General features: G+C 35.1%; 3 protein-coding genes and 1 long non-coding RNA gene across 9 annotated transcripts; 1 reads left to right on the top strand and 3 right to left on the bottom strand.

The window, feature by feature from the left end:
* Positions 1-37,154: 37,154 nt before the first annotated feature.
* On the top strand, positions 37,155-39,092 carry LOC110631039. Its single transcript, XM_021778742.2, has 4 exons — positions 37,155-37,488; positions 37,621-37,803; positions 37,892-37,951; positions 38,618-39,092. The coding sequence occupies exons 1-4, from the start codon at positions 37,195-37,197 to the stop codon at positions 38,903-38,905; spliced, it is 825 nt and encodes a 274-aa protein (XP_021634434.1). The 5' UTR covers positions 37,155-37,194; the 3' UTR covers positions 38,906-39,092.
* A 191-nt stretch (positions 39,093-39,283) lies between these two features.
* Positions 39,284-40,423, bottom strand: LOC110599667 (probable glutathione S-transferase). The gene is made up of 2 exons (XM_021736178.2): positions 40,006-40,423; positions 39,284-39,716 (listed from the first exon to the last, which is right to left on the bottom strand). The coding sequence occupies exons 1-2, from the start codon at positions 40,312-40,314 to the stop codon at positions 39,390-39,392; spliced, it is 636 nt and encodes a 211-aa protein (XP_021591870.1). The 5' UTR covers positions 40,315-40,423; the 3' UTR covers positions 39,284-39,389.
* Positions 40,424-45,488: 5,065 nt separating this feature from the next.
* LOC110600589 (probable apyrase 7) lies at positions 45,489-51,096 on the bottom strand. Of its 6 annotated transcripts, none has more exons than XM_043950262.1 (4): positions 50,884-51,096; positions 47,836-49,938; positions 46,532-46,856; positions 45,489-45,973 (listed from the first exon to the last, which is right to left on the bottom strand). In XM_043950262.1, the coding sequence occupies exons 2-3, from the start codon at positions 49,814-49,816 to the stop codon at positions 46,555-46,557; spliced, it is 2,283 nt and encodes a 760-aa protein (XP_043806197.1). In that variant the 5' UTR covers positions 49,817-49,938; positions 50,884-51,096; the 3' UTR covers positions 45,489-45,973; positions 46,532-46,554. The 6 variants fall into 6 exon arrangements, with proteins under 6 accessions (XP_043806197.1, XP_043806196.1, XP_043806200.1 ...); XM_043950261.1 differs by having other exon boundaries at positions 45,489-45,965; XM_043950265.1 differs by having other exon boundaries at positions 45,489-45,934.
* Positions 51,097-71,078: 19,982 nt separating this feature from the next.
* On the bottom strand, positions 71,079-72,007 carry LOC122721715. The gene is made up of 2 exons (XR_006348439.1): positions 71,293-72,007; positions 71,079-71,192 (listed from the first exon to the last, which is right to left on the bottom strand). It is a non-coding gene; the product is annotated as an uncharacterized LOC122721715 (long non-coding RNA).
* Between the last annotated feature and the right edge of the window lie 82 nt (positions 72,008-72,089).

The raw sequence follows: 72,089 nt of genomic DNA, 5'->3' as shown, positions 1-72,089 counted from the left end.
CAGTAATGCCCCTGGATTGCCACCATACAAAAAACCAATTTGGAAATTTGGTGACAGTTTTTATAGCTTGTACATCAAAATAAATCAACCACGAATGGGTTGTTGTAGGGTTTTGAATGCTGAAAACATTGGTCCATGCATCAATATAATCAAAATAGTTATATGAGGAACAATACTTTTTTAATTTTTTAAACGCTATTTCAGTATACAAATTTGGTGCAGGCCAATCTTGAGGATGCATAATGCTTTTTATTTGAATGGAAGAGTAGGCTACTATGTCCTTATAGGTTTTATCAAAATTATGCTTGATTTTAACAGCTCCAGTTTCTTCTAAAATACTTTGATAATAATCCTGAGGTTTTAAAATATTCTTTGGAGTAAACCACCAGTTCTCAGGATAATATTTTCTAATCACTTCCCATGGGTTTATATTATTAAATCCATATTCAACTTCGATTTCAAATTCAGAAGCTGGTTTTAAATACCATTTATAAAATCCAGTATTATATCCATGAGATGGTTGGATTTTTGGCAAACCCACAGCCTTCAACGGATTTGATAAGTCTTTACTGTCTACCGTTTGAGACAGACTAGTCGTACCATGAGCGGGCACGATCGCTTTGGTTTTAGGAGTCATACCTGTTTCTCCTGAAGAGGAGGCCATACTTGAAGCCATACTCTGAAGGGCTTTAACCACTTCTGGAGACTGGCTGAGTTCTTCGACCCATTTTTTAATGGTTTCATCGGATGAGTGAGGTTTTAAAGAGGCTTCTGTGGTTTTAACCATGGTTTTACAAATCTCATCTGAATGTTCAGACAAGGCTTTAGGAGTTGGGCTTGAACTTGGAGTTGGGCTTGGGCTTCTCTCCTTATCTTTATTTTTGCTCTTCTTTCGACCCATTTTGCTGTAAAAATTCCCGGGTTAGAAAATCCGGAATATTATTTTTAGTACCTTTTATAAATTCAATATCGAAATCAAAAATACTTAATAAAGCTTGCCATCTGGCAAAAATTTGTTTTGATGCCAGATTTTTAACATCCTTTTTTAAAACATCTTTTGCAGCTTTACAATCAATTCTGACCAAAAATTTTTGATTTAAAAGATCAGATTGAAATTTATTTATGCAAATCACAATACTTAATATTTCTTTTTTAATGGTAGAGTAATTCATTTGGGTAGAGTTCCAGTGTCCCGAAGTAAACTGGATTATTGTTTCTTTACCATCTATCCTTTGTTTTAGAATTCCTCCATATCCTATGTCTGAAGCGTCTGTTTCCACAATTTTAAAGGTTTCAGGGTTAGGAAGATACAAACATGGAATTTCTTTTATTAGGGATTTTATGTGTCTTATAATGTTTGTATGTTCTTGAGTCCAGGGTTTTGCATTTTTCTTTAGTCTGTCATGAAGGGGTTTTATCATTCTATTTAAGTTTGGGTAAAAATCTATAACATAATTTAAACATCCTAAAAACCTTTGTAATTGAGTTTTATTTATTATTTCATCTGGAAATTTATCTCCAAATACCATTGTTCTTTCAATAGGTTGGATTTTACCTTGTTCTATATAATGGCCTAAAAATCTTACTTTAGTTTGAAACAAGTTCATTTTGGTTTTACTTAGGGCTAATCCATTTCTTTTTATTATTCCACAGAATGTTTTTAAATGTTTAAAGTGTTCTTCAATATTCTTACTAAATATGAGCACATCATCTATGTAGACAATGCAAAATTTTGAATATGGGTTAAAAATATCATTCATTATTCTCTGGAATTCTGAGGGTGCATTTTTTAATCCAAAAGGCATTACGTTCCACTCATATTGTCCAAAAGGAACGGTAAATGCCGTCTTATATCTATCTTTCGGATGGATTTGAATTTGCCAATATCCTGATTTCATGTCAAATTTACTAAAAATATTTGCATTGTATAATCTGTTTAAGAGGTCTTTCTTATTAGGTATAGGATACCTAATCCATTTTAATGCTGTGTTTAAAGGTTTATAATTTATAACTAATCTTGGTGTACCTCTTTCTATTTCTGCACTCTTGTTTACATAGAAAGCTGCGCATGACCAAGGACTTCTTGATTTATTTATTAACCTTTTATCTTCTAATTCCTTAATTTCTTTTTTACAATGTTCTAATAATTCTGGTGACATTTGAATTGGTCTGGCTTTAGTTGATATTGATTTTTCTTCGAATCCTTCCTCATATGGCAGATCTACTATATGTTGTTTCCTATTCCAAAAGGTATTAGGATGATCTGCACATAATTCTTCTTCCATTTCATTTTTTAGATTTTCTATTTTCTTTTTTACAATTTCACTTTCTAATTGCTTTTTAATCCTAACTACTTGTACATTATTTTTCAAATCCTTTAAATCTTCTTCTTTAGATTTTATCATTGAATTTATTTCCATTGTCCTAATGGAATGTGCTTTTATCAGATTTAAATTCTTTCTTTTAGGTTTTTCTGTAAAATCTATTTTTACCTTTTTATTTCTTGTTTTAAATTCTATGCAATCTTCTTTTACTGTATAAGGTGTTATTAGGTTTATAAAAGGGGTTCCTAATATCACCATATGACTTATTTGTTGTGATAATAAAAATATAGTTTTTATTTCTAAGTCTTGATCTATTACTAATGCCTCTGCTTTTCCTAATATATTCAGACTGGTTTTATTTGCAGTTTTTAATTTTTCTTTTGTTTCTTGCCAAAATTTTTTAGGTACCAAACTTGACTTTATATAATTTAAATCTGCTCCTGTATCAAATAATGCTATAGTATTTAATTTAAACTCTTCTGAAAATTTTATTGTTAATTTTACTAAATACTTTCTGGAAGTTATTTCTTGTAATAATAGTATAAAATTATTATCTACTTCTTTATTTTCTGATTGATCCATTTTATTAGCTTCTTCTTCTTCTTCTTCTTCTGAAGAGGAAGACGGTTCAGAGATTAGTTGACTTTCTAAAGCTTTTATCCTTCTCGAATCTATCTGAAGTTGTTGTTTTAGTTCCTTTACTTCTGCTTTTATTATTTTAATTTCCCTTTGTAATTCCCCTACGGTTATTTTCTCTTTAGGTTCTTTATTTTTACTCAATATTTTGGTTAAGTCATATGTTTGTTTTTCTATTTTTGGCATAGTATTTTTTATTTCTTCTGATTCATCAAAGCTTTTTATTAGTCTTTTAAGAATTTTTTCTTTGGTTTTATTGTCTTCAATTCCATTTATTAAATTTAATAATGAATCTTGTTCTTTAGTTAAAACATTTATTGACTGTTCGGATGAGCTAGTGACTAACTCATCTATTTGATTTTCACTTTCAGTTATATCTGTCTCTGAGGCTTCTGAACTTAAGCATATTTCTTGGATTTTATTTGTTATTTCTTCATCTAATCCTAACTCATTTAATCTTTTATTAAATCTACAAAACTTAGATGTATGTCCTTTTTTACCACAATTATAACATGTTAAATCTTTAAAAGACTTTTTATTTTGGTTTCTTTCTTCTGGCTTCTTTCTTTCATATTTCTTATGAGTTTTAACATTTTTTCTTTTATAATATTCTTCCCTATTAGGTTTCGCTACATATTTCTTTTTATAATACCTATCTTTTTTATAATATTTCCTTGGCTTAGTTCTAGAGCATTGCCCATTGCAACTTTTATCTTGCATTATACCATAATCAAATTGTTTACAAAAAGATCCTAATTCTTGTTTAGTTTTATGCATTTCATATTTTAAAGTCTTCTGTAGTCTTAAGTCTTGACATATCTGCAATCCTTCCTTCTGAATTATACTTACTAATTGTCCATATGTTAATCTTTTATATGGTATCGGGTTACCAAAATGCTGTTTTATATTATTTCTGACTTTCTCTCCTAAGAAATAAGGGAGTCCTGCTAAGAATTTCTCTTTCCAAAAATCTTGGTTCGAATCTTCTCTTAACATTAATCTAGTTAGAAACGTAGTTTTATAATTCTGGAAATCACTTAATTTTTTACATTTTAAATTGCTTAGAAGTTCTGCATTTTTATCTTTTAAAAGAGAAGGGTCTCCTATAAAATGTAAAGAAATTGTTAAGATTAGAGTTGATACTGCATCCTGGATAGTTTCTCCAGATTCATTATATATGGGTTCTCCATCACTATTTACCTGTACTGAATTTAATATTTCTAATTGCTGCATATCTGTTAGATGGTAATCCCACCATCCTTTTAGTTGTCCTGTGAAACCTGCTATAATTATTTCTGCTATTGCTCTATCTGAGGCAAAAGACTGGGTTTTATACGCATTAGCTGCCATTGTCATTTGTTGTAATAGGCTTAAAATATTATATTCAGATAGTCCATCTATATTCCATTCATATACTGTTGAAGCATTATACTTAAACTGAGATGTTATGTTTGGTTTTTCCATGACCCTTAGATCTGGTGCCCTACTTACTATCTCCCTATGTGATATGGGATTTATTTCAAATTGTTTTATATCTTCTGAATCTGGCTGACTTTGCTCAGACTCGGATTCTTCATTTAATGCATTTATATTTCCAGACTGTGGAGTTTCTGGGATTATATTTCCACTAGATTCTGAGACCTCTATTTTACTTAACTGATCTTTTAGACTTTGCAAAAATTCATTTTTATTTGCTTTTAATTCCTTCTGACTTGAACTAGATATTTGGTAGGGTTTAAACATATGAGATTTTATTTCTTTTTTCTCTTCTACCTCTTCATTTTTATCTTTTAAAATTTTTTCTATCTTTTTTAACTGAGTTCCTAAACATATTAAACTTGCATTACTAAAGTTATTTTGTTCTATTATTTTCTTATCTGCATCATTTTCTTTAGCTATTTTATATGGCGCACAAACTATTTCACTTTCTCCATGTTTTATTTTACTGATTGTTTTAGGTGGAAAATCACTCTGTACTACTTTGTCATTTACTATCCATTCTGGCCTTTTATCCCTTATAGTTATTGGATTAATACTTTTCTTTTTGCATAGTTTGAACCAATCAAAAAATCCTATTTGTTCTTCATTTTGGCTATTATAATTTAGATATTCTTCTTTTAGATCTTCAAACTTATGTTTTTTAATAATTTTATTTAACTTATATAAGTTTTTTGTCTTTGTTATTTCTTTTAGAAATTTCTTTTCAAGTTTTTCTTTACTAAGGACATTTAATTCTCTGTTTATATTATTCATGTTTTCTGTTATTGCAGATGCTGAAGGTGATTCAGGCGATGATGGTGCCATTTCGGCCTGTTGATTTAGATAATTTTCTACTGAATTATAAACTGCTTGAGGAACTGAAGAACTATAATCTACCCCTTTCATTTTAAGATGTCTATTTGGAATTTCTGATATGGAATGCCTATGTTGTACTATAGTTTGCATTACTGGTTTAGGTTCATCTTCTTTATATGTTGCATATATTACTGATGGTATATTTGATACTCTTCCTATATCATCTGTTATTACTGAGGATGAAGATCCTGTATATCTACTGCTCATGCTTCTGTTAAATTTTAATGATACTTTACCATCTTCAAACTGCTCAATTTTACTTAAACTTGTATTTGGCTTTACCTTTTCTGGTTCTGGTGGAGGAACTATACCTTCTAATATCCATTCATCTGGCAAGGTTATATCTTTCCATTGAATCGTTTTAGGAATTACCGTATTTGTTTTAGTTAGATCTGTCTGTAAAAATCTCGTTTCCCCTAATTTAGGTTGTAATTTATATTTAGTCGCAAAAGCCGAGTTCATAGCTTTGTAATGAATTTTATATATTAATGCTATAGGAATAGAGCCTTGTTTCATTTTATAATTATGGGTTTTTATTTCTAAAACTATGCTTTCTAATATATTTAAATCATTTAGTGAAATAGTCATATCTGGATAAACTTCAAAAGATATGGGTCCTTCGCTTAGACTAGTTTCTACAGATCCTAGCAAAGAATCCTGAAAATTTAAAAATCTAGCATCCCTGACTACAGCCAAGATACTAGTATTTAATCCTTCTCTAGTCAGAGACCCTCTGACTAGAGAAGGATTAAATACTAGTATCTTGGCTGTAGTCAGGGATGCTAGATTTTTAAATTTTCAGGATTCTTTGCTAGGATCTGTAGAAACTAGTCTAAGCGAAGGACCCATATCTTTTGAAGTTTATCCAGATATGACTATTTCACTAAATGATTTAAATATATTAGAAAGCATAGTTTTAGAAATAAAAACCCATAATTATAAAATGAAACAAGGCTCTATTCCTATAGCATTAATATATAAAATTCATTACAAAGCTATGAACTCGGCTTTTGCGACTAAATATAAATTACAACCTAAATTAGGGGAAACGAGATTTTTACAGACAGATCTAACTAAAACAAATACGGTAATTCCTAAAACGATTCAATGGAAAGATATAACCTTGCCAGATGAATGGATATTAGAAGGTATAGTTCCTCCACCAGAACCAGAAAAGGTAAAGCCAAATACAAGTTTAAGTAAAATTGAGCAGTTTGAAGATGGGAAAGTATCATTAAAATTTAACAGAAGCATGAGCAGTAGATATACAGGATCTTCATCCTCAGTAATAACAGATGATATAGGAAGAGTATCAAATATACCATCAGTAATATATGCAACATATAAAGAAGATGAACCTAAACCAGTAATGCAAACTATAGTACAGCATAGGCATTCCATATCAGAAATTCCAAATAGACATCTTAAAATGAAAGGGGTAGATTATAGTTCTTCAGTTCCTCAAGCAGTTTATAATCCAGTAGAAAATTATCTAAATCAACAGGCCGAAATGGCACCATCATCGCCTGAATCACCTTCAGCATCTGCCATAACAGAAAACATGAATAATATAAACAGAGAATTAAATGTCCTTAGTAAAGAAAGACTTGAAAAGAAATTTCTAAAAGAAATAACAAAGACAAAAAACTTATATAAGTTAAATAAAATTATTAAAAAACATAAGTTTGAAGATCTAAAAGAAGAATATCTAAATTATAATAGCCAAAATGAAGAACAAATAGGATTTTTTGATTGGTTCAAGCTATGCAAAAAGAAAAGTATTAATCCAATAACTATAAGGGATAAAAGGCCAGAGTGGATAGTAAATGACAAAGTAGTACAGAGTGATTTTCCACCTAAAACAATCAGTAAAATAAAACATGGAGAAAATGAAATAGTTTGTGCGCCATATAAAATAGCTAAAGAAAATGATGCAGATAAGAAAATAATAGAACAAAATAACTTTAGTAATGCAAGTTTAATATGTTTAGGAACTCAGTTAAAAAAGATAGAAAAAATTTTAAAAGATAAAGATGAAGAGGTAGAAGAGAAAAAAGAAATAAAACCTCATATGTTTAAACCCTACCAAATATCTAGTTCAAGTCAGAAGGAATTAAAAGCAAATAAAAATGAATTTTTGCAAAGTCTAAAAGACCAGTTAAGTAAAATAGAGGTCTCAGAATCTAGTAGAAATATAATCCCAGAAACTCCACAGTCTGGAAATATAAATGCATTAAATGAAGAATCCGAGTCTGAGCAAAGTCAGCCAGATTCAGAAGATATAAAACAATTTGAAATAAATCCTATATTACATAGAGAGATAGTAAGTAGGGCACCAGATCTAAGGGTCATGGAAAAACCAAACATAACATCCCAGTTTAAGTATAATGCTTCAACAGTATATGAATGGAATATAGATGGACTATCTGAATATAATATTTTAAGTCTATTACAACAAATGACAATGGCAGCTAATGCGTATAAAACCCAGTCTTTTGCCTCAGATAGAGCAATAGCAGAAATAATTATAGCAGGATTCACAGGACAACTAAAAGGATGGTGGGATTACCATCTAACAGATATGCAGCAATTAGAAATATTAAATTCAGTTCAGGTAAATAGTGATGGAGAACCCATATATAATGAATCTGGAGAAACTATCCAAGATGCAGTATCAACTCTAATCTTAACAATTTCTTTACATTTTATAGGAGACCCTTCTCTTTTAAAAGATAAAAATGCAGAACTTCTAAGCAATTTAAAATGTAAAAAATTAAGTGATTTCCAAAATTATAAAACTACGTTTCTAACCAGATTAATGTTAAGAGAAGATTCGAACCAAGATTTTTGGAAAGAAAAATTCTTAGCAGGACTCCCTTATTTCTTAGGAGAGAAAGTCAGAAATAATATAAAACAGCATTTTGGTAACCCGATACCATATAAAAGATTAACATATGGACAATTAGTAAGTATAATTCAGAAGGAAGGATTGCAGATATGTCAAGATTTAAGACTACAGAAGACTTTAAAATATGAAATGCATAAAACTAAACAAGAATTAGGATCTTTTTGTAAACAATTTGATTATGGTATAATGCAAGATAAAAGTTGCAATGGGCAATGCTCTAGAATTAAGCCAAGGAAATATTATAAAAAAGATAGGTATTATAAAAAGAAATATGTAGCAAAACCTAATAGGGAAGAATATTATAAAAGAAAAAATGTTAAAACTCATAAGAAATATGAAAGAAAGAAGCCAGAAGAAAGAAACCAAAATAAAAGGTCTTTTAAAGATTTAACATGTTATAATTGTGGTAAAAAAGGACATACATCTAAGTTTTGTAGATTTAATAAAAGATTAAATGAGTTAGGATTAGATGAAGAAATAACAAATAAAATCCAAGAAATATGCTTAAGTTCAGAAGCCTCAGAGACAGATATAACTGAGAGTGAAAATCAAATAGATGAGTTAGTCACTAGCTCATCCGAACAGTCAATAAATGTTTTAACTAAAGAACAAGATTCATTATTAAATTTAATAAATGGAATTGAAGACAATAAAACCAAAGAAAAAATTCTTAAAAGACTAATAAAAAGCTTTGATGAATCAGAAGAAATAAAAAATACTATGCCAAAAATAGAAAAACAAACATATGACTTAACCAAAATATTGAGTAAAAATAAAGAACCTAAAGAGAAAATAACCGTAGGGGAATTACAAAGGGAAATTAAAATAATAAAAGCTGAAGTAAAGGAACTAAAACAACAACTTCAGATAGATTCGAGAAGGATAAAAGCTTTAGAAAGTCAACTAATCTCTGAACCGTCTTCCTCTTCAGAAGAAGAAGAAGAAGAAGAAGCTAATAAAATGGATCAATCAGAAAATAAAGAAGTAGATAATAATTTTATACTATTATTACAAGAAATAACTTCCAGAAAATATTTAGTAAAATTAACAATAAAATTTTCAGAAGAGTTTAAATTAAATACTATAGCATTATTTAATACAGGAGCAGATTTAAATTGTATAAAGTCAAGTCTGGTACCTAAAAAATTTTGGCAAGAAACAAAAGAAAAATTAAAAACTGCAAATAAAACCAGTCTGAATATATTAGGAAAAGCAGAGGCATTAGTAATAAATCAAGACTTAGAAATAAAAACTATATTTTTATTATCACAACAAATAAGTCATATGGTGATATTAGGAACCCCTTTTATAAACCTAATAACACCTTATACAGTAAAAGAAGATTGCATAGAATTTAAAACAAGAAATAAAAAGGTAAAAATAGATTTTACAGAAAAACCTAAAAGAAAAAATTTAAATCTGATAAAAGCACATTCCATTAAGACAATGGAAATAAATTCAATAATAAAATCTAAAGAAGAAGATTTAAAGGATTTGAAAAATAATGTACAAATACTTAGGATTAAAAAGCAATTAGAAAGTGAAATTGTAAAAAAGAGAATAGAAAGTCTAAAAAATGAAATGGAAGAAGAATTATGTGCAGATCATCCTAATACCTTTTGGAATAGGAAACAACATATAGTAGATCTGCCATATGAGGAAGGATTCGAAGAAAAATCAATATCAACTAAAGCCAGACCAATTCAAATGTCACCAGAATTATTAGAACATTGTAAAAAAGAAATTAAGGAATTAGAAGATAAAAGGTTAATAAGTAAATCAAGAAGTCCTTGGTCATGCGCAGCTTTCTATGTAAACAAGAGTGCAGAAATAGAAAGAGGTACACCAAGATTAGTTATAAATTATAAACCTTTGAACACAGCATTAAAATGGATTAGGTATCCTATACCTAATAAGAAAGACCTCTTAAACAGACTATATAATGCAAATATTTTTAGTAAATTTGACATGAAATCAGGATATTGGCAAATTCAAATCCATCCGAAAGATAGATATAAGACGGCATTTACCGTTCCTTTTGGACAATATGAGTGGAACGTAATGCCTTTTGGATTAAAAAATGCACCCTCAGAATTCCAGAGAATAATGAATGATATTTTTAACCCATATTCAAAATTTTGCATTGTCTACATAGATGATGTGCTCATATTTAGTAAGAATATTGAAGAACACTTTAAACATTTAAAAACATTCTGTGGAATAATAAGAAGAAATGGATTAGCCCTGAGTAAAACTAAAATGAACTTGTTTCAAACTAAAGTAAGGTTTTTAGGCCATTATATAGAACAAGGTAAAATCCAACCTATTGAAAGAACAATGGTATTTGGAGATAAATTTCCAGATGAAATAATAAATAAAACTCAATTACAAAGGTTTTTAGGATGTTTAAATTATGTTATAGATTTTTACCCAAACTTAAATAGAATGATAAAACCCCTTCATGACAGACTAAAGAAAAATGCAAAGCCCTGGACTCAAGAACATACAAACATTATAAGACACATAAAATCCCTAATAAAAGAAATTCCATGTTTGTATCTTCCTAACCCTGAAGCCTTTAAAATTGTGGAAACAGACGCTTCGGACATAGGATATGGAGGAATTCTAAAACAAAGGATAGATGGTAAAGAAACAATAATCCAGTTTACTTCGGGACACTGGAACTCTACCCAAATGAATTACTCTACCATTAAAAAAGAAATATTAAGTATTGTGATTTGCATAAATAAATTTCAATCTGATCTTTTAAATCAAAAATTTTTGGTCAGAATTGATTGTAAAGCTGCAAAAGATGTTTTAAAAAAGGATGTTAAAAATCTGGCATCAAAACAAATTTTTGCCAGATGGCAAGCTTTATTAAGTATTTTTGATTTCGATATTGAATTTATAAAAGGTAGTAAAAATAATATTCCGGATTTTCTAACCCGGGAATTTTTACAGCAAAATGGGTCGAAAGAAGAGCAAAAATAAAGATAAGGAGAGAAGCCCAAGCCCAACTCCAAGTTCAAGCCCAACTCCTAAAGCCTTGTCTGAACATTCAGATGAGATTTGTAAAACCATGGTTAAAACCACAGAAGCCTCTTTAAAACCTCACTCATCCGATGAAACCATTAAAAAATGGGTCGAAGAACTCAGCCAGTCTCCAGAAGTGATTAAAGCCCTTCAGGGTATGGCTTCAAGTATGGCCTCCTCTTCAGGAGAAACAGGTATGACTCCTAAAACCAAAGCGATCGTGCCCGCTCATGGTACGACTAGTCTGTCTCAAACGGTAGACAGTAAAGACTTATCAAATCCGTTGAAGGCTGTGGGTTTGCCAAAAATCCAACCATCTCATGGATATAATACTGGATTTTATAAATGGTATTTAAAACCAGCTTCTGAATTTGAAATCGAAGTTGAATATGGATTTAATAATATAAACCCATGGGAAGTGATTAGAAAATATTATCCTGAGAACTGGTGGTTTACTCCAAAGAATATTTTAAAACCTCAGGATTATTATCAAAGTATTTTAGAAGAAACTGGAGCTGTTAAAATCAAGCATAATTTTGATAAAACCTATAAGGACGTAGTAGCCTATTCTTCCATTCAAATAAAAAGCATTATGCATCCTAAAGATTGGCCTGCACCAAATTTGTATACTGAAATAGCGTTTAAAAAATTAAAAAAGTATTGTTCCTCATATAACTATTTTGATTATATTGATGCATGGACCAATGTTTTCAGCATTCAAAACCCTACAACAACCCATTCGTGGTTGATTTATTTTGATATACAAGCTATAAAAACTGTCACCAAATTTCCAAATTGGTTTTTTGTATGGTGGCAATCCAGGGGCATTACTGAAGATATTTTATCACAGGAGTTGCTCCATATATATCAATACTTTAAAACCAATTATAAACCTCCTCAGCAAGAAAAGTATATACCACCGTTGATGTATTTCTGTTTAAACTTCTTTCTACCTTGGGTATATCAATGGTATTTTGACTTTCAGTATGTTACAGACCTAAAAGTCCCTGTTATTGTAAAACGACACAAGGTAAAATGGTGGGGTTCTTTCAGAAACCCAACCACGGAGGAGTCCGTAAAACAATGGGTTATTAAAAAGGCCCAAATTCCTGGAACTTCATATGCTGGTAAACTGACAATGCAAGAAGAGCCCATATTTGGAGCCCAAAAGGCTCAGTGTCAAGCAATGTTAGCTGCAGCTAAAACTCCCGAAGAATACAAGTTGATTTGTCAGAAAATGTTCAATCAGCTTAGCACGGGATCATCAGTAAAACTGGAAGACGAACAATCTTCCAAAGAAGAACCATCAGTAAAATCCTCTGGAAAGTCAAAGATAAAAAAGAAACCTGGCAGAAGAAAAACTAAAAAGCAGTCAAGTTCAGAAACGGAGTCGACAGCGTCATCAGAAACGTCATCCTCCAGTAAAACCTCTGTATCTTCACACTATGACAGTAATGAAGATGATTGCTATGGAGTTCTACCGCCAGTAAAAATCAAGAGCAAGACAGGAAAAGGAAAGAAGACGACAAAAGTAAAAAAGGAGAAGAAAGAAAAAATAAAAAGAAAAAGCAAGAAAAAGAAGGACACCTCATCGTCCTCTTCAGAATCAGAATAAAATCAAATTTCGGTGGAAAAGAGTAAAAGACAAAGGAGTGGCAGACAGACTATTCATCAACAGTAAAAAGTGGCAGACAAGGTACTATTCATGAACAGTGCCAGCCGCGTGAGTAAACAGTAAAATCTCTCTATAAAAAGGGAGCCTCTCCCCTTGTGAAGGCATAACTTGTAACTCTTTCTCTCTTTCTCTCTATCTTCCATCTTCCCAAGTTCCTCTGTAAAAACTCTCTCAATTTCAGAAGTTTATATTAAAATATAGTAAGTTTTTATTCTAGTCTTATAAATTGCTACTTTATAAGCCCGTGTTGACGGCACAGTTCTCTTCTCCCTCCACAATCTGACTTAACTCTGGGGACCCCAGGTTAAGGTTGCAGGAACCCAGACCTTAAAATAAAATTGTGATTAATTGTTGCTTAAGTATGCTCTGTGGTTGCGGCTTAGGCTGATCTTCCACATCAGAAATTTGTTTGGTAAAACTTAGTTATTTTCACGGTATATAGGCTGGAATACCCGAGGTTGCGGACTACTGGTCCAAAGGGTAGCAATTGCTACTGTACCACTGGTTTAACAAAGCCACGTACTGTTGAAATCTGAATAAAACTGAATCAATTGGTAAACGATCCTTACATTGAATTTTTGCACCGGGAAAGGGAACAACATTTTAAGGATTTTTGAAAAGAATATGTTTTGGGTATGCCAACTGAACCCGTTTTAAGCCAAGGTTTAGGCATCATAGGGTAGAACAGGCAGTGGCCGCAACATAATTCAAGATCTTTAAAAATGGATCCTTTTCTGTGTAAATCGGCTAGTACAGTAAAATCAGATGATTCAGAGTCGTCAGAAATTAAAAAAGTAATAAACAAAAATGAATTAATATTAGAAGATTTTGTAAAAGCAATAGATGAATGGGAAATTCCTAAAGTAGATAAAGAACAGATTTATAAAATTCCAAAGTTTAATGTTTTTAAAACAGATTATGTAATAAAAACGGAGGAAAGAGATTTTCAATTAAGTAAACCCTTTGAAAAAATAACTCTTTTATCACCAAGAACACTAAATCATCATAGAAGTAAAAAATATAAATATATTCACATAGGATTAATCCAAGTAGGCATAAAACCTCTGACTAGAGAAGGATTAAATACTAGTATCTTGGCTGTAGTCAGGGATGCTAGATTTTTAAATTTTCAGGATTCTTTGCTAGGATCAGTAGAAACTAGTCTAAGCGAAGGACCCATATCTTTTGAAGTTTATCCAGATATGACTATTTCACTAAATGATTTAAATATTTTAGAAAGCATAGTTTTAGAAATAAAAACCCATAATTATAAAATGAAACAAGGCTCTATTCCTATAGCATTAATATATAAAATTCATTACAAAGCTATGAACTCGGCTTTTGCGACTAAATATAAATTACAACCTAAATTAGGGGAAACGAGATTTTTACAGACAGATCTAACTAAAACAAATACGGTAATTCCTAAAACGATTCAATGGAAAGATATAACCTTGCCAGATGAATGGATATTAGAAGGTATAGTTCCTCCACCAGAACCAGAAAAGGTAAAGCCAAATACAAGTTTAAGTAAAATTGAGCAGTTTGAAGATGGTAAAGTATCATTAAAATTTAACAGAAGCATGAGCAGTAGATATACAGGATCTTCATCCTCAGTAATAACAGATGATATAGGAAGAGTATCAAATATACCATCAGTAATATATGCAACATATAAAGAAGATGAACCTAAACCAGTAATGCAAACTATAGTACAACATAGGCATTCCATATCAGAAATTCCAAATAGACATCTTAAAATGAAAGGGGTAGATTATAGTTCTTCAGTTCCTCAAGCAGTTTATAATTCAGTAGAAAATTATCTAAATCAACAGGCCGAAATGGCACCATCATCGCCTGAATCACCTTCAGCATCTGCAATAACAGAAAACATAAATAATATAAACAGAGAATTAAATGTCCTTAGTAAAGAAAAACTTGAAAAGAAATTTCTAAAAGAAATAACAAAGACAAAAAACTTATATAAGTTAAATAAAATTATTAAAAAACATAAGTTTGAAGATCTAAAAGAAGAATATCTAAATTATAATAGCCAAAATGAAGAACAAATAGGATTTTTTGATTGGTTCAAACTATGCAAAAAGAAAAGTATTAATCCAATAACTATAAGGGATAAAAGGCCAGAATGGATAGTAAATGACAAAGTAGTACAGAGTGATTTTCCACCTAAAACAATCAGTAAAATAAAACATGGAGAAAGTGAAATAGTTTGTGCGCCATATAAAATAGCTAAAGAAAATGATGCAGATAAGAAAATAATAGAACAAAATAACTTTAGTAATGCAAGTTTAATATGTTTAGGAACTCAGTTAAAAAAGATAGAAAAAATTTTAAAAGATAAAAATGAAGAGGTAGAAGAGAAAAAAGAAATAAAATCTCATATGTTTAAACCCTACCAAATATCTAGTTCAAGTCAGAAGGAATTAAAAGCAAATAAAAATGAATTTTTGCAAAGTCTAAAAGATCAGTTAAGTAAAATAGAGGTCTCAGAATCTAGTGGAAATATAATCCCAAAAACTCCACAGTCTGGAAATATAAATGCATTAAATGAAGAATCCGAGTCTGAGCAAAGTCAGCCAGATTCAGAAGATATAAAACAATTTGAAATAAATCCCATATCACATAGGGAGATAGTAAGTAGGGCACCAGATCTAAGGGTCATGGAAAAACCAAACATAACATCTCAGTTTAAGTATAATGCTTCAACAGTATATGAATGGAATATAGATGGACTATCTGAATATAATATTTTAAGCCTATTACAACAAATGACAATGGCAGCTAATGCGTATAAAACCCAGTCTTTTGCCTCAGATAGAGCAATAGCAGAAATAATTATAGCAGGTTTCACAGGACAACTAAAAGGATGGTGGGATTACCATCTAACAGATATGCAGCAATTAGAAATATTAAATTCAGTACAGGTAAATAGTGATGGAGAACCCATATATAATGAATCTGGAGAAACTATCCAGGATGCAGTATCAACTCTAATCTTAACAATTTCTTTACATTTTATAGGAGACCCTTCTCTTTTAAAAGATAAAAATGCAAAACTTCTAAGCAATTTAAAATGTAAAAAATTAAGTGATTTCCAGAATTATAAAACTACGTTTCTAACTAGATTAATGTTAAGAGAAGATTCGAACCAAGATTTTTGGAAAGAGAAATTCTTAGCAGGACTCCCTTATTTCTTAGGAGAGAAAGTCAGAAATAATATAAAACAGCATTTTGGTAACCCGATACCATATAAAAGATTAACATATGGACAATTAGTAAGTATAATTCAGAAGGAAGGATTGCAGATATGTCAAGACTTAAGACTACAGAAGACTTTAAAATATGAAATGCATAAAACTAAACAAGAATTAGGATCTTTTTGTAAACAATTTGATTATGGTATAATGCAAGATAAAAGTTGCAATGGGCAATGCTCTAGAACTAAGCCAAGGAAATATTATAAAAAAGATAGGTATTATAAAAAGAAATATGTAGCGAAACCTAATAGGGAAGAATATTATAAAAGAAAAAATGTTAAAACTCATAAGAAATATGAAAGAAATAAGCCAGAAGAAAGAAACCAAAATAAAAAGTCTTTTAAAGATTTAACATGTTATAATTGTGGTAAAAAAGGACATACATCTAAGTTTTGTAGATTTAATAAAAGATTAAATGAGTTAGGATTAGATGAAGAAATAACAAATAAAATCCAAGAAATATGCTTAAGTTCAGAAGCCTCAGAGACAGATATAACTAAAAGTGAAAATCAAATAGATGAGTTAGTCACTAGCTCATCCGAACAGTCAATAAATGTTTTAACTAAAGAACAAGATTCATTATTAAATTTAATAAATGGAATTGAAGAACACTTTAAACATTTAAAAACATTCTGTGGAATAATAAAAAGAAATGGATTAGCCCTAAGTAAAACCAAAATGAACTTGTTTCAAACTAAAGTAAGATTTTTAGGCCATTATATAGAACAAGGTAAAATCCAACCTATTGAAAGAACAATGGTATTTGGAGATAAATTTCCAGATGAAATAATAAATAAAACTCAATTACAAAGGTTTTTAGGATGTTTAAATTATGTTATAGATTTTTACCCAAACTTAAATAGAATGATAAAACCCCTTCATGACAGACTAAAGAAAAATGCAAAACCCTGGACTCAAGAACATACAAACATTATAAGACACATAAAATCCCTAATAAAAGAAATTCCATGTTTGTATCTTCCTAACCCTGAAGCCTTTAAAATTGTGGAAACAGACGCTTCGGACATAGGATATGGAGGAATTTTAAAACAAAGGATAGATGGTAAAGAAACAATAATCCAGTTTACTTCGGGACACTGGAACTCTACCCAAATGAATTACTCTACCATTAAAAAAGAAATATTAAGTATTGTGATTTGCATAAATAAATTTCAATCTGATCTTTTAAATCAAAAATTTTTGGTCAGAATTGATTGTAAAGCTGCAAAAGATGTTTTAAAAAAGGATGTTAAAAATCTGGCATCAAAACAAATTTTTGCCAGATGGCAAGCTTTATTAAGTATTTTTGATTTCGATATTGAATTTATAAAAGGTACTAAAAATAATATTCCGGATTTTCTAACCCGGGAATTTTTACAGCAAAATGGGTCGAAAGAAGAGCAAAAATAAAGATAAGGAGAGAAGCCCAAGCCCAACTCCAAGTTCAAGCCCAACTCCTAAAGCCTTGTCTGAACATTCAGATGAGATTTGTAAAACCATGGTTAAAACCACAGAAGCCTCTTTAAAACCTCACTCATCCGATGAAACCATTAAAAAATGGGTCGAAGAACTCAGCCAGTCTCCAGAAGTGGTTAAAGCCCTTCAGAGTATGGCTTCAAGTATGGCCTCCTCTTCAGGAGAAACAGGTATGACTCCTAAAACCAAAGCGATCGTGCCCGCTCATGGTACGACTAGTCTGTCTCAAACGGTAGACAGTAAAGACTTATCAAATCCGTTGAAGGCTGTGGGTTTGCCAAAAATCCAACCATCTCATGGATATAATACTGGATTTTATAAATGGTATTTAAAACCAGCTTCTGAATTTGAAATCGAAGTTGAATATGGATTTAATAATATAAACCCATGGGAAGTGATTAGAAAATATTATCCTGAGAACTGGTGGTTTACTCCAAAGAATATTTTAAAACCTCAGGATTATTATCAAAGTATTTTAGAAGAAACTGGAGCTGTTAAAATCAAGCATAATTTTGATAAAACCTATAAGGACATAGTAGCCTATTCTTCCATTCAAATAAAAAGCATTATGCATCCTCAAGATTGGCCTGCACCAAATTTGTATACTGAAATAGCGTTTAAAAAATTAAAAAAGTATTGTTCCTCATATAACTATTTTGATTATATTGATGCATGGACCAATGTTTTCAGCATTCAAAACCCTACAACAACCCATTCGTGGTTGATTTATTTTGATGTACAAGCTATAAAAACTGTCACCAAATTTCCAAATTGGTTTTTTGTATGGTGGCAATCCAGGGGCATTACTGAAGATATTTTATCACAGGAGTTGCTCCATATATATCAATACTTTAAAACCAATTATAAACCTCCTCAGCAAGAAAAATATATACCACCGTTGATGTATTTCTGTTTAAATTTCTTTCTACCATGGGTATATCAATGGTATTTTGACTTTCAGTATGTTACAGACCTAAAAGTCCCTGTTATTGTAAAACGACACAAGGTAAAATGGTGGGGTTCTTTCAGAAACCCAACCACGGAGGAGTCTGTAAAACAATGGGTTATTAAAAAGGCCCAAATTCCTGGAACTTCATATGCTGGTAAACTGACAATGCAAGAAGAGCCCATATTTGGGGCCCAAAAGGCTCAGTGTCAAGCAATGTTAGCTGCAGCTAAAACTCCCGAAGAATACAAGTTGATTTGTCAGAAAATGTTCAATCAGCTTAGCACGGGATCATCAGTAAAACTGGAAGACGAACAATCTTCCAAAGAAGGACCATCAGTAAAATCCTCTGGAAAGTCAAAGATAAAAAAGAAACCTGGCAGAAGAAAAACTAAAAAGCAGTCAAGTTCAGAAACGGAGTCGACAGCGTCATCAGAGACGTCATCCTCCAGTAAAACCTCTGTATCTTCACACTATGACAGTAATGAAGATGATTGCTATGGAGTTCTACCGCCAGTAAAAATCAAGAGCAAGACAGGAAAAGGAAAGAAGACGACAAAAGTAAAAAAGGAGAAGAAAGAAAAAATAAAAAGAAAAAGCAAGAAAAAGAACGACACCTCATCGTCCTCTTCAGAATCAGAATAAAATCAAATTTCGGTGGAAAAGAGTAAAAGACAAAGGAGTGGCAGACAGACTATTCATCAACAGTAAAAAGTGGCAGACAAGGTACTATTCATAAACAGTGCCAGCCGCGTGAGTAAACAGTAAAATCTCTCTATAAAAAGGGAGCCTCTCCCCTTGTGAAGATATAACTTGTAACTCTTTCTCTCTTTCTCTCTATCTTCCATCTTCCAAGTTCCTCTGTAAAAACTCTCTCAATTTCAGAAGTTTATATTAAAATATAGTAAGTTTTTATTCTAGTCTTATAAATTGCTACTTTATAAGCCCGTGTTGACGGCACAATTCTCTTCTCCCTCCACAATCTGACTTAACTCTGGGGACCCCAGGTTAAGGTTGCAGGAACCCAGACCTTAAAATAAAATTGTGACTAATTGTTGCTTAAGTATGCTCTGTGGTTGCGGCTTAGGCTGATCTTCCACATCAGAAATTTGTTTGGTAAAACTTAGTTACTTTCACGGTATATAGGCTGGAATACCCGAGGTTGCGGACTACTGGTCCAAAGGGTAGCAATTGCTACTGTACCACTGGTTTAACAAAGCCACGTACTGTTGAAATCTGAATAAAACTGAATCAATTGGTAAACGATCCTTACATTTTGTTGGTATCAGAGCCATGAATTTTTGCACCGGGAAAGGGAACAAAATTTTAAGGATTTTTGAAAAGAATATGTTTTGGGTATGCCAACTGAACCCGTTTTAAGCCAAGGTTTAGGCATCATAGGGTAGAACAGGCAGTGGCCGCAACATAATTCAAGATCTTTAAAAATGGATCCTTTTCTGTGTAAATCGGCTAGTACAGTAAAATCAGATGATTCAGAGTCGTCAGAAATTAAAAAAGTAATAAACAAAAATGAATTAATATTAGAAGATTTTGTAAAAGCAATAGATGAATGGGAAATTCCTAAAGTAGATAAAGAACAGATTTATAAAATTCCAAAGTTTAATGTTTTTAAAACAGATTATGTAATAAAAACGGAGGAAAGAGATTTTCAATTAAGTAAACTCTTTGAAAAAATAACTCTTTTATCACCAAGAACACTAAATCATCATAGAAGTAAAAAATATAAATATATTCACATAGGATTAATCCAAGTAGGCATAAAACCTCTGACTAGAGAAGGATTAAATACTAGTATCTTGGCTGTAGTCAGGGATGCTAGATTTTTAAATTTTCAGGATTCTTTGCTAGGATCAGTAGAAACTAGTCTAAGCGAAGGACCCATATCTTTTGAAGTTTATCCAGATATGACTATTTCACTAAATGATTTAAATATTTTAGAAAGCATAGTTTTAGAAATAAAAACCCATAATTATAAAATGAAACAAGGCTCTATTCCTATAGCATTAATATATAAAATTCATTACAAAGCTATGAACTCGGCTTTTGCGACTAAATATAAATTACAACCTAAATTAGGGGAAACGAGATTTTTACAGACAGATCTAACTAAAACAAATACGGTAATTCCTAAAACGATTCAATGGAAAGATATAACCTTGCCAGATGAATGGATATTAGAAGGTATAGTTCCTCCACCAGAACCAGAAAAGGTAAAGCCAAATACAAGTTTAAGTAAAATTGAGCAGTTTGAAGATGGTAAAGTATCATTAAAATTTAACAGAAGCATGAGCAGTAGATATACAGGATCTTCATCCTCAGTAATAACAGATGATATAGGAAGAGTATCAAATATACCATCAGTAATATATGCAACATATAAAGAAGATGAACCTAAACCAGTAATGCAAACTATAGTACAACATAGGCATTCCATATCAGAAATTCCAAATAGACATCTTAAAATGAAAGGGGTAGATTATAGTTCTTCAGTTCCTCAAGCAGTTTATAATTCAGTAGAAAATTATCTAAATCAACAGGCCGAAATGGCACCATCATCGCCTGAATCACCTTCAGCATCTGCAATAACAGAAAACATGAATAATATAAACAGAGAATTAAATGTCCTTAGTAAAGAAAAACTTGAAAAGAAATTTCTAAAAGAAATAACAAAGACAAAAAACTTATATAAGTTAAATAAAATTATTAAAAAACATAAGTTTGAAGATCTAAAAGAAGAATATCTAAATTATAATAGCCAAAATGAAGAACAAATAGGATTTTTTGATTGGTTCAAACTATGCAAAAAGAAAAGTATTAATCCAATAACTATAAGGGATAAAAGGCCAGAATGGATAGTAAATGACAAAGTAGTACAGAGTGATTTTCCACCTAAAACAATCAGTAAAATAAAACATGGAGAAAGTGAAATAGTTTGTGCGCCATATAAAATAGCTAAAGAAAATGATGCAGATAAGAAAATAATAGAACAAAATAACTTTAGTAATGCAAGTTTAATATGTTTAGGAACTCAGTTAAAAAAGATAGAAAAAATTTTAAAAGATAAAAATGAAGAGGTAGAAGAGAAAAAAGAAATAAAATCTCATATGTTTAAACCCTACCAAATATCTAGTTCAAGTCAGAAGGAATTAAAAGCAAATAAAAATGAATTTTTGCAAAGTCTAAAAGATCAGTTAAGTAAAATAGAGGTCTCAGAATCTAGTGGAAATATAATCCCAGAAACTCCACAGTCTGGAAATATAAATGCATTAAATGAAGAATCCGAGTCTGAGCAAAGTCAGCCAGATTCAGAAGATATAAAACAATTTGAAATAAATCCCATATCACATAGGGAGATAGTAAGTAGGGCACCAGATCTAAGGGTCATGGAAAAACCAAACATAACATCTCAGTTTAAGTATAATGCTTCAACAGTATATGAATGGAATATAGATGGACTATCTGAATATAATATTTTAAGCCTATTACAACAAATGACAATGGCAGCTAATGCGTATAAAACCCAGTCTTTTGCCTCAGATAGAGCAATAGCAGAAATAATTATAGCAGGTTTCACAGGACAACTAAAAGGATGGTGGGATTACCATCTAACAGATATGCAGCAATTAGAAATATTAAATTCAGTACAGGTAAATAGTGATGGAGAACCCATATATAATGAATCTGGAGAAACTATCCAGGATGCAGTATCAACTCTAATCTTAACAATTTCTTTACATTTTATAGGAGACCCTTCTCTTTTAAAAGATAAAAATGCAGAACTTCTAAGCAATTTAAAATGTAAAAAATTAAGTGATTTCCAGAATTATAAAACTACGTTTCTAACTAGATTAATGTTAAGAGAAGATTCGAACCAAGATTTTTGGAAAGAGAAATTCTTAGCAGGACTCCCTTATTTCTTAGGAGAGAAAGTCAGAAATAATATAAAACAGCATTTTGGTAACCCGATACCATATAAAAGATTAACATATGGACAATTAGTAAGTATAATTCAGAAGGAAGGATTGCAGATATGTCAAGACTTAAGACTACAGAAGACTTTAAAATATGAAATGCATAAAACTAAACAAGAATTAGGATCTTTTTGTAAACAATTTGATTATGGTATAATGCAAGATAAAAGTTGCAATGGGCAATGCTCTAGAACTAAGCCAAGGAAATATTATAAAAAAGATAGGTATTATAAAAAGAAATATGTAGCGAAACCTAATAGGGAAGAATATTATAAAAGAAAAAAATGTTAAAACTCATAAGAAATATGAAAGAAATAAGCCAGAAGAAAGAAACCAAAATAAAAAGTCTTTTAAAGATTTAACATGTTATAATTGTGGTAAAAAAGGACATACATCTAAGTTTTGTAGATTTAATAAAAGATTAAATGAGTTAGGATTAGATGAAGAAATAACAAATAAAATCCAAGAAATATGCTTAAGTTCAGAAGCCTCAGAGACAGATATAACTGAAAGTGAAAATCAAATAGATGAGTTAGTCACTAGCTCATCCGAACAGTCAATAAATGTTTTAACTAAAGAACAAGATTCATTATTAAATTTAATAAATGGAATTGAAGAACACTTTAAACATTTAAAAACATTCTGTGGAATAATAAAAAGAAATGGATTAGCCCTAAGTAAAACCAAAATGAACTTGTTTCATGTAATACCCGGCTAGACTCCGGTATCGGAATTCCTACCGTCCGGTGGAATTTGGGTGTCGGAAACCTCTAGAAGGGTAAAAGCATGTTTTTATAAAATGTTTTCATGTATTTTAATGTTTTAAGTATGATTTTAAATAAGTTTTTGCATGAAAATTCTTTAAGGAAAAACCCAGGTTCGGCCGCCGAAACTCACTTTCGGCCGCCGAACATGCATGGACTTTGGGAGGCACGTTAGGCCCCCGAAAGTCTAAGTGAGGGAAGTGCAGGTTCGGCCGCCGAACCTCATGTTCGGCCGCCGAACATTGCATGGATGCGGAGGCACATTCGGCCCCCGAACGTGGCCTGGCCAGCCACTATAAAAGGGTCCCCTTGGTCCGCACGGGCGAGCTTTTTCTCTCCCATTGTCGGCCAAGGTGAGTCTCCACCGTTCCTCCCTCGATCTTGAGTGTTTCCTCTAGATCTTTCATGGTTTTAACAAGTTTATAACTTTGTTTTGAAGATTTGTGAGCTTTGAGCAAGTTTTGAGTGCTTGGAGGTTCAAAGAGCTTAATCTCTCCATCTCCAAGCTAGGATCGCTTTCCTCTCATTTCTTCAAGAGGTAAGGGTCGATCTTGAACCCTTTATATGTTTTAAACAAGTTTTAAGTAAGATCTATGGGTAGAAATGCATGTTAGGACATATGTTGAGTTTATGGGTTTTGATGATGTTTGAGCAATGTAGCTTGATTGTGTGTGAATGAAGTGTTGTAGATGGGGTATATGCATGTTTGAGACCCCTAGGAACTTGTATGTGTGTTTTGGTTGAGAAATATGCATGATCTATGGTTTTGGGAGGCAGGAGGTTCATTTGAACCAAGTTTCTGCCGTTTGGCAGAAACCAGGTTCGGCAGCCGAAGGGAGTTTCGGCCGCCGAACCCCTCTTGTGAAGGCAGCTTTCGGCTGCCGAAGGTGCCCCCGAAAAGAGACTTTCGTCTCTGTCTGGCACTTTCGGCCGCCGAAGGTGCCGCCGAACCTAGCTGAGTTTCGTCTCTGTCCAGGACTTTCGGCCGCCGAAGGTGCCGCCGAAGGTGCCGCCGAAGGTGCCCTGTTCAGCCGTTTCATGCATATTTTCTGTGATGTTTTCATGATGTTTTAGGGGGTTTTTGGGGGATGTATTAGAGTTGTGTTTATATATGTTTGGTCCCTCATTGGAGTCCACCTGTGTAGGTTCGGACCCGAGGAACCGAGGACCCCAGCAGTGAGTGAGCTGCTTCAGTGTCTGGTCAGAGCTAACCAGAGGTGAGTGGAAACAAGCTTAATGTTTTAAATCAAGCAATTAAATGTTTTGAGCATGTTTCATGCATCATGATGACATGTAATAGGCTGATTGCATTAGTTCACGAATATGTCGCATTGCATTTTATTTTGTGGTTGTGGGTGAATGCTGTATGATCCAATTAGTCCACGAGACTTTATATATGTTATGACAGGAAGACCAGGACCCCATGCTACGGCCTGGCACGAGACTTTATATATGTTATGACAGGAAGACCAGGACCCCATGCTACGGCCTGGCACGAGGCTTTATATATGATATGACAGGAAGACCAGGACCCCATGCTACGGCCTGGCACGAGACTTTATGTATGTTATGACAGGAAGACCAGGACCCCATGCTACGGCCTGGCATGAGACTATGTTGGGACTAATTGGTGACAGATTCACCCTTGATGTGGATTGTCTGTGATATGATGCATTTCATGAAAGCATGAACTTTAATATAATGTTTTTAGTTTCTGCTCACTGGGCTTTTAGCTCACCCCTCTCCCCTAACCCCAGGTTTGCAGGTACGGGAGTGATAGAGAAGAAAAGAAGAGAAAAGTCATATGTATGTAATAGCTAGAGTATGTGGACATGACAAATGATAAGAATGTAATGTAACTATGTTATTGAGGATAGAGTTGTGCTTGACCATAGTATATGTTAATCCCTTGGTATGTACATGATCTTGTGTTTTGATATTGATGTAAACCAACTCACCATATGATGTATAGCCCTTGAGGCTTTGATGAAATCCCACAGAGGGATTAATGTTTATGTATATGATGAATATAGTGCATGCACAGGTTGAGTTTGGTGAATGAAGAAAAAGAAAAGTTTTTAATTCTTATGTATGTTTGATGATCATGTATGGGATTAAATTGGTGAACAGGATGTATGTAGGCTTGCTACGGGTTCCGGCGGCCTTAAGCCGACCTGAATCCTAGCGCCGGTAGCGGTCCGGATTTCCGGGGCGTTACAGAGTGGTATCAGAGCCCTAGGTTCATATGGTCGGACCTAGAGTGTCGGGCTCATAGATGTTATAGAAGGTCAAGCACAATAGGCAAAAATCATGTCCACTAGGATAGGATGTAGAGTCCTGTCTTGCTATGATTGTATGATATACCATGATGATATGCTATGTGTGTAATGTAGCTGTGAGGTTCATGCTTGCCGACATGAACCATTTAATGCTAATGTTTATGTGATGTTTACTGTTTCTCAGAAAACAGGATGAGAGGAACCCGTCGATCTGCACGATTGACTGGAATACCACCTCAGGACGAGGGCATTGGTGCCCGTCCTTCAACATTGCCTAGGGCAATGTCAAGTAGGTCCAACAGGGACCGAGCAGTGAGAGACCCTAGAAGGTCTTTAGATCTGGGAAGAAGCAGATCAGTCAGAGGAACAGTGCAGGGAGGTATGTCAGAGGATATGGGGGATCAGATGGATGTTGATCAAAGGAGGGATGGCAGTTTGGGCGTCAGTATGTCAGAAGAGGGTATGGGAGAATCCCAAGGAGGCACTCAGGCCTCGGGATTTGTTCAGCCACCTCACTATCCGCCCTACACCCAAAATCCCGGGTATTCGATGGGAGGTACATCGGATTACCCTAGTTTTAACCCTTACTCCACACAGATGCCATACCCACCATACTACCCTCCATATCCACAGTACCCAATGTACCCACCTCCACCATATCATCCAAATCCAGCAAACCCTACCTCAGGGGATGCTGTACCTCCTCCACCACCAGCACCTACAGTCCCAGATACCCAGATACCTCAGCCTAGCTCATCTGGGGGAAGTAAGGCTAAAATGACAGATTACATGAAGTTGGGTGCTCCCCAGTTTGAGTCAGGCGATGACCCGTTCGTATATTTGGAGAAGGTCAAGATGATCACAGAGGAGATCGGAGCTGATGATAGTAGAGCCATTCAGATGGCTGGTTTCACCTTGAAATGCAAAAAGGCCCGTGAGTGGTTCAAAAACTATGTGAAGCCGAAGGTGGATAGCCTATCATGGGAGGAGTTCGCTAATGAATTTGCAGGATGGGCTTTCCCTGATAGTTCAAGGGAATTGAAGATGATAGAATTCGAGCAGTTGAGGCAAACCGATGACATGAGTGTAGACGAGTATACTGACAGGTTTATGGAGTTGCTGCCTTTTGCTGGGCAAGACCTTAGCACAGACCAGAAGAAGTCGAGGAGGTATATCATGAAGCTCCATCCCAGGTATTCCTCCTTGGTACAGTCAGCAGATAGAGAGAGTTTTCACGCCATAGTAGACATGGCTAGGAGAATGGAGGCTAGTGCCATCGTTCAGGGGACAGTCAAACAGACAGTGGCACAAGCTTCTGGTTCTAAAACTCCGGGAGGGGGAAGGTTAGATCCCTCTACCTTGAGTGCAGCAGCTTCAGGCAGTAAGAGATGGGGTAAGCCCAAGGGTAAGAAGAATAAGTTCTGGAACAAGGTCAAGTCTAGTCTGGGGTTTGGCAGTGGTTCTAGTTCTGGGGCAGATAATGCAGCTTGTGCGAAGTGTGGTAGGCCACACAGGGGTTTATGCCGGTATGGGACGACGACCTGCTACAGATGTGGGCAAGAGGGGCATATGTCATGGCAATGTCCTAAAGCAGTTCCTATGGCACAGACACAGCAGACAGCTTCAGGAAGTGTGGCACAGCCAGTAGCTCCAGCTGCTACACAAGCCAGTGGCAGAGGCAGAGGGAGAGGGTCAGCCTCTTCTTCAGCAGGGTTCAGAGGTGAGGGTCCGTTAGCTCCAGCCAGGATCTTCACCATGACGCAGCAGGAGGCTAACACATCCAACACCGTGGTGTCAGGTAAACTCATCATTGGGTGTTCTGATGTGTATGCATTAATGGACCCGGGTGCATCTCACTCTTTTATTGCACCGAGAGCCGTTCAGAGGTTAGGATTGATGGTCTCTGAGTTAGAGTGTCCCCTATGGGTCAGTGGACCCAAGTGTGACCCGTCAGTTGCAGAGTCAGTCTGCCAGTGTAGTCCAGTTTTTATAGAGGGAAGATGCTTGTCCGCCGACCTTGTGGTTCTAGATTTGACAGACTTTGACGTCATTCTAGGGATGGATTGGCTATCTACCCATGGTGCTACCTTGGACTGCAGGGACAAAGTAGTTAAGTTCAGATGTCAGGATGGGTCAGAGGTCGTCTTCAGAGGAGACAATAGGGGTACACCTAAAGGTCTAATTTCAGCTCTTCAGGCTCGTAGGTTGCTTAGGAGGGGATGTCAGGGGTTTCTAGCTCATGTGAGGGAGTTGGATAGTCATGTTAGAGAGCCCGCCTCAGTGCCTGTGGTGAGTGAGTTCTTAGATGTTTTCCCAGACGAGCTGCCAGGGTTACCACCTGCTAGGGAGATAGAGTTCGAAATTGAGTTAATGCCTGGAACTAGACCTATCTCTATCCCTCCCTACAGGATGGCACCAGCCGAGATGAAAGAGTTAAAAGAACAGTTGCAGGAACTGGTAGACAAGGGTTTCATCCGACCGAGTACCTCACCTTGGGGTGCTCCAGTACTCTTTGTGAAGAAAAAGGATGGATCCCTCAGGCTTTGTATCGACTACAGGCAGTTGAACAAAGTCACCATCAAGAATAAGTACCCATTGCCAAGGATCGACGATCTATTCGACCAGCTAGCAGGAGCGGGTTGTTTCTCCAAAATAGATCTGAGATCCGGGTACCATCAGTTGAGAATCAGAGAGGAGGACGTGCCAAAGACGGCCTTCAGGACCAGATATGGGCACTATGAGTTCCTTGTGATGCCGTTCGGGTTAACTAACGCCCCTGCAGCATTCATGGACCTCATGAACAGAATATTCAGACCATACCTGGATCACTTCGTTATTGTCTTCATAGATGATATCCTAGTGTATTCCAGGAATGCAGAGGAGCATGCCCATCATCTGAGGATAGTTTTGCAGACCTTGAGGGAACATGGCTTGTATGCCAAGTTCTCCAAGTGTGAGTTCTGGTTAAGGAGCATATCATTCTTGGGGCATATAGTGTCAGAGAATGGAATAGAGGTAGACCCCAAGAAAGTAGAGGCTGTGACTAACTGGCCCAGACCCACCTCAGTGACAGAGATCAGAAGTTTCTTGGGTTTGGCTGGTTATTACAGGAGGTTCGTACAGGACTTCTCCAAAATTGCAGCTCCTTTAACCAGATTGACCAGAAAGAATCAGAGGTTCGAGTGGACCGATCGATGTGAAGAAAGCTTTGAGGAGCTCAAGAAGAGGTTGACTTCAGCACCAGTGTTAGCTCTGCCAACCAGCAATGAGGACTTCACAGTATTCTGTGATGCATCCAGAGTAGGCTTGGGTTGTGTGTTGATGCAGAATGGTAGGGTGATCGCTTATGCTTCTAGACAGCTAAAGAGGCATGAGATGAATTACCCCACACACGATCTGGAGATGGCAGCAGTTATCTTTGCCCTCAAGATGTGGAGGCATTACCTCTATGGGGTAAAATGTGAGATCTTCACAGATCATAAGAGCCTGCAGCACATCTTGAGTCAGAGAGATTTGAACTTGAGGCAGAGGAGATGGGTAGAACTGCTCAGTGACTATGATTGTAAGATACAGTACCATCCGGGTAAGGCTAATGTAGTAGCTGATGCCTTAAGCCGGAAATCACTTGGCAGTCTATCCCACATCACGGCAGAGAGGAGACCGGTGGTGAAGGAATTTTATAAGCTCATTGAGGAGGGTCTACAGATGGAGTTGTCTGGTACAGGTGCTTTGATTGCACAGATGAAAGTAACCCCCGTGTTTCTGGAGCAGGTGGCTCAGAAACAGCACGAGGACCCAGAGTTAGTGAAGATTGCCAGGACTGTTCAGTCAGGCAAAGATAGTGAGTTCAGATTCGATGATAAGGGGATCCTCCGCTATGGGAACAGACTATGTGTACCAGATGACATCGGGCTTAAAGGAGACATTATGAGAGAGGCTCATAATGCAAGATACAGCATTCACCCTGGAGCCACCAAGATGTATCAAGATCTGAAGAGGGTGTATTGGTGGCCAGCTATGAAGAGGGAAGTGGCACAATTCGTGTCAGCCTGCGAAATATGTCAGAGGGTGAAGCTGGAACATCAGAAGCCGGCTGGAATGCTTAACCCGCTACCTATTCCAGAATGGAAATGGGAGAACATAGCTATGGACTTTGTAGTGGGGTTACCGGCAACATCCAACAGACTAGACTCCATATGGGTGATTGTGGACAGACTCACCAAATCTGCTCACTTCATTCCAGTTAGGAGCAACTACTCTGTGGATAAGTTAGCGCAGGTTTATATGGATGAAGTCGTCAGACTACATGGGGTCCCGGTATCTATAGTGTCAGATAGAGGGCCCCAGTTCACCTCCAGGTTTTGGCGGAGTCTGCAGAGTGCTATGGGTACCAGGTTAGATTTCAGTACTGCCTTCCACCCCCAGACTGATGGACAGTCAGAGAGGACCATCCAGACCATAGAAGATATGCTCAGAATGTGTGTGCTAGATTTTGGCGGTTCTTGGAAGCAACATCTACCTTTGGTGGAGTTTGCCTACAATAACAGCTATCATGCTAGCATAGGGATGGCTCCCTATGAAGCTTTATATGGGAGGAAGTGCAGGTCACCCGTTTGTTGGGAAGAGGTAGGAGAGAGGTCCTTAGCAGGGCCTGAGCTTGTTGAGATCACCAGCAGGGTGGTGCCCATTATCAGAGAAAGGATAGAGACTGCCACCAGCAGGCAGAAAAGTTATGCAGACATCCGCAGGAAACAGGTAGAGTTTCAGGAGGGGGATCTAGTATTGCTCAAGGTGTCTCCGATGAAAGGGGTGGTTCGATTTGGTAAAAAGGGTAAGCTAGCTCCGCGGTACATTGGACCCTTTGAAGTCCTGCAAAGGATTGGGAATGTATCATACAAGCTGGACTTGCCTGCTTCTATGGAAAGAATCCATCCGGTTTTCCATGTTTCCATGTTGAGGAAGTTCGTGTCAGATCCGGGCAAGGTTCTTAGCGAGCCTGATGTGGAGATCCAAGAGGATCTCACTTATGTTGAACAGCCAGTGCGGATTCTTGACACTCAGATCAGAAAGTTGAGGAACAAGGAAATCCCGATGGTGAAAGTCCTTTGGAACCACCACAATTTGGAAGAATGCACTTGGGAGACCCGGGAGTCCATGCTCCAGCAGTACCCCCACCTCTTCTAAGGTTAGTTGAGATGTGTTCCATGTGCTATATGTGTGTATGTTATGTTTGTTTCGCTATGCATGTACTAGTTGAGGAACATTCGGGGACGAATGTTCTTAAGGGGGGGAGAATGTAATACCCGGCTAGACTCCGGTATCGGAATTCCTACCGTCCGGTGGAATTTGGGTGTCGGAAACCTCTAGAAGGGTAAAAGCATGTTTTTATAAAATGTTTTCATGTATTTTAATGTTTTAAGTATGATTTTAAATAAGTTTTTGCATGAAAATTCTTTAAGGAAAAACCCAGGTTCGGCCGCCGAAACTCACTTTCGGCCGCCGAACATGCATGGACTTTGGGAGGCACGTTAGGCCCCCGAAAGTCTAAGTGAGGGAAGTGCAGGTTCGGCCGCCGAACCTCATGTTCGGCCGCCGAACATTGCATGGATGCGGAGGCACATTCGGCCCCCGAACGTGGCCTGGCCAGCCACTATAAAAGGGTCCCCTTGGTCCGCACGGGCGAGCTTTTTCTCTCCCATTGTCGGCCAAGGTGAGTCTCCACCGTTCCTCCCTCGATCTTGAGTGTTTCCTCTAGATCTTTCATGGTTTTAACAAGTTTATAACTTTGTTTTGAAGATTTGTGAGCTTTGAGCAAGTTTTGAGTGCTTGGAGGTTCAAAGAGCTTAATCTCTCCATCTCCAAGCTAGGATCGCTTTCCTCTCGTTTCTTCAAGAGGTAAGGGTCGATCTTGAACCCTTTATATGTTTTAAACAAGTTTTAAGTAAGATCTATGGGTAGAAATGCATGTTAGGACATATGTTGAGTTTATGGGTTTTGATGATGTTTGAGCAATGTAGCTTGATTGTGTGTGAATGAAGTGTTGTAGATGGGGTATATGCATGTTTGAGACCCCTAGGAACTTGTATGTGTGTTTTGGTTGAGAAATATGCATGATCTATGGTTTTGGGAGGCAGGAGGTTCATTTGAACCAAGTTTCTGCCGTTTGGCAGAAACCAGGTTCGGCAGCCGAAGGGAGTTTCGGCCGCCGAACCCCTCTTGTGAAGGCAGCTTTCGGCTGCCGAAGGTGCCCCCGAAAAGAGACTTTCGTCTCTGTCTGGCACTTTCGGCCGCCGAAGGTGCCGCCGAACCTAGCTGAGTTTCGTCTCTGTCCAGGACTTTCGGCCGCCGAAGGTGCCGCCGAAGGTGCCCTGTTCAGCCGTTTCATGCATATTTTCTGTGATGTTTTCATGATGTTTTAGGGGGTTTTTGGGGGATGTATTAGAGTTGTGTTTATATATGTTTGGTCCCTCATTGGAGTCCACCTGTGTAGGTTCGGACCCGAGGAACCGAGGACCCCAGCAGTGAGTGAGCTGCTTCAGTGTCTGGTCAGAGCTAACCAGAGGTGAGTGGAAACAAGCTTAATGTTTTAAATCAAGCAATTAAATGTTTTGAGCATGTTTCATGCATCATGATGACATGTAATAGGCTGATTGCATTAGTTCACGAATATGTCGCATTGCATTTTATTTTGTGGTTGTGGGTGAATGCTGTATGATCCAATTAGTCCACGAGACTTTATATATGTTATGACAGGAAGACCAGGACCCCATGCTACGGCCTGGCACGAGACTTTATATATGTTATGACAGGAAGACCAGGACCCCATGCTACGGCCTGGCACGAGGCTTTATATATGATATGACAGGAAGACCAGGACCCCATGCTACGGCCTGGCACGAGACTTTATGTATGTTATGACAGGAAGACCAGGACCCCATGCTACGGCCTGGCATGAGACTATGTTGGGACTAATTGGTGACAGGTTCACCCTTGATGTGGATTGTCTGTGATATGATGCATTTCATGAAAGCATGAACTTTAATATAATGTTTTTAGTTTCTGCTCACTGGGCTTTTAGCTCACCCCTCTCCCCTAACCCCAGGTTTGCAGGTACGGGAGTGATAGAGAAGAAAAGAAGAGAAAAGTCATATGTATGTAATAGCTAGAGTATGTGGACATGACAAATGATAAGAATGTAATGTAACTATGTTATTGAGGATAGAGTTGTGCTTGACCATAGTATATGTTAATCCCTTGGTATGTACATGATCTTGTGTTTTGATATTGATGTAAACCAACTCACCATATGATGTATAGCCCTTGAGGCTTTGATGAAATCCCACAGAGGGATTAATGTTTATGTATATGATGAATATAGTGCATGCACAGGTTGAGTTTGGTGAATGAAGAAAAAGAAAAGTTTTTAATTCTTATGTATGTTTGATGATCATGTATGGGATTAAATTGGTGAACAGGATGTATGTAGGCTTGCTACGGGTTCCGGCGGCCTTAAGCCGACCTGAATCCTAGCGCCGGTAGCGGTCCGGATTTCCGGGGCGTTACATTTCAAACTAAAGTAAGATTTTTAGGCCATTATATAGAACAAGGTAAAATCCAACCTATTGAAAGAACAATGGTATTTGGAGATAAATTTCCAGATGAAATAATAAATAAAACTCAATTACAAAGGTTTTTAGGATGTTTAAATTATGTTATAGATTTTTACCCAAACTTAAATAGAATGATAAAACCCCTTCATGACAGACTAAAGAAAAATGCAAAACCCTGGACTCAAGAACATACAAACATTATAAGACACATAAAATCCCTAATAAGAGAAATTCCATGTTTGTATCTTCCTAACCCTGAAGCCTTTAAAATTGTGGAAACAGACGCTTCGGACATAGGATATGGAGGAATTCTAAAACAAAGGATAGATGGTAAAGAAACAATAATCCAGTTTACTTCGGGACACTGGAACTCTACCCAAATGAATTACTCTACCATTAAAAAAGAAATATTAAGTATTGTGATTTGCATAAATAAATTTCAATCTGATCTTTTAAATCAAAAATTTTTGGTCAGAATTGATTGTAAAGCTGCAAAAGATGTTTTAAAAAAGGATGTTAAAAATCTGGCATCAAAACAAATTTTTGCCAGATGGCAAGCTTTATTAAGTATTTTTGATTTCGATATTGAATTTATAAAAGGTACTAAAAATAATATTCCGGATTTTCTAACCCGGGAATTTTTACAGCAAAATGGGTCGAAAGAAGAGCAAAAATAAAGATAAGGAGAGAAGCCCAAGCCCAACTCCAAGTTCAAGCCCAACTCCTAAAGCCTTGTCTGAACATTCAGATGAGATTTGTAAAACCATGGTTAAAACCACAGAAGCCTCTTTAAAACCTCACTCATCCGATGAAACCATTAAAAAATGGGTCGAAGAACTCAGCCAGTCTCCAGAAGTGGTTAAAGCCCTTCAGAGTATGGCTTCAAGTATGGCCTCCTCTTCAGGAGAAACAGGTATGACTCCTAAAACCAAAGCGATCGTGCCCGCTCATGGTACGACTAGTCTGTCTCAAACGGTAGACAGTAAAGACTTATCAAATCCGTTGAAGGCTGTGGGTTTGCCAAAAATCCAACCATCTCATGGATATAATACTGGATTTTATAAATGGTATTTAAAACCAGCTTCTGAATTTGAAATCGAAGTTGAATATGGATTTAATAATATAAACCCATGGGAAGTGATTAGAAAATATTATCCTGAGAACTGGTGGTTTACTCCAAAGAATATTTTAAAACCTCAGGATTATTATCAAAGTATTTTAGAAGAAACTGGAGCTGTTAAAATCAAGCATAATTTTGATAAAACCTATAAGGACATAGTAGCCTATTCTTCCATTCAAATAAAAAGCATTATGCATCCTCAAGATTGGCCTGCACCAAATTTGTATACTGAAATAGCGTTTAAAAAATTAAAAAAGTATTGTTCCTCATATAACTATTTTGATTATATTGATGCATGGACCAATGTTTTCAGCATTCAAAACCCTACAACAACCCATTCGTGGTTGATTTATTTTGATGTACAAGCTATAAAAACTGTCACCAAATTTCCAAATTGGTTTTTTGTATGGTGGCAATCCAGGGGCATTACTGAAGATATTTTATCACAGGAGTTGCTCCATATATATCAATACTTTAAAACCAATTATAAACCTCCTCAGCAAGAAAAATATATACCACCGTTGATGTATTTCTGTTTAAATTTCTTTCTACCATGGGTATATCAATGGTATTTTGACTTTCAGTATGTTACAGACCTAAAAGTCCCTGTTATTGTAAAACGACACAAGGTAAAATGGTGGGGTTCTTTCAGAAACCCAACCACGGAGGAGTCTGTAAAACAATGGGTTATTAAAAAGGCCCAAATTCCTGGAACTTCATATGCTGGTAAACTGACAATGCAAGAAGAGCCCATATTTGGGGCCCAAAAGGCTCAGTGTCAAGCAATGTTAGCTGCAGCTAAAACTCCCGAAGAATACAAGTTGATTTGTCAGAAAATGTTCAATCAGCTTAGCACGGGATCATCAGTAAAACTGGAAGACGAACAATCTTCCAAAGAAGGACCATCAGTAAAATCCTCTGGAAAGTCAAAGATAAAAAAGAAACCTGGCAGAAGAAAAACTAAAAAGCAGTCAAGTTCAGAAACGGAGTCGACAGCGTCATCAGAGACGTCATCCTCCAGTAAAACCTCTGTATCTTCACACTATGACAGTAATGAAGATGATTGCTATGGAGTTCTACCGCCAGTAAAAATCAAGAGCAAGACAGGAAAAGGAAAGAAGACGACAAAAGTAAAAAAGGAGAAGAAAGAAAAAATAAAAAGAAAAAGCAAGAAAAAGAAGGACACCTCATCGTCCTCTTCAGAATCAGAATAAAATCAAATTTCGGTGGAAAAGAGTAAAAGACAAAGGAGTGGCAGACAGACTATTCATCAACAGTAAAAAGTGGCAGACAAGGTACTATTCATAAACAGTGCCAGCCGCGTGAGTAAACAGTAAAATCTCTCTATAAAAAGGGAGCCTCTCCCCTTGTGAAGGCATAACTTGTAACTCTTTCTCTCTTTCTCTCTATCTTCCATCTTCCAAGTTCCTCTGTAAAAACTCTCTCAATTTCAGAAGTTTATATTAAAATATAGTAAGTTTTTATTCTAGTCTTATAAATTGCTACTTTATAAGCCCGTGTTGACGGCACAATTCTCTTCTCCCTCCACAATCTGACTTAACTCTGGGGACCCCAGGTTAAGGTTGCAGGAACCCAGACCTTAAAATAAAATTGTGACTAATTGTTGCTTAAGTATGCTCTGTGGTTGCGGTTTAGGCTGATCTTCCACATCAGAAATTTGTTTGTAAAACTTAGTTACTTTCACGGTATATAGGCTGGAATACCCGAGGTTGCGGACTACTGGTCCAAAGGGTAGCAATTGCTACTGTACCACTGGTTTAACAAAGCCACGTACTGTTGAAATCTGAATAAAACTGAATCAATTGGTAAACGATATATATATATATATATATATCAAAATTTTTTATATAATTAATATTTTGTAAAAGTAATTTTTTTAAAAATATATTAATTAATTTATATGAAAAAAATTATTGATGATTTAATTTTGAAAAGTATATTAATATATTTTTAAAATTTTTAAAAATTTATTAATTAGTTATTTTATTAGTTTTAACCGTTAAATATTTTATTATTTAATTTATATATTAAAATAAAATTTTTTTAATTAATTTTTTAATTTTATAAAAAAATATATTAATTATTTTTTTTAAATTGAGAGTATTTTTAATTTTTTTATAATTTTTGATAATTAAAATTAATAAATGAGTTAATTAATAAATTTTTAAAAATTTTAAATTTAATGCATTATTAAAATTATAGATTAACTAATAAATTTTTTTTACAAAACATGGATCAAATAATAATTTTAAAAAATATATAATTAATATTTATACTAATTTATCTTTTTTTATTTAATAAATTTTATATTAGTTTATCAATTACGGGGGAATCCATTATCCCTATAGTTAATATTTTTATCAAAATTATTTATAATAAAAATAAAAGAATTTTAGCAAAAATAGATATATACATAGGATTCAAATTTCAATTCAGAATCAAAATTGAAACAAAAAAATTAAAAATCGAAATAAAAAATGAGATCAATTGGAATGAAAAATGAAGTATATTCTCTTTTTTTTTTCCAGTTAGTTTGCTTTATTATTGTGAGTAGTGTAATTGAAATTAGTATAAAATTTTTGTTATACAATTAAAATATATATACTATTGTATTGTTAAAAGCACAAATTATATAATATATAGGAAGGTTAAATTGAAATATTGATTAAGGATAATCTTACATATAAGAAATAAAAGAAAAGAAATTAAAAAGCAAATGGGGAAATGGAATACCTCCAAACCAAAAATGAAGACCCATCAAGAAGAGCAGAAGCAAAATGGGCTCTCAAGCACTATCATCCTCACGTTTCTTTCCCTTCAGCTGGGTGGCTCTAAATTCTTCTCAACCATCATCATGCCTCAATCCATCTGTACTTCCTCTTAAATCCAAAAATCCTCCATTCCCACTTCATGCCAATGCCATTACTTCTCCCTTCTCTCTCCTCAGGTTCCAGAGGTTGAACCCCAGAGCAACTCTTGATGAAAAGGACCAAAGCCCACTTCTTGTTCAACAGCAAGAAGAAGAAGAAGAAGAAGAAGAACAGGAAGAAGTGCAGACTCAAATCAACAAAGTATGTTTTTTATTTCCTAAATTGATCTATTGTTAATTTGGAATTTTGTATGTTTTTGGACAGTTTCTCTTATGCTAGATGATGGAGGATTTGAGTTATATTTCTAGTTGTTCTTGTTTCATTGTGGTTTAGGATGTAGAGGAGAGTGTGAAAGTGCTCAAGAATGCTGCAAAGACAAGAAAAGTTGCAGCAGAGGAGATTTTGTCAGCTCTATCTGTGATAGAGAAGGCTAAAATTAATCCCTCAGGATTTCTTCAAACACTTGGTGGGTCAAAATCCCCTGGAAGAACTTGGATGCTTATTTTCACTGCTGAGGTTGGCACAGTTCTTGCTCCTTGGTGTTGACTAGTGATTTACATCTGTATGGTCTATTATGCTTATTGATTTTTGTGTGATTTTGTAGAAGCAATTGAAGGGTGGAAGATACTTCCCTCTTACTGCTGTTCAGAGGTTTGATGCTGCTGTAAGTTCAGTTTAGCCTTCAATCATTATGTTTTTGTGATTAAAGAACTTGGATTTGTTGAGGATATTGTTTTTTCAATTTATAAATTTCTTTTTTCAAAAAATGGATAATTTAGGTGTTTTTTCTTAATTAATAATAAAAAAAAGTGGTCTCTTCTAAGTTCTATACCCCCTTGTAACTTAACTGAAAGCAGGAGCTAAGGGCATTGTTATGGGATTTATATTGTGGCTGTAGTAAAGTTTTGATGAAACTTTCATTTTCATCAGAATTAGCTTTCTAATTTCCTTTTTGCTGGTAATCGTTTAGAATCTACTGCATTAATCTATTATGCTGACGCTAAAAATTGAAGAAGGATTTGGTTGTATCTTGTGAAGTTGTTTCTTATCCTTTTCTTGTGATTAAGGACCTCATTGTTATTAACATTTTTCAAAATTTTCCTATAGTTCCCACTTCCTTGACAATCCAAATATACTCTATTTTGTTTCATTTTTCATATTCTTATATGTCAATGCATTCTTTAAGTTTGAATTTTCCTGCATTTCATCTTTTCTCCAGTTGCAAACATTAGTTGATTTTTTGGATTGCTTACGCGAGCTGGTTGAAGATAGGAACAAGACTGATGTTCCTTATGTACAACTGTTACTGATTTGTATTTGATTTTATCAGGGAAAGAGAATTGAAAATGGAGTATATCTTGGACCAATTGGATGCTTAACATTTGAAGGCAGATTTACATGGAAAAACAGAATATTGGCCTTCATTTTCGAGCGTGTTCGTGTAAAAATCGGACCTCTGAACCCTTTTGAGATAAGTCTTGGCCAAAAGGAAGATAGAGAACCGAGCACCAAGGATCCATTCTTTATCTGGTTTTACATCGACGAAGAAATAGCAGTTGCTCGAGGCAGAAGCGGGGGAACTGCTTTCTGGTGTCGATGTCGTCGTGTTACTACTTGATTCAGTTCAAACTCCTCTTGAGTTATGCACTCATAGTATGTGAAACTTGTAAGGATGCTAATCTTTTGAAGTGTAATATACATATATTACTACAAATCTTAAGGTTGTCTTGTTTTTCTGCAGATTTTATACTGCAAAAGAACACAGGTGTTGGTTGTATAAATCCTTTAAAAAAACTTATTATTTGGTTGTGTAGTATAAGAAAACTCAATAGATAGTGCCTTAATTTTGAAAAATATATTAAAACGTCTCTAAAATTTTAAAAAATATACTAATTAGTCCTTCTGTTAATTTTAGTTGTAAGTATTTACAAAAAATCTAAAATGTCATCGATACAGAAAGGCCAATTAATAAATATATTTTTTTATAAAATTAAAGTATTAACTAATGAGTTTTATCATATTATAAGAATTAAATAATTATTAAGTCTTTATAGTACAAACAAGCAAACGGAGTATGATTGATTAAGAAATGAGGATCACTACTACTGGTTGTTGGCTGCCAGGGAAAGCATTCTTGGTGGAAGGACTTGCTTGATGATTGGAATTTCAATGAAGCTCTGAGTCCATTCATGAAGAGCTGGGAAGTTTTCAGCATCAATCAATTTCATGCCTCCAACTTCTTCCATAACATTTAGCCAATGAGGGATCCAACCCATTACAATATCCAAATACCCAATCTGCTCTCCACTGAAAAATTTCTTCCCTTTGATTTCCTTCTCAAGAAATGCAAATGATTCAACTGCAGATTCTATTGCTTTCTCCTTTTCTTCTCCTTGTTTCCAGAACGCCTCAAATGCACCAATCAGACACTGCAACTTCAAAATTGCTAAATGAAAACTAGGAAAATAACAAAACTTGCTGGGAAATATATTTGGCTGATGCCATATTTTTTATTGGATGAATTACTACTAGGTTCTTAGATTTTTAGAAAATTCACTAATTCATTCTGATTTCAAAATCACTCAATTACAACATTTCTATATTTTGTAAAATCAAACTCCTTAATTCTTCTGTCAAATGAACTATTATGAAGATCGAAGCGGACTGAAATTCCGGTTGGAGCGGATTGTTAAAAAAAAAAATTGAAGATTGAAGTACCTTGTCATCAGCAAATTTAGCCCAGAAACGAGCCAAGGCTCTCTCATGGGGATCTTGAGGAAGCAAAGGGTTATGTTTCCAAGTCTCATCAATATACTCAAGGATCACAAGTGACTCTGCAATTGGTTTTTCACCATCAACAACCACAGGAACCTTCTTATGAACAGGATTGTATTTGAGAAGAATTGGACTCTTGTTCATTAGATCTTCTTGCAAGTACTCATATTCAACACCTTTGATCTTCAAAGCCCATTCAATCCTTGTGCAGAATAAGCTTCCAGTGTGGCCAATCACCTTCACTTCTCCCATTTTATATGAAAATTCCTGCAAAATCTCTCAGTATATTCAAGTTTAATGCTGGGTTTTTTTTATCTTTGAAAAGTCCTGAATAAATAGAGGGATAAGTTTATTTCCTGGAAGGAAGATGCTTTTGACTTGTCAAACAAAGAGAGGGATTTTTAATATTAAATTTTTTTAAGAAAAATTACTATTATAACCTTATCCAAAATAAATTAATATTTATTCTTGATATTATAAAAAATTTATTAATTATTATGTCGGTTTAAAAAATATATTAAAATATATTTTAAAAAATTTATTAATTAATTTTTTTATTAATTTTAAACGTTAAAATATTTTGATATTTATTTTTATAATTCAAAAAAATTTATTAATTAATTTCTCTATTAATTAATATTTTCGTATTAAAGATATTTTAAATTTTTTTTTATAATATTTATAGATAAAATTAATAGATTGACTAATTAATAGAATTTTGTAAAACTTTTAAGTATTTTTCAAAATAATATGGAATTAAATAATAATTTTTTCTAAAACATTCATTAGTGCTTTCTTATAAATTTTTCTAAAAATGCTAATCAATTTATGATAAAATATTTTTAATATTTATATTATTATAATATTAAAATATAAATTAAAAAAATATTAAAAAGTTAAATTATTAAAAAATGTAAAATTCCCTCCCAGTATAAATACAAGTTCATCGTAATTTAATAAATAATATAAATAATATTCTCTCTTTATATAGCTAAGTCGATCAGTTAGTATTATGGAATGTAATTTGACCTCTCCGAAGTTGTAAGGGGTTCTCTGACTTTAAGCTTTAAATCTGAATTGGACTCGCTTGGCATAATCGGAAATCAGCAATTTTTTTTTTTTTTCTAAATAATATTTTATTTTTTTTATTAAAAATTTTAAAAGAAAATTACATTTAAATCCTTAAAATATATCAAAATTACACATATTCTTCCATTTTAAAATCCAACAGTTTAGTTATAGTATTTTGGCTCTATGAAATTAAAGGTTCTTTCATCAAAATGATATTTTATTTTTCAGTTTAATAATGTTAGAAATGTACTGATTGTGTTATTTACTTTTGAGAAATCTAAGTACATAAATGTTAATTTTGATATGATGTAATGAGTAAATAATAAAATATATTTATAAGTATTTCGATTATTTTAAAGATAATTAATGAAAATTAAATATAAAGGTTTTCGACTTAATCTGATAGTAAATGCATTTGAGTGGATTCTTTACTCTCTCAATCTCCATTTCAAAAATAAAATTCTCCTTAAATTAAATGATAAATAGTTAATTAAGGGTGAGAATTCCGTCAGTTTGATTTCAAATTGAATTGAAATCTAAAAATCAAGATCATTTTGTTCAATATTCTTCAAGAAAAATAAAACATTGCAATGCTAACAATCAAATCCCATAAGCATATGAAAAATAACTAAATAATGACAAAAACTAAAAATCCAAAAATTTAAAATGTAAAACAAGAAATGCCATTTTATACAATTAGCCATCCTATGCCTTTATCCAAAAAGCATGAAATCTCTAAATCTAGAATAATCTAAAATCCCAATTAAAAAAAAAATAAATCTATAAACAACCAAAATATCTATACAATATAATTAATCTTGAAACTAAATATGTAGTAACCAATATATCTGGAAGAGATCGATGGACGCAACAATAAATCTACGGGACAATGAATATGTGAGGAGAAGTGGATAATCACGCATCTAAAGAACAACTCAACCCGGCGGAAGAGCTCATTGTCATTTGAACCCATGAAGAATAAGAAGAAGAAGGAGAAGAAGAGGAGGCTTACTATTTGGCTTGGCTTGGTCGAAACAATGAGAGTCTCAACGTTTCTTCAACGGATTTGAGTGATAGAGAGAAAGAGAGAGAGAGGAGTCGATGAGAATCTGCATGAAATAAGGTAGGGGTGTAAACGAATCGAGCCGAGTCGAGTTTTGAAGAGTTCAAGCTTGGTTCGTTAAAATTTTTTCGAGCTCGAGCCGAATTCGAGCTTTACTCATATCGAATTCGAGCCGAGTATTAAGAAGCTTAAGTTTTGCTCGTTTAGCAAACGAGCTTAGACGAGTCGAGCTTTTATCGAGCTGAGTCGAGCTTTTATCGAGCTGAGTCTCAAATAGTTCACGAATAATTTAATTTATTTAAATGTATAATGAGTTTTAGTTTAAAACTAATAAGTTTAAAACTAAAATAATTTTAGATAAATAAGTATATTTACAAATTAGCATGTAAACTTATAAAAATGAGTTTTTAAATCTTAATGATCTAAATATATGCAAGTTTAAGACTGTAACTAAACTATATAGAGATGAATTTTAAAAAATTCAGATTTGGCTCATGAAAGTATGTGCAGGGTTTAGTTTATTTCTCTTATGATAGTAATTTCAATTTACTTAACGAGACTGTTCACGAGCCTATTCGCGAGCCTGCTCATGAACTCAGAAACAAGTCGAGCTCACGAGCCTTAACGAGCCGAATACTATGGAGCTCAAGCTTGGCTCGTTTACCAAACGAGCCTAAAAATTAAGCTCGAGCTTGGCTCGTTTAGAAATCGAGTCGAGCTCGGTCGAGCTTTTATCGAATCGAACCTCGAATAGCTCACGAACGGCTTGGCTCATTTACACCCCTAAAATAAGGGTGGTAGGTGAGTTAGGCTTTGATGAGGTATATATATACATATTTTTTAAAATAAAAGGTTGAACTGAGCGGAATAGTTTGATTTTTGGGTTTAGACCAAAAACTACTCAACCCCAATGATCACTTAAGTTTTGGTCGCTAATGATTGGTCGTTATTCAAACACCAATACAAGTTCACCAATAGAATTGCGATCGCTAATTTAATCGTAAAATCATCATTGCATTGTAGTTGTGGATTGATTGCTAATTAGTTGCAACTTTATAAGTAAATTAGTTGCGATATGGAAGTTGAATATAACTTCAATTTTTTTTATTTTTGAAAAGTTATATAGTCGCAAATTAAAGTGGACGCTAAATGATTATTATTTAGTCATCATTTAGTCACTAATTGATAATTAAATTGGAGCTAGTTTTTATTATTTGGAGTGTTTTTTTTACTGTTTAGTGGCCAATTGATTACTGATTGGTCACTGATTAGTCTACTTTGAGGCGAATTTATCTCTTTTTTCTAAATATATTCATAAATCTATTGTAATAATAATATGGACTTATATATTTCAATCCACAATGCTGCAAAAATACCAATATAGTCTAACTCATTAAGCATAAATACTAAAAATAGATAGTCCAACTTATTAAGCGTAAATACTAAAAATAGATAGTCAAACTCATTAAACATAAATATTAAAAATAGATAATATATAATACCCGGCTAGACTCCGGTATCGGAATTCCTACCGTCCGGTGGAATCTCGGATGTCAGAAACCCCTAGAAGGGTAAAAACATGTTTTTATAAAATGTTTTCATGTATTTTATGGTTTTAAGTAAGAAAGAAAAAGTTTATGGTTTTAAGTATATGTATGATCATGTATGGGATTTAACAGGTATACAGGATGTATGTTAGGCTTGCTACGGGTCTCGGCGACCTTAAGTCGATCTGGATTCTAGCGCTGGTAGCGGTCCGATTTTCGGGTCGTTATATAATAGATCCAAACACCGTCAAGAAATTTAAAGATTTAAAAAGTATTAAAAAGTAAAACAGTATAATAACAAATTCATAATATAGAATTTATCAAGTTAACTAGAAGCATGTCTCATCCTATCCTATATGTAAGGTGTCAGAGGACCTATAGGCTAGATAGACATTAGATGATGATGACACTAATAAAAATATGCAATTTTGGTCCTCTATAAACTTTTGCAAATTATTATACTTCTCTTTCATTTTCTTTTTCTACTCTAGTGATTGGGATGTTAGCACATTTATTGATGTATCCCTGGTTCTAATTGGATGTAGGCAGATGAGGTAGCACTCCTTAATCCATAAACTTGGCTTCATTGCCACCCACTCATTCCTTGAATGAACAACTCATTCTCTTCAATTATTGCTCCAACTCCTTCGATATCTAATCCACTTACTTGTTGTTCTTTTAAATTTAGATAATTTTTCTGAAAAACCACAAATTAACATTTAATTATACACATTTGTCTATTTATCCAAACCCATGAGTTAACTTAATCAAAATAACATGTTTTAACAACATACACATATGCAATTCACAAGAGTAGTTTGAAATATATTTAGCCCATTTGCACCATTATATTTCCTGTTCACTTAGGCATAGAAAAGCATAGTAGAAAAGGTTCATGAGGACTAAAGATAGAGGTCGTCACGGTCTGATGCAAAACCAAAACTGGACTAGTTCAATTTGAAATCAAATCCATTCAAATCCGAATTGACCACTATTCGACTTGTAATGCACTAAACCGGCTGGCTTGATTCCATTTGTAAACTAGTTTATTTTTTTTCCTTTTAAAAGGGAAAGAAACTCCAAATTTAATTTCAGGTAATTTCAAATTCTCCAAAAGAGGGATAGAGGAAATACCAGTAATTTGAGATACTGCTTGTATAACTTGAGAGGAAGTAGATTGAAATCAGAAGTGAAAAAAGAAAAAAAGAAAGTCATCACCTACATGAAGGAAGAAAGAGAAAGTATCACTTGTCGGTTGAAGCTTCAAGAACATATAAGGGGATGAAGGCAATAAATGAGATTTATTTCAGCCTCTTCTATATGAGATGAGAAGATGAAGGTGATGAATAAACGGCTATGGCAATAGAGTTTTGATCTTGGTATGGTGAACGATTATGCTATTATTAATTAAAGATCCTGTGCAATAATTCTTTAAAAGCATGATTAAACTCATTCGCAATCATAGAATATTATTTTGACTTGCATGAGGTTAGGAAATTTGAACTCATGGAGTTTAAACTACAAATTTCATAGTCCAGAAGACGACTCCAATATATAACTTAATGCTTATATAGTAAAAATATCACTTGTGATATTTTCAAATCCTAAATTCCAAGACAAATTCTGCCTTCTGCCTGGTGCGATCTTATTTTCTACCAAACAACAGAAAATGAAAGGGGAAAAAAATAAGCTGGGAAAAATAAAGTCCAGAAATATATATATATATATATATATATAAACCTGGCTGGCCTTGCAATGTACTTTCATTTATAACTATGGCATGTATAAGTAAGACAACAATGGGTATATCGTACCATAATCCTCCATGAAACCCATATCATTTGCAGCACAACAAAGTGAGACAAACAAAAGAAGAAATTTCTACGAAGCTATGGCTAATTCGAGTCAAACTGGTATGTAATGAAGAGTCGTGAATGGTGCATCTAAGCTTCCACCTTTGCGTAAAAATGGTCATCCAGCCACCCAGATCAACTGTGAATAATACCTCGCGGTGCAAGTGCATCAAATTATTGTCTGATAATGGCAGGAATGAATTTTTTTCCAACCAGTGGAGGTAGGAACCATGGCTTGGGATCTTTAGAAATCAGGCTTGGTTAAATTGGGGAAAATTGGCAAAGCAACCCACTTAACAAGTGCTGAAAGCTCTGCTGAGTGAACTCTGTTGAAACCAATGATGAGAACAGCCCCACAATATTATTAACCTGTAATACTGGGAATATCTATCATATATATGTACTGGGAACACAGTAAGATCAATCAAAAGATAACGTGCATTTTGATTTCTTTAACGATATTTCAGTTGAAGGGAACACAAATAGAAACTGGACATGCATAAATTTCCTTGTCTACCATCAATCACACAGATCAGCATGCTGACACAGGTTAAGTGATGATAAATTTGCCCTTACATGAATTCCATCTTTGGAAAATTTTTCTCAGTTGCTGTTACCAGAATAGTTTTTATTTTATTTTATTTTATTTTTTGTGCATATGCAAAAGTTTAGTTTCCCAAAGACACTGTCATGAGAAAAATTTCAGGCAAGGGCACTATATTCTCAACGTGTGTTAGAAAGAATGTCTGCAATCTTTTGTTGAATAAATCCATTGCTAAAATATTTTCAAATTCAGCCAGCCAGACACACCCCCACCCACCCACCCCCACAAAAAAAAAAAATCTCTCTTCTCTCTCTCTCTTTTCCCTACCAGTAAGATGTTTAAATCCTTTTCCCTGGAAAAATAAATGTAGGAAAGAAAGAAGTTAGCATACCATAACTTCAGGAAGTTTATTCCTTAACCCTTCACCATGTGTGCCTCAGCCAAAGAAGAACTAAGGTCCTCTCGAGATTGTGATCTCCTGCTTTGAAGACTCGTCTGACTTCTGTGAGGAGACCACAATGAACCCATGCTATTACTGTCAATCATCTGTCCTAAGCTACTTGAAGAATAACTATGTGATACACCACTGGTTGATGGGTAAAAGGATGACTCTATAAGCTGGATGCCGCTACCGCCTAGACCATGCCCCAAGCCAAAAGATCGTTGTTGGCTACCAGCAATTGTTGGACTAAGTGGCATCTTTGCTCTTCCATCCCCTGAGTACAAAGTTAACATTTCCTTCAAATATCGAACAAGGTAAAAAAAATCCACAAGAAGATAATAGAAAACAAAAATGGTAACAAATGTCATGTAAAATATATAACCTACAAACAAATACTTTTGTGATTTCGACCAGCGACATGTGACAGAAAGGAAAAGTCCCAAAGAATGTTGATAAGGGCGGGTGTAGAATGATGGGTACCAATATAGCTTAACAAAATTCTCAGAAGCGCCTCAAACCCTTAAGGAACTAATTCATTTTATTGCAACTTATTTAATTTTTAATCTGTGCTTTGGAGAATCAAACAAGTTCTTAGGCAATAAAGACAAAAGGCAGCCATTCACCTAGCAATTATATGTTTACCCAAAATATTGTAGAATTAAATTGTGTGTTGCTTGCCTGTCTAAATGTTTCAAAATTCTACATGACTTCTACACTCTGCATAACTCTTCAAAAGACTGACTACTGGAACAATGATGCAGTCTTGTCGAGACCATATATATGAAATAAATGGGACTTCTCCAAAACTTTCCAGCAATTAAATTATATGCTGTCTATATTCCAGTAGAACTCACAAAACTATGACTGCTTGATTAAAATTCAACAACAAATTCCTTTCAAAAAACCTGGGAAAAGAACCTACTAATACACAATAAATGGATCTTAATAAGACAAAATTTTGAGTTTTTTTTTCTTGTATTATTTTATTGCTTCATATTCATGTTTGAAAATCTCTGCCATACAATTCAGGTATCTCATATTCCCCAAAGAGATTCCTCCATAGGAAGAAGGGGGAAAAAAGCCTAGTAATTAAGCACAAAATTATTTCCCCTGGAAAGCTGAGCAATTTGCAAGTGAATCATGCATATGGACTATATAGTGTGTTACAAGTATTGAATAATGTGCCAAATGTGAAGTACTATTAACTGAAATCTCAAAATTAAAAGCAAATGAAAAAGAACCACAAAGCTCACCAGAACTAATAGGACTCCATCGCTGGAACCGGAATGGTGAAGGGATACTAAGAACGGATGTAGCAGATCCACTGTTATGCTTGAAAAGCATAAGATATGGTCTTCGAAAAATTCTAGGCGTCCAATTTGCAAGACATGATATTGCACAAAACAGCAAAATCAAGGAAATGATCAGAATGACAATAAGAACTATTGGATGTATCCTCACTTGGAGTATTTGATAACTAGGAAGTCGCAGTCTCGGTGAAAATGCTTTCCCAGCTTCAAATAAAGCAACCCCAAGAGTCCAAGTAATACTTCCAGAACCAATAATGATTTGGTTATCTGTGATATGTAAACCCTCTCTCAACAAAAACACTATGTATGGTGCCCTGAAGCAATATTGTTCAATAAAAGGCTGTGGAGAAACACTTTTCCTTGCAACTTCCCAGGTCTTTTCACAGAATTCTTGACCCTTCTCCAAAACATCATCAAGTGTAGCTTCTGAAGTCAGGTTAAAAAACCGATAAACCACAAAAAAGCCAGACATTCCATAGAACCGACCATAAGGGCGTGGAAAAATGTCAGGAAGAGCACAAGGTTGCAAATCACAATCAACTGCGGCAGTTTGATTAGACCATTCAGACAAATTGATGGCAACTTTGGCCAGTGCACTACATTCTTCCCAATTTGGAGCACCAATAAGCTGCACAGGAACTCCTGACTTGACTCCCTTAACTGAATTTCTTCCTACAACAACAGCAGTTGGACTATTTTGTTGACTAGAAGCACACTGAGAACAGATGTATTGCTCCTTATAGCCAGATTGTAGGCAAGGATGCTTAATTTCTATGTTTTCACTTGCTAAATCTGCATTTGGAAGCCCTCTTAAAATATGGACAACTGACTTGTCAAATGCATCATTTAAACCATAGCCAGCAAGAGAATATGCAGTGAGGTGATGATTAGCAGCTCCAATCCTAAGGTTTAAGTCAGTCATATTATGCCCATGTTTCTTGCTCTCAAATGTCACCTGTAATGATGAGCCACCCATGTCAAGTGCACCAAATGTTGCTTTCTTGGGAGTGTTCCCTAATACACCCGTTTGATAGTTAAGGGCTATCCATCCATAGTAAGCTTCATCCATTCCACTAATAACCTTGATCCATGTTCTCTTGCACAGGAAAGGTGATTCCTTTAGTATCGACCATACTTTGTCTCGAAGCCATTTTGAATCAGCGGTTGGCAGCCTGCGAACCCCAGCTGTAGCATAAAGGAAAAGGGACGTAGTCTTATGAGCACGCTCAGGGATTTGCTTCTCAGCCCACCGAACAAGTGGCTTTATTGCAGCCTTTAAGCCAGATGTATTATGCACCAACAGATGAAGCCCAGGTTCGGTTTCCATTCGGTCATATGCACGTCCACTTGCCTTTCTAGAAAGACCCTCAGTTAGTGATGTAAGAGCAATAGGGAGACTTCTATCTTTGTTGTGATCAATTGATGCACGATATACATAAACTCGAGTTCCAGTACTTCCACAATCAAGAACAACATAGAACTTGGAATATCCTTGAGATAAATAAGAAAGAATATATGTTGTAATCAGATAAGTCAGGAAACCAAGCAGTAGCAGACACAAAAGAATCATAACCAATCGCACCCACTTTCTCCGTAAAAAAGGGATTCTGCCAAGCATTGGTTTCTCCTTTGAAAAACTTGATCCAGCATTTTCTCTCTGCAATAAATAATGCTTCCTATCAATCCCAATGTTATAATCCCCTTCTTCAAGATCAAGTCGTCGATATGATTTGAGATCTTGGAGAGATGAAGAAAGACGCAAATTATTTTTATGACTAGAGTTGGCCAAGTCAAAGCCATGATCAGTGGTTTCTGCAGGAGGTGGCAGCAATCCAAATGACATATATGGAACAGCAGAAGTCTTGGAGGCTGCAAAATGACTTGTTGCGGCAGAAAATGCATCTGCTATTTTACCAAACACCATTTTGCAGGAATAATTTATTGTATGCGGAATCGATTCATCACATATTAGCAATCCAGTAGCTTAAGAATTATGTTCCTCCTAAACCCAAACTTGAATGCCAGGAATTTGACACGGCATAATATCTATACAATATATAACAGCGAAATCAAGAAATGAATAGAGAAAATAAATAGTGAACAATCATGCAAAATCTATCCAATATAAAATAGCTGAATAAAAAATGAATAGTGAAGAATCTTATGTAGGCAAGCAAGTAGCAGTATAATGGACGGAAAATAATGCAAAAAATGGAGTTACTAACCAATGCAATACACAATAGCTGAATAAAGAAATGAATAGTGAAAAATCTTATGTAGGCAAGCAAGTAGCAGTATAATGGACGAAAAAAAAATATATAAAAATGGAGTTTGTTTTAGGGAAACGTATATCAAAATACCAGAGAGCTTCTACACTTTAGCAACTAAGATTTTATTCAGAGACACTTTGGTATCCTGAGTATCACTCGGTAGTTTAGACCAAACACCTTAACCCCATTAGCCCGTCCTGACAGGCCAACGCACTCAATGAAAAAAAAAAAAACACATCAAATTCCAATCCTAAAGCAATTCCATAGCTTGATTCATGATATAAGGCTGAGGGCCACAAGAAATTCAAGAGAGAATAGTCACAAGCTGCTTTTATTACCAAGAACTAATCAATCTTACCTGCAATTATTTTCACCTCCAGTTGATACAATCACAGCAAATTCCTTTAAAACCTAACTTAAATTTCAGACCATGATTTAAATTAAATTTTAGACCATGCTCAAACCCCCCCCCCCCCCCCAAAAAAAATAAAAATAAAAAATAAAAAATAAAAATAAAATAAAATAAAATTTCTCTGAAATCATGCAACAAAATGGAGAACTCGCAGAAACAATCTCACAAATCTAACAAGAAACGAAAAGACATCCTCCAAATGCCAAATTCATACAAATAATTCATGAAGAATTAATCAAATTCCACTGACCGTTTCTTATTCAAAATCAAAGTTAAGCATACTTTTACGGGGGTTTGATCTGTTCTTACAAGGATAAGAAATGGCATCATACATAGGGGCTGCGGCATTCAATTTCGGAGCAGAGGAAACAGCGATTGAACTGAAGAACCTGAAACGCCGATCCTGTTACACCCCAGCATCGTCGGCGTCGTCGGTGGTGGAGAGGTTTGAAAATGAGAATAGGATTGAGAACAGAGAGAAACAGACAGAAAAGAGATGACGACGTAATGCCCGAAGTCTTTTTTTTTTTAATGGATTTAAAACTAAGTCATAATTAGTGATGTAATGGACCCACATTTCATAGTCAATTTCCACATCTTTCAAATTATTTATTTTTCGGACAAAAAAAAATTATTTTATTTTATTGATTTTCAAAAATATTTATTTATTCAACTTGTCTAAAAAAATAAAATTTGCAATTATTAAATATATAATGGTACAAAACTTCAAACATAAAAATCTAATTTAATAATTATAAACTCATTTATATTATTTAAAAAGTCATATTATTTTTACTTATTACGAAGTAAGAATAAATTTTATTAATAAAAAACTTTGGACATAATATATTTAATAGAGTTTAAATCGCAATAATATATATAAATATATACATTTTGTTAAATAATATATTTAATAATAATTTATTTTGTAAGAAAAATTTAAATAAATTTTTATAAAATTATATATAATATCAATTATTTTTAAAAAAATAAGTTAAATATAATTATTTTTTTATTTTAAATAAGAAAATCAATTGAAGAAATTAATTAAATTAAATTATTATAAAAATCCGATTCCAAATGAAATGTACACAGACAAAAATAAAACAAGTTTTTAATACCAAATTTAGTATGACAACATATATATTGGATTTATTACATTATCTGTTGATATTGTTATCATTAAGGACAGAATTTGGAGTTTTCAGCATATGCTTGGATATGCTTCTTTCTTCTCATTCTTCCTCTTCTTTTCTGCTCTTTATATAATTCTGAAGGCTCAAATACACATTTGTATTCATGAATTTTATTAAAAAATTCTAGTGGGTATCAACTTTAAAACATCTCATGATATGTCAAAATTATTCTAAGAGTATTTAAATGACCCTGCAATTTTACTATAAGGTGGCATGGTATACTGATATATATCCATAAAATTTAAATTCTCATTTAATTTTGTTTTTAACGATTAATAGTTTAATAATAATTATTATATTCAAATTTAAATTAGTAAAGAATATTATAGAAAATTCATATTACATATTAATTATAAAAGGCTAAATTATTCTAATTTCACTTTTAAACAATTCAGATATATTATAATACGTTTTTTAAGTTGCATTGAACTTTATAATAATATTTTGAAATGAAAATATATCGACATATCTTTTTTTTTTTGATAAAAAAAAATTTATAAATTTAAATTCTACCTATATTAAGATTTTGTTGGATAATACTAATTAGCAGTCAATAGTCACTCTAATAATACTTAGCTAAATATTATGAGAATTAATTTTTAATTTATTTTTTCAATTTTTAAATATTAATTTTTTAATGCTTAGCACTAATTTTAAAATGATTACCTAATAGAATTTATTGGTAACTCTGGTAGAACAAATAAAATCTAATAAAATAAAATATTTTATTATAATTTTTTTAAAAAAATTATTATTTAATCTCTATATTATGAAAAAACTCATTAATTAATTTCTTAAATTTGAGAAATATATTAAAATATCTCTGATATTTTAAAAATCTATTAATTAATCATTTTATTAATTTTTCTATTAAATATTTTATTATTAATCCCTATAATTTTAAAAAATTTATTAATTAATTCTTCAAATTTTTAAAAAGTTTATTAATTCATCTCTCAGTATTAAATATATTTTAGAATTTTTTATAATATTTAACGATTAAAATTAATAAATTTTTTAAAATATTAAAAATATTTTAATATATTTTTTAAAATTAAGAGATCAGCTAATAAAATTTTTTATATTATAAAAATTAAATAGTAATTCTTTTCAATTTCAATTATATTACATTTAATTATATATTTTTTTTGAAAGCAAGTAGAGGTTAATCTTTAAACGTTCATATTAGTATTTAATTTTAATAGCATATAGTAATTTTATATTATCTAAGATATAATTATATATTAAATTTATGTTATGTAAATAATATTTTTTTCATAAAATAATATTAATATACTAATCTTAATTAAATAGATGTTAATATTATTTTAATAAATATAATATTTCACCAATTATTTTTTGTATATTAGTTATATGTTATAAATATATTATTTGAATATTTAATCAATTATAATTTACTTTTACATCATTACTTAATTTTTATTTGACGGTTATTTCTTAAACTTGTATTATTTATAAAAAAATTTTTATACTTGTCTTTTTGAGAAACATATATTATTTTTATGAAATTTAAATTATATGCAAAAAGGATAAGAATTTATATACTATAAAGAAATTAACCCCAATAAAATGATTTAAAATAGGCCCAAATTGAAAGATGAACAAAAATAAATTAAAAAATTGTATTGATTTAGTTATATCTCTTAATTTAATTTCTAATATTAAAAAAATGAAACTTTTAATTAATAAGATCTTATTCAATTTAACCAAATGCTCACCTTTTTCTCATCAGGGTGAAATCATCATATTTTTTATGTTTAATTTTCTACATTTGATTATTACATTTTATTCAATATCAACACATAATTGGGATTATCGTTGAATTTTAAATCAATATCATGATTTCAAGTCATGTTTAAATTGTGACCATTAATATTTAAAGGGTAAATTTATTTATTTAACAAATAAAATTAACATTTTAAATTTTTATTAAAACTATAAAGGGTTGAAAATGGTAATTTATTCAAAATAAATTGACAAAAAAAATTAAATTTTATTTTTTTATCCATTTAACTATGTTTCGTGTACTGTCATATAAATGGGTTACATCAAAATTTGACAAACTCTAAGACAAGGGGCTTATAATATTGATTCCAAATGGTCCAGCGATTAAGCTGCATCACTGTGTTCACCTATTATTCTGGTCACCGGTATTCGATTTAAATTAAAAAAATTAATTAAATTAAATTAATTTAAAATTTTAATTTTATTTTTTATTTATTTTCATTCGATTTGATTTATAATTTTAAAAATTTTAATTATTTCGATTCAATTCAATTTGATTAGAAAAAATCGAAAAAGATAAACTAAATCAATTAGTGGTAATCGTATATTATTTTTTATAATATAGAGATTAGACCATAATTAAGGTTGAAATATTTCAATTAAATTTTAAAATATTAAAAATAAAGTGTAAAAAATAAAAAAAATTATTAAAAAGCTAATAAAATCAAAATGAATTAGACCAATTCGATTTGATTTAATTTTTATTCAAAATCAATTTGATTTGATTTTTACGAATATTAAATTTTTTATTTTTAATTTATTCAGTTTGATTCAATTTTAAACTGAATCGGACTAAATATTCACCTGTTGTTCTGCATTCAACAGTAGCATAAGCAGCATTTGGAAAGGGTGTAAGTTGTCGAGAGAGAATGAAAGACTTAGCTTTAACAAAGAAAAGGAGACTTAGAGTCTAAGGGCGGTCGGAGATGGAAGAAAGAAGAAAATATTAAGGTTTGGTAAAAGGAAAGTTACATACTAGTGAAATAAATTATTGAAATTCTTAAAGATTGATGGTTAAGATGTCTAAAAAAGAAATGGAATTTTTTTTTTTAAATGCTTAGAGTGAGTTTTGAAACTATGATCTTTTAGTACTTGTAAAAAGAAGGTTTTTTTTAATATATTTTTATATGAATTTAGTTCCATTTTATCAAAATTTTACATTTTAAAGCCAAACTAAACCATAAAGACTAGAAATTATAAAAATAAAATTTAATCAAATGGAACTAAATTAGTATATAAATCAAGCTAAAAACTAAATTAAATTGATTCTTTCTATTTTTATATTTTAACCTACTATATTTTAACAATTTAGAAATTAGTCATCATTTGACTGATTGGTATGTTGCACTCCATTTTATTAAGTGATTTAAACTTATTCTCCTCTTCCCATGGGGATTAATAACTTGAAATGCTGATGATATTCTCCATGTCATTTGCATTAATTAGTTATTAGTTAGTTAGTAGTAAAAGTCCAACTCAACTTAATGAGTTATTAATTTTTCTTCTACTTTATTTTGTACCTATACCGTCCGTGTAGAATTAAAAATTTTAAATTAAATTCTTTTTCTAACAATGATTTTATTTGGAATTAAAGAAATTTAATTTTTTTATCTTGTATAATTTTACAAAAATTCATTTAAATTTTTCTAACAAAATTAGTTATACAAAAAAAATAAGAATTATAGCTACAAGACACTCCTATTCGATCGAATTCATTGAATTTTGTTCTCCTCTAGAAATCTTGTTTCATTTGGCTAGTTGTTGCTACTTCTAGCAATTTCACATCTTACTAAGTGCAAAATTAATTACGCAATTATAATGGAAATGAGCAAGTAGTATAATAGTTATACATGAATGAATGCTTAGAGGTAATGCAGAATTAATGGGATATGAATTTTTATGAATTACCCTTATTGAAAATAAGAATTTTGCAAGAATTTAATTCAATTGATTGTTTCTTATCAACTCTTTTATTTAAAATGAAAAAAAAAATTTACCATAAAATTCCACTATAATTTTAAGCGATGATGTTAGATTTGTGACTTACAATCGTAATGGTACAATTTCTCATATTTATTTCTCGAAAACTCATAATTTTAATAATATTTTTTTTTCTAATTACAATGAAAGATTTATTCCTGAATGAATGAGTGTAACTATAATTAGGGTAATCTCATATTTATGTATTATTTCTAAATTGAATGAGATTTTTAATTAAATTAGAATTAAAAATTCTAACACTGTATATAAGAGTATTATTGAAAGAGTATAGGGCTCTCCTCTATAATAGAGGTGGCTCTACCTAAATGAAGAAAATGGTTTTTTTCCATATTACTCTAGTGCAGTCCTAAAGAGGGAGGAAGAGGTTTCGAGCTAAGATAGAGAAGGGATTTGAAGACACCTTTGTGGTATATAATATAATTATAATAAATATATTAGATTATTTTTAAAGAAAATTAAGAGAAAATAATTATTTATATTTATTATGAATATGAGGTTGATTCGTCTAATGAATTAATGAGTAGCTAAGTTGAGCTTGTAATTTGATAATTTTATTGATGCCAGTGGAAAATGTATAGTCATAGATGTATGTAATATCCCAAAATTTTTGAGTCATGAGTGTCGTCGGGGAGTGAATAGTACACACTTTTTTCTATCCATTAACGGTATTAATTAATAATAAATATTTAAATATAAATTTTATGATTAAAATAAATCGAGTAAGACTATATAAAATTCAAAATAGAAATTAAATTATAGATTTAAATGATATTTTAAAAAAGATAGAATTTAAATGGTATTTTAAAAAAGATAGAATAATAATTTCAAGAAATGAGTAAATTTTTAACTTTCATCAAAATTGATAATATTGACTTGGATAAAATTTAAAAAGATATGTAAAATATTAAATGATAATAAATATTGATAAAATGTAAAATATATGAAAATATACATGTATTAGCAATAAAAAGAAGATTAATATTTTATAAAAATTAAAGAGAAATTAATTATGATTATACCAATGTCGGAGGGTGAATAATACAAACATTTTTTCTATTTATTAACCATATTGATTAATAATAAATATTTTGATAAATATTTTACTCTTCCTGGTCCATGATAGATCTGGTTTTCCTCTGGGTCCTTTCTTGTTGGGCTCCCTGATGGGTCTCTCCATGTTCTATCTGGTGAAAGGACCTGTAAAATAAGAAAGAATGGTCAGGGGCCTACCGGGGGTGCCCCGGCAGAGGCCCTCCGACGCTCAAGTCAGATTTTATGGCTCAGAGTAGTATATTTAGGCAAGGGTTACAGAAAGAATAAAAATGGTGTCCAGGAAGAAGAAGGAAAAAGAAGAGAGCCCCCTTCTGCGTGGCTTCTACCGTGATATATATATCTGTCTCTCTACCACAATGCTAGCTGTCTTCTGTCGCCTAGCTCCGTATGTACGGATGTGTCAGGCGCCTGCTCCATGGGTAACGGCCATTAATTCTCCTCTGATACGTATGATTCTCCTCTGATACGCATGCGGAAGGACCTACCAGCGGGGCATCTTGGTCATTTTCCCCTTTCCGGGCTAGGTTGAATGGTAGGGCTAAAGTTGGGCCTGGTGAGGGCCTGATTACTGGGCCGAGAGGTTTGGGCCGGTTTGATTGAGGAGTCTAGGCGGAGTCCGGCCCTATGACTGAGCGGGCTGGACCTGGCTCTCGAAGGAAATTTTGAAGCCTTCGGATCATGGACTGTTTTCATGGGCCTGGCCTTTTAAACCGGGGTGAAGAAATCCAGCGATCATCAATTGCCCCTTTATCTCCTCAGCAGTTATTCCATGACTGGTGAGGGGATAAATCTTTAAACTCTATTTATGACCGTGTGGTCCGAGAACTGTTCTTGTCGAAGGTATCCCTTTCTTGCCTTTTTATTATTTTTGTCTGAGCGTCGGACTCTCGTGTATGTTTTTTGCCCTTGAGTATTTATGGGTTGTCTTCTCTCGAGCGTTTTGCGGGCTTTTTGTTGCCTGGACCTTTCTCTAGGCCAGCTGAGTTGGTTTAGTGTGAGCGGTCAATTCCCGAGGTCGGTGCCTCTTATGATTGCCCCTGATTCTCTGTTTTGGCTTTGTATTTTGGTATGCAGTTTGCTTAAGAATCGCCTTGCCTTAATTCGGTCTGCCTATTGGTTTTACCAGTACTGCGCTCGTTTTCTTGAGATTGGCATGGTGCTTTGGTACTTTTGGCTGTTGTGTGAGATCAAAGTCTCTCTACCTGATGACTCGAGGTCCTTTGGGAGGTCGGAGTTTAGCTTTTTATGGTTCCGTGCCCCAATCTTTTATGTGAGATCAGAACTGTGTTCTTATGAGTTGTTTTTGCTTGTAGCACCGGATGATCTTGAGGATTCCGGCCATTTTTTGCTCCGGGAGATCTTTGAGATCTTCGCCGGCCTTCTACCTTAGTGAGGTCTTCTACCTTAATGAGGTCTTCTACCTCTCCGAGAGGTCTTCTACTTTTCTGAGGTCTTCTGCCTCAGTGAGGTCTTCTGCCTCAGTGAGGTCTTCTGCCTCAGTGAGGTCTTCTGCCTCATTGAGGTCTTCTGCCTCATTTGAGGTCTTCTACCTCTTTGAGGTCTTCTGCCTCATTGAGGTCTTCTGCCCCATTGGGGACTTCTGCCTCATTTGAGGTCTTCTACCTCTTTGAGGTCTTCTGCCTCATTGAGGTCTTCTGCCTCATTGAAGTCTTCTGCCTCATTTGAGGTCTTCTGCCTCATTGAGGTCTTCTGCCTCATTGAGGTCTTCTGCCTCATTTGAGGTCTTCTGCCTCATTGAGGTCTTCTGCCTCATTTGAGGTCTTCTGCCTCTTTGAGGTCTTCTGCCTCATTGAGGTCTTCTGCCTCAGTGAGGTCTTCTCTTGTCAAGAACTTATTTGAGGTCTTCTCTTGTCAAGACCTTATTGAGGTCTTCCTTTGTCGAGACCTTATTGAGGTCTTCTTTTGCTAGGACCTCGGTGAGGTCTTCTTTTGGTAGGACCTCGGTGAGGTCTTCTTTTGTCAAGACCTTATTGAGGTCTTCCTTTGTCAAGACCTCATTGAGGTCTTCTTTTGTTAAGACCTTATTGAGGTCTTCCTTTGCTAGGACCTCAGTGAGGTCTTCTTTTGTCAAGACCTTATTGAGGTCTTCCTTTGTCAAGACCTCATTGAGGTCTTCTTTTGTTAAGACCTTATTGAGATCTTCTTTTGTTAAGACCTTATTGAGGTCTTCCTTTGCTAGGACCTCAGTGAGGTCTTCTTTTTCTAGGACCTCGGTGAGGTCTTCTTTTGGTAGGACCTCGGTGAGGTCTTCTTTTGTCAAGACCTTATTGAGGTCTTCCTTTGTCAAGACCTCATTGAGGTCTTCTTTTGTTAAGACCTTATTGAGGTCTTCTTTTGTTAAGACCTTATTGAGGTCTTCCTTTGCTAGGACCTCAGTGAGGTCTTCTTTTGCTAGGACCTCGGTGAGGTCTTCTTTTGGTAGGACCTCGGTGAGGTCTTCTTTTGTCAAGACCTTATTGAGGTCTTTCTTTGTCAAGACCTCATTGAGGTCTTCTTTTGTTAAGACCTTATTGAGGTCTTCCTTTGCTAGGACCTCAGTGAGGTCTTCTTTTGTCAAGACCTTATTGAGGTCTTCCTTTGTCAAGACCTCATTGAGGTATTCTTTTGTTAAGACCTTATTGAGGTCTTCTTTTGTTAAGACCTTATTGAGGTCTTCCTTTGCTAGGACCTCAGTGAGGTCTTCTTTTGCTAGGACCTCGGTGAGGTCTTCTTTTGGTAGGACCTCGGTGAGGTCTTCTTTTGTCAAGACCTTATTGAGGTCTTCCTTTGTCAAGACCTCATTGAGGTCTTCTTTTGTTAAAACCTTATTGAAGTCTTCCTTTGCTAGGACCTCAGTGAGGTCTTCTTTTGTCAAGACCTTATTGAGGTCTTCCTTTGTCAAGACCTCATTGAGGTCTTCTTTTGTTAAGACCTTATTGAGGTCTTCTTTTGTTAAGACCTTATTGAGGTCTTCCTTTGCTAGGACCTCAGTGAGGTCTTCTTTTGCTAGGACCTCGGTGAGGTCTTCTTTTGGTAGGACCTCGGTGAGGTCTTCTTTTGTCAAGACCTTATTGAGGTCTTTCTTTGTCAAGACCTCATTGAGGTCTTCTTTTGTTAAGACCTTATTGAGGTTTTCTTTTGTTAAGACCTTATTGAGGTCTTCCTTTGCTAGGACCTCAGTGAGGTCTTCTTTTGCTAGGACCTCGGTGAGGTCTTCTTTTGGTAGGACCTCGGTGAGGTCTTCTTTTGTCAAGACCTTTTTGAGGTCTTCCTTTGTCAAGACCTCATTGAGGTCTTCTTTTGTTAAGACCTTATTGAGGTCTTCCTTTGCTAGGACCTCAGTGAGGTCTTCTTTTGTTAAGACCTTATTGAGGTCTTCCTTTGTCAAGACCTTATTGAGGTCTTCTTTTGTTAAGACCTTATTGAGGTCTTCCTTTGCTAGGACCTCAGTGAGGTCTTCTTTTGCTAGGACCTCGGTGAGGTCTTCTTTTGGTAGGACCTCGGTGAGGTCTTCTTTTGTCAAGACCTTATTGAGGTCTTCCTTTGTCAAGACCTCATTGAGGTCTTCTTTTGTTAAGACCTTATTGAGGTCTTCCTTTGCTAGGACCTCAGTGAGGTCTTCTTTTGTCAAGACCTTATTGAGGTCTTCCTTTGTCAAGACCTCATTGAGGTCTTCTTTTGTTAAGACCTTATTGAGGTCTTCTTTTGTTAAGACCTTATTGAGGTCTTCCTTTGCTAGGACCTCAGTGAGGTCTTCTTTTGCTAGGACCTCGGTGAGGTCTTCTTTTGGTAGGACCTCGGTGAGGTCTTCTTTTGTCAAGACCTTTTTGAGGTCTTCCTTTGTCAAGACCTCATTGAGGTCTTCTTTTGTTAAGACCTTATTAAGGTCTTCCTTTGTCAAGACCTCATTGAGGTCTTCTTTTGTTAAGACCTTATTGAGGTCTTCTTTTGTTAAGACCTTATTGAGGTCTTCCTTTGCTAGGACCTCAGTGAGGTCTTCTTTTGCTAGGACCTCGGTGAGGTCTTCTTTTGGTGGGACCTCGGTGAGGTCTTCTTTTGTCAAGACCTTATTGAGGTCTTCCTTTGTCAAGACCTCATTGAGGTCTTCTTTTGTTAAGACCTTATTGAGGTCTTCCTTTGCTAGGACCTCAGTGAGGTCTTCTTTTGTCAAGACCTTAGTGAGGTCTTCCTTTGTCAAGACCTCATTGAGGTTTTCCTTTGTTAAGACCTCATTGAGGTTTTCCTTTGTTAAGACCTTATTGAGGTCTTCCTTTGCTAGGACCTCAGTGAGGTCTTCTTTTGCTAGGACCTCGGTGAGGTCTTCTTTTGGTAGGACCTCGGTGAGGTCTTCTTTTGTCAAGACCTTATTGAGGTCTTCCTTTGTTAAGACCTTATTGAGGTCTTCCTTTGCTAGGACCTCAGTGAGGTCTTCTCTTGCCAGGAGATCTTGGGAACCCTGGTCTTCATGCTCCGGGAGGTCTTTTAAGATCCTCACCGGCTGTTTTTATTTTGTTTTCCCGGGAGTTCTAGGGGATCCCGGTCTTCTTTATTTTTCCGGGAGTTCTAGGGGATCCCGGTCTTCATGTTCCGGGAGGTCTTTTAAGATCCTCACCGGCCGTTTTTATTTTGTTTTCCCGGGAGTTCTAGGGGATCCCGGTCTTCTTTATTTTTCTGGGAGTTCTAGGGGATCCCGGTCTTTATGTTCCGGGAGGTCTTTTAAGATCCTTACCGGCTGTTTTTATTTTGTTTTCCCGGGAGTTCTAGGGGATCCCGGTCTTCTTTATTTTTCCGGGAGTTCTAGGGGATCCCGGTCTTCATGTTCCGGGAGGTCTTTTAAGATCCTCACCGGCCGTTTTTATTTTGTTTTCCCGGGAGTTCTAGGGGATCCCGGTCTTCACGCTCCGGGAGGTCTTTTAAGATCTTCACCGGCCGTTCCGGGGTGACCTCGGGGCCCCGCCGGTTGCCTTTGTGCCAGGAGGTTCTTACGGGATCCTGGTCTTTTTGTTCCGGGGTGACCTCGGGGCCCCGCCGGTTGCTTTTGTGCCAGGAGGTTCTTACGGGATCCTGGTCTTTTTGTTTCGGGGTGACCTCGGGGCCCCGCCGGTTGCTTTTGTGCCAGGAGGTTCTTACGGGATCCTGGTCTTTTTGTTCCGGGGTGACCTCGGGGCCCCGCCGGTTGCTTTTGTGCCAGGAGGTTCTTATGGGATCCTGGTCTTTTTGTTCCGGGGTGACCTTGGGGCCCCGCCGGTTGCTTTTGTGCCAGGAGGTTCTTACGAGATCCTGGTCTTTTTGTTCCGGGGTGACCTCGGGGCCCCGCCGGTTGCTTTTGTGCCAGGAGGTTCTTACGGGATCCTGGTCTTTTTGTTCCGGGGTGACCTCGGGGCCCCGCCGGTTGCTTTTGTGCCAGCCTTGTACCTCTGAGGTCTCTATGTCTCAGAGTCTTCTGAAAGATTCAGGATTTTTCTGCAAAATAAGAACTTGCACAGAGCACATATAACGAGGGTGCTCGTTGTTAATTCAATGATATCAATCAATAAATAATATGTTGCCCCAGACACTTTAGCTTTATATTTCCGTTTTTAATTTATAAAATACTATGCTCGAACATGTAAAATATTGTGAACAGTGTAAGTATTATTTACACTTTATAATTCTGTAATCTGTAAAACAATAAATGAAGGTAGTGTAAAGGGCTCTTGATTTTGAGGTTTGTGTGGTGGTGATGATGATTGATCAAGCATAATTTAGCCACATTTTTATCATAATTATTATTGCTTATTTACACATTTTTTAGTTTAATTTATGGTTTTTATCTTGTTTTTACAGAAAAGGAAGAAATTGGAAAATTGGAGAAAAAGTGCAGAAAATTTACAAAAAGGTGATCTGCCCAGTGATTTGCCCAAAAATCTGCTCCAATCACTGCTCTGATCAAGCTAAGGCAGAAACCCGGAGGCAACAGATAGCAGTGATATGGGCAGTGATTTGCCCAAGAAACTCGAAGATCACTGGTCAAATCACTCGCAGAGACACAGAGGACTGACTCACAGAGAAGCGATCTGGTCAGTGATTTGCCCAATCACTTGAAGAAACTGGTCAAAGCACCGGGCAAATCACTTTGACAGCAGAAAATTGCAGTAGAGCGGGAAAATGGGCAGCAAACAGAAATCCGAATTTTCAGAAGTCCAAATCCAATCCAATCACTTCCAACACAAATCCAAGAGCCACGAAAGAGCTTCTCATCCAAGGAAATCCAATTGCAATTAAATTCAACATCAAAAGAGGAGTCCAACACCAAATCAAAAAGGGATTTCAAAACCCTAGAGAATTCTTCAGCTATAAAAGGGGAGTCTCAAAACCAGCAAAGGCAGCTTCTGATCAGCAACTCAACTCGCCAGAAACTCTCCAGCATCTTCCTTTTTTCTTTTCTTTTCATCTTTTTGTGTATTTAGTCCACCATGAGTGGCTAAACTCTTTCTTTTCTAGTTGAAGTTGGTGAATTTCAGATTTTGTGATGAATTGGGAGATTTAAATCTCCATTGTTAAACTTCTATTTATTTTCAATATTTATGCAATTTGAGCTTTCCATAAATATTACTTTGCTTTTAGAATCAATAAGGGCCCATTGCTTTTAAATTGCTTAAGTAATATTGTTTGAATGGTTTAGGTCCGTAATTGCTTAGGTTATTCAAATACACATTTAATCAAATTGCATAATCTAAACTTGACCACGCGGTTGGCAAGGATAGAATTAGGTTTCTCTAAGTCTTAATGCAGTTAACAGTTGTTCGATGCTATAATGCCCCAAGGACGTTCCTTGGCAACTTGTTAACTAGTGTTTGATTAGCGAACGTTTCCTAATCAAACTAGAACTAAGGAGGAATTTGGATTGTGAGAAGCGTCTTCCACATCCAAAACTAATTTATTGGAATAAATAGGAGAGTTAAAGAATCAATGATCAATTCTAAACAATCTGAAATAAGATCCATACTTCAACTAGAAGCTTTTCTCTTATTGATTTACTCATCTTTAAATTATTGCTTTCTTTTGCTATTTAGTTTTAATTCATCAACTCAAACCCCCCTCTTTTAATTATTCATTATTTACTCATCTTGGTTATTATTAGGAAGATCGTTAGTGTCAATTCCCTGTGGTTCGACCCTATTGCCACTATCTACAAGTTTATTGTTGATTGTTTAATAGGTTTATTTTTGACGGCTTCGACAACCGCCTATCAAAAATTGGCGCCGTTGCCGGGGAATTGATTTAAACTAACGTATTTTCCTTTTATGATCAGGGCTGATCGTAAAGAAGCTCTTCTTTACGATCCTGAAATTGAACGCACTGCCAAGACCTTACAAGCATGGCTACGGTAAGTATGTCTTTTCTCTCTTCTCAAATTTCTGAACTAACCTCTATTGTGAGAAATTATAGTCAAGCTCGACAAGTTCAACAACTTCAACAAGCACATGCATTTGAAGGATTCTATGGACAACCAAGACATAATCCCTACCTTGACACATACAATATAGGTTGGGGAGACAATCTGAGCTATGGCTATATTAGGACAGACCACTACCATGACTACCAAAGAGATCTGCAATATAATCCATGTTGGGGGGACAATCCGAATTATGGCTATGCAAGGGCTGACTACTACCAAAACTATCAAGCCCAAGCAACACCTCAAAACTCCAATATGGAACTTGAAGAGATGGTGAGGAAATTGGAAATTTCTGGGAAAATTCTCCAACAGCAAGTGGATCAAGCGGTCAACTCAGTGGACGCATACATATTAAGAAGAGAGGAAGAGCTTCAAGATCTATGGGACGATGACGAAGAAACAGACCAAGCTGCTGAATCTGCAGCACAAATCACCACTGTAGAACCTGCTGCTGTCCAAAAATCAGCACCAACCGAAGCTCCTGCTGCAAAAACAGCACCTGCTGTCCAAAAATCAGCCACCTCAGAAATTGCCCCAACTGAACCAGAAGTTGCTGCACTTGCTGAAACTGCCAAAATTACACCAGAAATTACAGAATTTGCTGCTGTCCAAGTTGCTGAAAATAGAGACAGCAACTGCTGTCAAACTGCCACAACCACTGCTGCCCATAAATCAGCACCAGCCGAAGTACCTGTTACATCCCCTGCTGCTGTCCATAAACCAGCAACTGCCGGAAGTGCCCCAACTGAACCAAAATCTGCTGAAATTTCTGAAACAAACCAGCCCCCTGGAGAATCCAGCACAACTAGATTGCTAGCACAGGTAAGTTGTTGTCTACCCTCCCAAACTGAGATAAATCCAAGGCAAAATGCTAGTGCCATCACATTGAGGAGTGGAAAGGAGTTGCAAGACAATAGGGCTGAAAAATTGCAAAAACAGACCATGGAAGAAATTCTGCCAGAAAGTGATCAGGGCAGTGATTTGCCCAGTTTACTCGTAGGAACTGACCCGATCGCTGGGCAAACTAAGCTGTCCAGCAGTGGTTTGCCCAATTCTCCAGAGAAGGCAGAAAGTGATTTGCCCAAATCAACAGACCAGGCAGAATCAAGTCAAAGGCAGAAACAGCAACCTATGGAGAAATTCAAGGTACCTCCTCCCTTCCCAAAGAGATTTGCAAGGTCCCAAAAGGAGAAAGAGGAAAAAGAGATATTGGAGACACTTCGCAAGGTAGAAATCAACATACCTCTACTTGATGCTATCAAACAAATACCAAGGTATGCTAAGTTTCTCAAAGAGCTATGCACCAACCGAAGGAAACTTGCTGAACGTGAAAAGGTAAGTGTGGGGGAGTGTGTTTCAGCTGTCATCCAAAGGAAACTTCCAACCAAATGCAAGGATAGAGGAATGTTCGCGGTTTCATGCAAAATAGGCAATGTGGGAATAAAGAAGGCCATGTGTGACCTTGGAGCTTCAATAAATGTCATGCCTCTGTCTATTTTTAACTTGTTGAATGCAGGTACACTCAAGGGCACCAGCATTGTGATCCAATTGGCTGACCGATCCATTGTCTACCCCAAGGGAGTGCTTGAAGATGTGTTGGTGCAAGTGGACCAACTAGTCTTCCCAGGTGATTTTTATGTGATTGACATGGAGGAGGACAAGGGCAACATCACCTCTGATATCTTACTTGGGAGACCATTCTTGAGCACAGCAAGAACAAAAATTGATGTGCATGATGGCACATTGACCATGGAGTTTGAAGGGGAAATTATAAAATTTAATGTTTATGATGCCATGAAATTCCCCAATGATGTTTCTCCTGTTTATGGCCTTGATATAATTGATGATTTAAGTCAAGAAATTTTTGATTTTGATCAAGAAAACTTACTCTATGAAGGTCTTTGCAGGAGAGAAGAAGTGGACAGCAACATCACTGAAACAAAGAAAACAGCAGACTGCTGTAACTTGCTGGAAGTGAGTGATTTGCCCAGTGATTTGCCCAAAATACCAGAAAATCTGCTCAAATCACAGCTCAAATCAGACAGTAAGCAGACAAAAAACCAGCAGACAGAGAATGCACCAGATCTGAAACCCTTGCCTAGCCACCTCAAATATGCCTACTTGGGAGCTGGAAATACACTTCCAGTAATTATTTCCAACCAGCTCAGCCAAGAAGAAGAGGAAAAGCTCCTTGATGTATTGAGGAAACACAAAAAGGCAATTGGGTGGACCTTGGAGGACATAAAAGGCACCTCAAGACCATTCGGTGGAGGCTCAAGACAGGATGCAACACATGGAAAGCATGTGGCAGCTGCTGGTTCAACACTTTCTGCCCCAGCACCGTGACAGATAGCGATTTGCCCAGTGATTTGCCCGGTGCTTGCCCAAGTCACTGGTCAAATCACCCCCAGGCCAGGAAGTCCCTTTCCCTTTCATTCTTAAATTTTTCCTTTATATGTTTTACATTGAGGACAATGTTTGGACTAGGTGTGGGGGTACTGTTAGGTTATTTTTGCATCGATTCCATCATCTTTTTGTTTCTTTTTATTTGTTTCTTTTTGTTTCTTTTTGCATTGTTCTTACCCCTTTTTGCACACACCAGAATTTTTTTCACTTTTTGCACACACACACAGAATTTTGTCTTAGCTAATTGCTCTACTCAACATAGATAACAAGGTTGAAAGAGTTTCCTTATCTCATGACCCCATTGATTTGCCACCCCTTTAAGCCTAAATTGAATCATTCACAGTATGTTACCTTCACTTAGGGAGTTTTTCTCTTGAATTGAATCCTTAAATGTCCTAAGGTCAAGAGAAATAAAAATACAAATGCATGCAAACATAAAGCTAGTGTAACTCCCTATGAGTTGATTTGCCCAAACTATCATAAGAAAAAATCAGCACAAAGCACAAATCATAAACCTGTTCCAATGGTCTAAAACTATGAACTGTGCCTAAAAGCCACTTGGAGAAGTTACTGACTGAGTAACCGGGGGTGTATCACCCATGTACACAATTGCGTAAAAAGGTCAGTAATTTTTTTCAAGCAAATAAGTTTCGATGGTCTAGACTATGAACAGAGCTAGTAGCCACTTGAACAAGTGACTAACTGAGTAACCGGGGGTGTATCACCCATGTACACAATCGCGTAAAAAGGTTAGTGACTTTTTCAGGCAAGGATAAGAATAAGTGCTGCTGAAAATAAAAACAAAAATAAAAAGAAATAGAGAAGAAAAGGGGCAAGTCACTCCTAGGGGTTGCATTAAAACTAACATAAAGGAATAAGCATGATTGAGCCAAAAACCTTTCTCTTGACCATGGTAGGTGAAAGGAAACAAGGAAAGGAGAGGATGACCTTAGTGCATGTACTCTATACTGTGATAATTCAAATTAGGAGTCTAGGGGGGGTTGATTAAGTGGTACTTAGGCTCTAAGGAAAAAGGGGGCTTGATTGGCTAAGTTATTTGTTGCTTGAGGACAAGCAAAAAGCTAGGTGTGGGGGTATTTGATCAAGCATAATTTAGCCACATTTTTATCATAATTATTATTGCTTATTTACACATTTTTTAGTTTAATTTATGGTTTTTATCTTGTTTTTACAGAAAAGGAAGAAATTGGAAAATTGGAGAAAAAGTGCAGAAAATTTACAAAAAGGTGATCTGCCCAGTGATTTGCCCAAAAATCTGCTCCAATCACTGCTCTGATCAAGCTAAGGCAGAAACCCGGAGGCAACAGATAGCAGTGATATGGGCAGTGATTTGCCCAAGAAACTCGAAGATCACTGGTCAAATCACTCGCAGAGACACAGAGGACTGACTCACAGAGAAGCGATCTGGTCAGTGATTTGCCCAATCACTTGAAGAAACTGGTCAAAGCACCGGGCAAATCACTTTGACAGCAGAAAATTGCAGCAGAGCGGGAAAATGGGCAGCAAACAGAAATCCGAATTTTCAGAAGTCCAAATCCAATCCAATCACTTCCAACACAAATCCAAGAGCCACGAAAGAGCTTCTCATCCAAGGAAATCCAATTGCAATTAAATTCAACATCAAAAGAGGAGTCCAACACCAAATCAAAAAGGGATTTCAAAACCCTAGAGAATTCTTCAGCTATAAAAGGGGAGTCTCAAAACCAGCAAAGGCAGCTTCTGATCAGCAACTCAACTCGCCAGAAACTCTCCAGCATCTTCCTTTTTTCTTTTCTTTTCATCTTTTTGTGTATTTAGTCCACCATGAGTGGCTAAACTCTTTCTTTTCTAGTTGAAGTTGGTGAATTTCAGATTTTGTGATGAATTGGGAGATTTAAATCTCCATTGTTAAACTTCTATTTATTTTCAATATTTATGCAATTTGAGCTTTCCATAAATATTACTTTGCTTTTAGAATCAATAAGGGCCCATTGCTTTTAAATTGCTTAAGTAATATTGTTTGAATGGTTTAGGTCCGTAATTGCTTAGGTTATTCAAATACACATTTAATCAAATTGCATAATCTAAACTTGACCACGCGGTTGGCAAGGATAGAATTAGGTTTCTCTAAGTCTTAATGCAGTTAACAGTTGTTCGATGCTATAATGCCCCAAGGACGTTCCTTGGCAACTTGTTAACTAGTGTTTGATTAGCGAACGTTTCCTAATCAAACTAGAACTAAGGAGGAATTTGGATTGTGAGAAGCGTCTTCCACATCCAAAACTAATTTATTGGAATAAATAGGAGAGTTAAAGAATCAATGATCAATTCTAAACAATCTGAAATAAGATCCATACTTCAACTAGAAGCTTTTCTCTTATTGATTTACTCATCTTTAAATTATTGCTTTCTTTTGCTATTTAGTTTTAATTCATCAACTCAAACCCCCCTCTTTTAATTATTCATTATTTACTCATCTTGGTTATTATTAGGAAGATCGTTAGTGTCAATTCCCTGTGGTTCGACCCTATTGCCACTATCTACAAGTTTATTGTTGATTGTTTAATAGGTTTATTTTTGACGGCTTCGACAACCGCCTATCAATGATAAATAATTAATTGCTTGCAGTAGTTGTGGATCGTGCATAAACTAATTTTAATAAATCATTTATAATGGCATTGCTGTAATATTTATAAAGTATTTGGGTACTTACCTCCCAGTGATCAAGAGCCACGCCGACCACTTTTGCATGGATTGTATGGGCGTGTTACTTTACTCTGATCCCACCAAATTCAATCTTGAAAAATTGATAATTTTGGTGTTTGGCCGAGCTGGTGTAGTCCGAACTCCTCACTCGTGTTCTTCTGCAGTTTTCCATCGACCTTTATTTCAAGTTCTTCCATCGACTTATTTTTCATCATTTGTGGTGCGGTCCGACCTCGTCTATTTGCTGTTCAGAGCTGTCTAATTTATCCCACCTGCTTGATTTTTCCTCGTGAATCTCCTTTCTCTCTCTTTTTTTTTTTTTTTTTTTTGAATATATTCCCATACTTCAATGAATAAAATCATGAAAAGACTACAGGTCTCAAATTTCTCTAAGAAAAGACATGAAAGGTCCACACATTAATTGAAAATTGAAATTTTACTTGAGATTCCCTATTTCCAAGCTCTGTGGCAGAGAAACTCACAGTGACATATTAAAGTCTTTCAAATCACCGCTGGCATCCAGGTCGTGCAACTAGATTACGGATTCGAGGTTACTTCCACAACACATTGCGGGTTCCAGGCAAGGGGTCACTTCTATGAAGTTTTAGGGAGTGGATTTCCTAGTGCTTTCTTGTTGAGAAGGAGATTCACTGGTTTTCTCCATCTCCTGCAGCTGCTTTTGCCATCTGGCTTGCAACTCATCTTCTTTAAGTTTGAGTTCCTCTAGCAATCCCTGCTCGAATATTAGCCCAGTGAAACAAGCGCGGCTTATCTTCTCAGCATGTACAGGATCTCCCTAAACAAGCAAAAGCGCATTGAATGGAAAAGAACCAAACCCAGAAATATTTCTCTGCAGAACACTGATTCCAGAAGCCAAAACCCAGGAAGAAAGGTAACGCTTCAAACACGGATCCGACCTCGATCACAGATCTAAGCTCGAGCACGGATCCGACCTTAAGGAGTAATCTAACGCTGTGGTCGTCGGATTTGCCGAACTCCTTTCTGTCTTGCTATTCCGACCAACCAGAGAGGAGATGGGTGGCTGCTCAGAGAGGAGATGGGTGGTGATGAGGGAGTAATGCTCCCGACATCGAATTAGAAGGACCCGCGCCATGGAGCGCTGGTGACGCCGGTCACCTCAAGATTGATGGCGACGAAATAGGCAGCACCGACCTCGTTTATTTCTGCTCCGACCATAACCGATCTCATTCGTTTCCGCGCGGACCTACATGGTCTAATTGCTGTAAGGTTTCGCCAACCTCACCTGTTGGAGCTCGACCAAATCAGCCACTTCTTCCTCAGGTTGGCGCGTCTTTAGCAATTCGAGCTCCTTCCACTCTTGCTGTTCCAACCATCCGACCTGCTTTTTCCTCGCGGACTCCTCTTATCTAACCTGTTACCTGGGACTTCACAATAGATCTGCCCATCCAATCTCTACATATGTGTATTGTTGATCTCACAGTTTTTAACAAAGATATTCATCATCTGAAATTTCACTTCTTTAAATCTCAAAGAAAAGATTAGTAATAATAAAATTTACTAAATATTAAAATAAACTATTTAAAAACTAATCAAAATATTCTTGAACCAGCTGGGTCTTTCTTTTCAGCTGGGTTACTGTAAATCTCCAGCTTTCTTTTTTGTGTAAGCTTTCTTTTTTGTATTGTCTCCCTGTCGCCCCGATGCTTTCCATCTGTCCTGAAATGCGACTCCAACCTCGACCACGAATCTAGTTTCGAACATGGATCCGACCTCAACGAGCAATCTATCGCTGTGGTCGTCGGATTTGCTGAGTTCCTTTCTGTCTTGCTAAACACGGCTCCGACCTCCTTTTTTCTCACGGACTCCTCTTCTCTTTCTCTCACCTTCTTCTTCTCTCTTTTTTTTTTTATATATATATATACAGCGGACCTCAGAATTTCAACAATACACATATTCCTCACCCTTTTTTTTTTCTTTTACAGAAAATATTCACCAGACTTCAAAGAAAAAATCAGCCGTAATAAAATCTAATAAATATTAAAATAAATTATCTGAAAGACCATCAAAATATTCTTTAGCACAATGAACCTTTCTTTTCAGCTGGGTTATCTGCTCAAACTTTCGTACCTTATGTGGATCTCAATGGGTGGATCTGAAAACTTTTGAGATAGTAAAATCTCTTTCGTGGAGGGCACATTCCCGGCCAAGCTCGGCGAGGGGTTAAAAGGAATGGGTGGTTGGTTGTTTGGAGTTGTAGGACTGGAAAATAAGAACCGTTCCCCCTCTTTGGCAGAGCTCAGATTATTTGGAATGACGTTAAGGTTATTTTCTTGGTGGTTTGCCATTGTGGATCTCAGTGGGTTTTGAAAGTGAAAACTCCGGTGATGAAAAGATCTCCTTCGTTTCCCACAGACGGCGCCATTTGATAAATATTTTCCTCTTCCTGGTCCATGATAGATCTGGTTTTCCTCTGGGTCCTTTCTTGTTGGGCTCCCTGATGGGTCTCTCCATGTTCTATCTGGTGAAAGGACCTGTAAAATAAGAAAGAATGGTCAGGGGCCTACCGGGGGGTGCCCCGGCAGAGGCCCTCCGACGCTCAAGTCAGATTTTATGGCTCAGAGTAGTATATTTAGGCAAGGGTTACAGAAAGAATAAAAATGGTGTCCAGGAAGGAGAAGGAAGAAGAAGAGAGCCCCCTTCTGCGTGGCTTCTACAATGATATATATATCTGTCTCTCTGCCACAATGCTAGCTGTCTTCTGTCGCCTAGCTCCGTATGTACGGATGTGTCAGGCGCCTGCTCCATGGGTAACGGCCATTAATTCTCCTCTGATACGTATGATTCTCCTCTGATACGCATGCGGAAGGACCTACCAGCGGGGCATCTTGGTCATTTTCCCCTTTCCGGGCTAGGTTGAATGGTAG

The sequence above is a fragment of the Manihot esculenta genome, chromosome 14 (assembly GCF_001659605.2).
Source record: "Manihot esculenta cultivar AM560-2 chromosome 14, M.esculenta_v8, whole genome shotgun sequence".
In the NCBI taxonomy this organism is placed as follows: Eukaryota; Viridiplantae; Streptophyta; class Magnoliopsida; order Malpighiales; family Euphorbiaceae; genus Manihot; species Manihot esculenta.
Note: the sequence above shows the minus strand (reverse complement) of the source record. Positions and strands in the feature narration are given on the sequence as shown.

What these genes read in the sequence shown, in the direction of transcription:
- LOC110631039 (XM_021778742.2), top strand. Translation starts at nt 37,195, where the DNA reads ATGGGCTCTCAAGCACTATCATCCTCACGTTTCTTTCCCTTCAGCTGG. An exon ending in TGCAGACTCAAATCAACAAA is followed by an intron (nt 37,489 to 37,620) that starts GTATGTTTTTTA and finishes ATTGTGGTTTAG; the next exon opens with GATGTAGAGGAGAGTGTGAA. An exon ending in TTCAGAGGTTTGATGCTGCT is followed by an intron (nt 37,952 to 38,617) that starts GTAAGTTCAGTT and finishes TGATTTTATCAG; the next exon opens with GGAAAGAGAATTGAAAATGG.
- LOC110599667 (XM_021736178.2), bottom strand. Translation starts at nt 40,314, where the DNA reads ATGGGAGAAGTGAAGGTGATTGGCCACACTGGAAGCTTATTCTGCACA. An exon ending in CTAAATTTGCTGATGACAAG is followed by an intron (nt 39,717 to 40,005) that starts GTACTTCAATCT and finishes TTGAAGTTGCAG; the next exon opens with TGTCTGATTGGTGCATTTGA.
- LOC110600589 (XM_043950260.1), bottom strand. Translation starts at nt 49,816, where the DNA reads ATGGTGTTTGGTAAAATAGCAGATGCATTTTCTGCCGCAACAAGTCAT. An exon ending in ATGGAGTCCTATTAGTTCTG is followed by an intron (nt 46,857 to 47,835) that starts GTGAGCTTTGTG and finishes CTTTGTACTCAG; the next exon opens with GGGATGGAAGAGCAAAGATG.